This window comes from Plecotus auritus, assembly GCF_963455305.1.
Source record: "Plecotus auritus genome assembly, chromosome: X".
Lineage (NCBI taxonomy): Eukaryota > Metazoa > Chordata > Mammalia > Chiroptera > Vespertilionidae > Plecotus > Plecotus auritus.
Window position 1 is genome coordinate 1,580,333 of NC_137784.1, and position 72,089 is coordinate 1,652,421.

Below are 72,089 nucleotides of genomic sequence, written 5' to 3' on the forward strand. Positions count from 1 at the left end.
TTTTAAGCCGCTCGAGGAGAAGCAGACGGATCATAATTGACCTGAAGGTCATCGCCGCCTTTTAACAGTGGGTGGAAGACACGTCAACCAGCTGAACAAATAGCAGCCACAGCCACTCCAGAAGGCAAGTCATCCCCCGTGAAAACAAACTCGGACCCAGCGAGCTCTCCTTCGGTGAGTCTTTTACATCCAAATTGGCTGTGCGTGAGCCAAGATAAACACGGGCTGGCCTTTCGCTAACAGAGAGGTGCTCCCGGAACAGAGACCCTTGTCTGAAATGACATGACAAATACTAACAGGAAAGGGGATGATCCTCTATCAGAATGCACACTTCCTCAGAGGATGCTGCCTGCAAAAGGCCTTTCTTTCCATCTTTAGTGTTGAAAGTATTCATAGGTCTTCCTTTTTATTTTTTTCCGAATTAACCTCTTTCAGCCCGCTCCCATCCACCCCTCCGAGTCCTCACCATCCCGTTATCTGTCCATGGGTGATGCATATATGCACACAAATTTATTGGTTGATCTCTTCCTACCCCTCCACCGCGCCCCCCCCCCCAGCCTTCCCTCTGACATTCAACAGTCTGTTCATCCTTCTATGACTCTGGGTCTATTTTTAAAAAATAAATATATTTTTTTTACTGATTTCAGAGAGGAAGAGAGAGGGAGAGAGAGATAGAAACATCCATGATGAGAGAGAATCATGGATCGGCTGCCTCCTGCACGCCCCCTGCTGGGGATGGAGCCTGCAACCTGGGCATGTGTCCTTGATCGGAATGGAACCAGAGACCCTTCAGTCCACAGGCCGATGCTCTATCCACTGAGCCAGACCAGCTAGGACCATATTTTTTATTTCTTCTTCTCCTTCTTCTTCTCCTTCTCCTTCCTCCTCTTAAAGAAGACCCTTCAAGCCCGGCCGGTGTGGTTCAGTGGTAAACCATAGACCTATAAACCAGGAGGTCATGGTTCAATTCCCGGTCAAGGGCACATGCCCGGGTTGTGAGCTCGATCCCCAGGAGGGGGCATGCAGGAGGCAGCCGATCCATGATTCTCTCTCCTCATGGATGTTTCTCTCTCTCTCTCTCTCTCTCTCTCTCTCTCTCTCTCTTTTCCTTCCTCTCTCTGAAGTCAATACAAATATATTTAAAAAATAAAAATAGCCGAAACCGGTTTGGCTCAGTGGATAGAGCATCGGCCTGCGGACTGAATGGTCCCAGGTTCGATTCCGGTCAAGGGCATGTACCTTGGTTGCGGGCACATCCCCAGTGGGAGGTGTGCAGGAGGCAGCTGATGGATGTTTCTCTCTCATCGATGTTTCTAGCTCTCTATCCCTCTCCCTTCCTCTCTGTAAAAAATCAATAAAATATATTTTAAAAAATAAAAAATAAAAATAAAAGAGACGTCACGGTAAGCAGAACTGAGGGTGAAAAGCAGGTAGGTGAGGGAGGTCAGCGGCTGCATGTCACCAGCCATCATGGCCAGGATCTCGAGTTTTGCCCAAGGACAAGGGCGGAAATGTCTGGTTCAGGAAACACGTTGATGCAAATCCACGTTTCTGTCTCCTTTCATGGGTAAAGACAAGGATGGGTGACGTCTCTTCTCTGAAATCCTTCTACGGCCTCACCTCATTCACAGGTCAGCTTGGCAAGGGGCACACAGAGAATCGTGGAGACGGGCTACTACGGGGATAGGAAAGACGCACCCTGTTCTGGTAACAAGGATTGTTTTGCTCTGATAAGAGAAAACACACTGTATCCTGGCTGGGAGTTGAACGCCCCGGGACATGGGAGTCAACATCGGAATGCAGTCCATTCTGTTTTTCCAAGAACTGCCTGCTGTCATGGAAATAGTCACAACCTTGTCTCTGTCACAATCTGGCCCCAGAGACAACCACCCTTTTGACACCCAGCCCGCATGGCCTGTAGCCTGTAACGATTATAGCCCGCCTACTTCCCCAGGCCTGTCATTCCTACTTCCCCTGATGTAATATTTAAAAAAAAATTTTTTTTTTTTATTGATTTCAGAGAAGAAGGGAGAGGGAGAGAGGAATAGAAAAAAAATCCATGATGAGAGAGAATCAGGGATCGGCTGCCTCCTGTGGATCAAGCCGGCAAGCCCCAGCACGTTCCCTGACCGGGAATCGAACTGTGACCTCCTGGTTCAGAGGTCGATGTTCAACCACTGAGCCACGCCGGCTGGGCCCAAAGAGAAACATTTCATCTATCTATCTATCTATCTATCTCTATCTATCTATTTATTTATTTAAATATATTTTTATTGATTTCAGAGAGGAAGGGAGAGAGAGAGAGAAACATCCATGATGAGAGAGAATCATGGATCGGCTGCCTCCTGCACGCCCCCTCCTACTGTGGGTCAAGCCCACAACCTGGGCATGTGCCCTTGACCTGGACTCGAACCATGACCTCCTGGTTCATAGGTCAATGCTCAACCCCTGAGCCACGCCGGCTGGGCTTCATTGCTTGATGATGGGAACTTCCACACAGGCGCATGACCCCAGTTTAAATGAACGAGAGGCCTCTCTGTCACACAGCCTGACATCACCTTGCAGCGAGTGTCCCCCTATCTTCTCCACTTTTCTATAATTTCCCTCCAAAGGTGAGCATGATGGATGGTGCATGGCATGGCGTCAGGCAAGCTAGCCGCCTGGGAGGCCAGTGTATGTCTTGTGAGCTGTGTCCCGCCCCCGACCTTGTCCAGTGAGGCCAGTGAATGTATTTAAGGAAAGGGGAAGGGGGCGGGGATGGGAGACCCAAAGGGAAGGGGAGGCACAGCCCTGAGCCAAGGACACATGGGGTCGGTGATGGCAGCCCCCAAGAGCTGGAGTGTCATCCTTATAACCAGTCACTAGCGGGCAGCTCCTGTCGTCGGTAGGTGCAGCCGTGGGCAAACTACGGCCCGCGGGCCGGATCCGGCTGTTCTATCCAGTTCTCTTGCTCTCCCCTCCGCTCCTTGACTTTGAATTGATATTCGTTCACGCAAACACTCCATCCATGCTTTTGTTCCGGCCCTCCGGTCCAGTTGAAGAACCCATGGTGGCCCTCGAGTCAAAAAGTTTGCCCACCCCTGGCTAGGGGCTGAGCTGGTGGAATGGGGATGCGGGTGGAATGCAGGTGGATGGCCGATTGTCTCCAGGGCCACGTCCATTCCTTGTAGGGTCTGAGTCCTGGTGTCCAGCCAGTATTTCCGGGTCTTTTGTTCTCATGTGGTCGGAAGCTTACACGTGGCCCTTAAGGATTGTATCGTCCTAAAGTCCTAACACTCCCCACAGCCCTTTCTCAGAGCTCTGATTCTTTTTTAAAAAAAACACAACAACAATGTAGGTTTTTATTGATTTTAGAGAAGAAGGAAGAGAAAGAGAGAGAGAGAGAGAGAGAGAGAGAGAGAAACACTGATGAGAGAGAATCATGGATCGGCTGCCTCCTGCACACCCCCTACTGGGGATGGAGCCCACAAACCAGGCATGTGCCCTGACCAGGAATTGAACCATGACCTCCTAATTCTTAGGTCAACACTCAACCACTGAGCCACACCAGCTGGGCTGCATTCTTTTAAAAAATATATGTTTTTTATTGATTTTAGAAAGAGGAGGCAGAGGGAGAGAGAGAGAGAAACATCCATGATGAGAGAGAACCATAGATCGGCTGCCTCCTGCACGCCCCCTACTGGGGATGGAGCCCACAAACCAGGCATGTGCCCTTGACCGGGAATCGAACCCGTGACCTCCTGGTTCGTAGGTCAATGCTCAACCACTGAGCCACGCCGGCTGGGAAGACCCCTGAATTCTTAAACTTGTGAGATTTCATGAACCCAATGAGGGCAAGGCGAAGATTTATTCAGGAATGCACATTTTTTTTTCTTTTCCACCTAAAATATTTATGCATTGATCCATTTTTTCTATAAGGAGCCTTAGGTATTTCAAAAGAAAGAAAATTCTCGAGGAAATATTTTTACAGCAACCCAGGATCTTATAAAAAACCAGAGATCCCATAGAATCAGACCAATCAAAAATTCCCAATGTAAACCAGGCATGTGTGTGTGTGTGTGTGTGTGTGTTATCACAAAACTTGACGGCTACTTCCAAACTTGTACTTTTTTTCTCATTTCTCTTAGAGTATTAGATTTTGGATATGTATGGTTTGTTGTTTTTTTGGAGAAACATCTGGAGTTGCAAGAACAAAGTGTGTTTTAATCACCATTGTGGGCTTTTGAGTCTTGGGAAATCAGGTAATGCTTATGAAAGATAATTCTTTTTTTCCCCCTGACTTTTATTGTAATTTGGTTAATAGCTCTTAATTCTAAAAGCCATATTCCTAGGCGTGTCATTAAGGAACTCAAATGGAAAATAGAAAAAAAAGAAAAAAAAGAAAAACAGATGTTTGATATGCAAAGTGAGTATATGACCAGAAAGTAATTAGGCAAATTAATCAGACATTTCCGGAAGTTAAATTTTGAATTTTATGTCAGATCTAAAGTGTATCCTACATGAATAAAAGCATTCAGGTTTCTTTTTTTTTTATGCCTAACTAGAGGCCCGGTGCATGAAATTCATGCATGGGGGTGTGTGACCCTCAGCCCAGCCTGCACCCTCTCCAATCTGGGACCCTTGGAGGGATGTCCGACTGCCCGGTGGGATGGGGCCTAAACGGGCAGTCGGACATCCCTTTCACAATCCAGGACTGCTGGCTCCCAACTGCTTGCCTGCCTGCCTTCCTGATTGCCCCTAACCACTCCTGCCTGCCAGCCTGATCACCCCCTAACCACAACCCTGCCAGCCTGATTGATGCCTAACTGCTCCCCTGCCAGCCTGTTTGCCCCTAACTGCCCTCCGCTGCAGGCCTGGTCCCCCACAACTGCCCTCCCCTGCAGGCCTGGTCACCCGTAACTGCCCTCCCCTGCAGGCCTGGTCCCCCCCAACTGCCCTCCCCTGCAGGCCTGTGTCCCCCCCAACTGCCCTCCCCTGCAGGCCTGGTCTCTCCCAACTGCCCTCCCCTGCAGGCCTGGTCCCCCCCAACTGCCCTCCCCTGCAGGCCTGTGTCCCCCCCAACTGCCCTCCCCTGCAGGCCTGGTCTCTCCCAACTGTTCTCCCCTGCAGGCCTGGTCACCCCTAACTTCCCTTCCCTGCAGGCCTGGTCACCCCCCTAACTGCCCTCCCCTGCAGGCCTGGTCTCTCCCAACTTCCCTCCCCTGCTGGCCTGATCACCCACAACTGCCTTCCTTGCAGGCCTGGTCCCTCCCAACTGCCCTCCCCTGATGGCCATCTTGTGGTGGCCATCTTGTGTCCACATGGGGGCAGGATCTTTGTCCACATGGGGGCAGCCATCTTGTGTGTGGGAGTGATGGTCAATCTGCCTATTACTCTTTTATTAGATGGGATAGAGGCCTGGTGCACGGGTGGGGGCCAGCTGGTTTGCCCTGAAGGGTGTCCTGGAATAGGGTGCGGGTTCCCTTGGGGCGTGGGGTGGCCTGGGCGAGGGGCCTGTGGTGGTTTGCAGGCCGGCCACGCCCCCTGGCGACCCAAGCGGAAGCCCTGGTATCTGGGGTTTATTTACCTTCTACAATTGAAACTTTGTAGCCTGGAGCGGAGCCAAGCCTTCTGCTTGCTCCATGGTGGCAGCCATTTCTGTTGGGATTTATGTATCTTCTATAATTGAAACTTTGCAGCCTTAAGCAGAGGCCTGGGCTGGCCAGGTTGTGGGAAAGCTTGGCTTCCTCCATCGCCAGGGAAACCCAAGCCTCCCTCCTGCTCTCTGTGGCCGTAGCCATCTTGGTTGGGTTTATTTGCATATTCGCTCCTGATTGGCTGGTGGGCGTGGCTTGTGGGTGTAGCGGAGTGATGGTTAATTTGCATATTACTCTTTTACTAGATAGGATATTCTATCAGTAATTGGAACTTAGAAGGGAGTATGAGTTGGTTCTGTGGTTTTAAGTTCAAACCTTTAAGAAAGATACACATGTTTCCTATAATACGCTGTTGTTCCAATACGAGGGGCCCGGTGCATGAAATTCGTGCATGGGGGAGGGGTCCCTCAGCCTGGCCTGCCCCCCTCTCACATACTGGGGGCCCTCGGGGGATGTCCTACTGACGGCTTAGGCCCGCTCCCTGCTGGAGCAGTCTGTCCTCCCTCTGCGGGAGGCGACCGGGCTGATCAGGGGAAGGCGCCAGCCCCTTCACCTGCTGCTGCAGCCACTGCCAGTCACCGCCGCCCCCAAGGTATTTTCATCAACACGGACTCCAGTCCCTTCACCATGAAAAAATGACAGCTTTCTTCAGGCATTTTCAAGATGTGTCTTTCATAGGAAATGACATTTATTCCTTTCTTTTTCTTTTTATCCTCACCTGAGGATATGTTCCCATTGATTTTTTTCCCCCTTCCCTCCGATCCCAGGCTCGGCCCCTTCCCAAGCCTACAGCCTCCGCCCGATGGCCGGCTGGGAGTGACCTGGGTGCCAAGGAGGTTCCTGGGACCCAGGTATGTATGCAAATTAACCGCCATCTTTATTGGGTTAATTTGCATACTCACTCTGATTGGCTGTGGGCCTAGCGGAGGCACGGTCAATTTACACGTTTCTCTATTATTAGGTAAGACTAGAGACCCGGTGCATGAAATTCATACAAGAATAGGCCTTCCCTCCCCCGGCTGCCGGCACTGGCTTCCCTCCGGCACATGTGACCCAGGCTTCGTCCAGAAGGTCATCCGGAAGGACTTCCGGAAGGACCTCCAGTCTAATTAGCATATTACGCTTTTATTATTATAGATTAAGAGTTTATAATGGTGATATAGTTAAGTATGTATCATGTACATCAATGGAAGCACACGTTATATGGATAGATTTTTATGTGAATAGAAAAAAAGGTTGTAGGTGGATATTATAGTGTACACTAGAGGCCCGGTGCTCAAATTCATGCACCAATGGGGTCCCTCAGCCTGGCCTGCGGGATCGGGCCGAAACCGGCTCTCCGACATCCCCCGAAGGGTCCTGGATTGGGAGAGGGTGCAGGCCAGGCTGAGGGACCCCACCGGTGCACGATCGGGGCCGGGGAGGGATGTGGGAGATTGGCCAGTCGGGGAGGGACCGTGGGAGGGCTCCAGGGCGTGTCCAGCCCGTCTCACTCAGTCCCGATTGGCCAGACCCCAGCAGCAAGCTAACCTACCAGTTGGAGCGTCTGCCCCCTGGTGGTCAGTGCATGTCATAGCAAGCGGTTGAGTGGCCTTAGCATATCATTACCATATTATGTTTTGATTGGTTGATCAGATGACTGGACAACTGAACAATTAGCATATTAGGCTTTTATTATATAGGATATGATGAGGGGACAAAATATTTTATATATATATATATATATTTTATACATACACACACACACACACACACACACACACACACACACACTGAGTGGCCAGATTATGATGATCTCTGAACGCATAATAATCTGGCCACTCAGTGTATATCCTATAGAATAAAAGGCTAATATGCAAATTGTCCCCTCAGCCAGGAGTTCAACCAGCAGGCAGGCTGGCCAACTGCCCATGTCCCCTCCCCCTGGCCAGGCTGGCTGGACCCTACCCATGCATGAATTCATGCACCGGGCCTCTAACATATATATATATATATATATATATATATATATATAGAGAGAGAGAGAGAGAGAGAGAGAGAGAGAGAGAGAGAGGGGCCAGATTATTATGCGTTCAGAGATCATAATAATCTGGCCACTCAGTGTATATACATATACAAACACACACATATATATATATATATGTATGTATACAGGGTGTCCCCCAAAATGTGTGCACACTTTAAATGATTATAAATTCACTGTTTATTAACATAATTTTCAAACTGATTGACCATCCTGGTCATGGCTAATTCTTTACATGTGGTCTTTTTTTTAAAAAAAAAATGTTTTTATTGATTTCAGAGAGGAAGGGAGAGGGAGAGAGAAACATCCATGAGGAGAGAGAATCATGGATCGGCTGCCTCCTGCATACCCCCTCCTGGGGATTGAGCACACAACCTGGGCACGTGCCCTTGACCGGGAATCGAACTGTGACCTCCTGGTTCCTAGGTCGACACTCAACCACTGAGCAACACTGGCTGGGCTGAGTCTTTTCTGTAAGAGCTGTTTCTAATTCTTGAGTCTCTCGTTCTCTTGATTTATAAATGCTCTCAACATCTATTATTTGAGCCTCCGAGTGGTAAAGAATCTGGGTTCGGGCCAAACGTTTGCCGCTGAGAATGTCGTGGAGGCAAATAGATCATTTCGGCGAGTTTATTTCACCCCGCTGGCTTTTCAGAAGAAATCATTTCTCTCTTCGCTACTGGGTGGGAAGTAAAGGGAGTCCAGGCTCATTCATCCACGTGAGTCCTTGGGTAACCGGACCAGGGCAAGACGAAGATTTATTGAAGAATGCATACATCTTTTCTCTTCCATCTGAAATATTTATGCATTGGTCAATTTTTCTATAAGGAGCCTGACGTATTTCAGAAGAAAGAAACTTCTCGAGGCAATATTTGTAGAGCAACCCCGGGATGTTAGAAAAGCCAGAAATCATGTAAAATCGCAAATCATGTAAAATCAGACCAACCTGGAATGAATGCCCGGTGTAAACCAGATGTATTTCTGTTCTCTCTCTCTCTCTCTCTCTCTCTCTCTCTCTCTCTCTCTCCATCTCCATCTAGTAGACAGAAGACACACTAGGAAACGTATATATTTATTGGAAATAGCTAAGTACCACAGCTAATGGGTTGGATACAAATTTTGCACACATATCCTGTATAATAAAATGCCAGTGAACATAACGGGGTAACATCCCCGCCCCTCAGCTGGCCAACCTCCCGTGGCTCCTCCCCTCAGCTGGCCAACCTCCCGTGTCCCCTCCTCCCAGCTGGCCAACCTCCCGCGTCCCCTCCTCTTCCCAGCTGGCCAACCTCCCGTAGCCCCTCCTCCCAGCTGGCCAACCTCCCGTGTCCCCTCCTCCCAGCTGGCCAACCTCCTGTGGCCCCTCCTCTCAGCTGGTCAACCTCCCGTGTCCCCTCCTCCCAGCTGGCCAACCTCCCGTGGCTCCTCTTCCCAGCTGGTCAACCTCCCGTAGCCCCTCCCCCCAGCTGGCCAACCTCCCATGGCCCCTCCTCCCAGCTGGCCAACCTCCCGTGGCCCCTCCCCTCAGCAGGCCAACCTCCCGTGTCCCCTCCTCTCAGCTGGCCAACCTCCCGTGTCCCCTCCTCTCAGCTGGCCAACCTCCCACGTCCCCTCCTCCCAGCAGGCCAACCTCCCGTGGCCCCTCCTCCCAGCTGGCCAACCTCCCGTGGCCCCTCCTCCCAGCTGGCCAACCTCCCACGTCCCCTCCTCCCAGCTGGCCAACCTCCCACGTCCCCTCCTCCCAGCTGGCCAACCTCCCACGTCCCCTCCTCCCAGCTGGCCAACCTCCCGTGGCTCCTCCTCTCAGCTGGCCAACCTCCCACGTCCCCTCCTCCCAGCAGGCCAACCTCCTGTGGCCCCTCCTCCCAGCTGGCCAACCTCCCGTGTCCCCTCCTCCCAGCAGGCCAACCTCCCGTGGCCCCTCCCCTCAGCTGGCCAACCTCCCGTGGCCCCTCCTCCCAGCTGGCCAACCTCCCGTGGCCCCTCCTCCCAGCTGGCCAACCTCCCGTGTCCCCTCCTCCCAGCTGGCCAACCTCCTGTGGCCCCTCCTCTCAGCTGGTCAACCTCCCGTGTCCCCTCCTCCCAGCTGGCCAACCTCCCGTGGCTCCTCTTCCCAGCTGGTCAACCTCCCGTAGCCCCTCCTCCCAGCTGGCCAACCTCCCATGGCCCCTCCTCCCAGCTGGCCAACCTCCCGTGGCCCCTCCCCTCAGCAGGCCAACCTCCCGTGTCCCCTCCTCTCAGCTGGCCAACCTCCCGTGTCCCCTCCTCTCAGCTGGCCAACCTCCCACGTCCCCTCCTCCCAGCAGGCCAACCTCCCGTGGCCCCTCCTCCCAGCTGGCCAACCTCCCGTGGCCCCTCCTCCCAGCTGGCCAACCTCCCACGTCCCCTCCTCCCAGCTGGCCAACCTCCCACGTCCCCTCCTCCCAGCTGGCCAACCTCCCGTGGCTCCTCCTCTCAGCTGGCCAACCTCCCACGTCCCCTCCTCCCAGCAGGCCAACCTCCTGTGGCCCCTCCTCCCAGCTGGCCAACCTCCCGTGTCCCCTCCTCCCAGCAGGCCAACCTCCCGTGGCCCCTCCCCTCAGCTGGCCAACCTCCCGTGGCCCCTCCTCCCAGCTGGCCAACCTCCCGTGGCCCCTCCCCTCAGCTGGCCAACCTCCCGCGGCCCCTCCTCCCAGCTGGCCAACCTCCCGTGGCCCCTCCCCTCAGCTGGCCAACCTCCCGCGGCCCCTCCTCCCAGCTGGCCAACCTCCCGTGGCCCCTCCTCCCTGCTGGCCAACCTCCTGTGGCCCCTCCTCCCAGCTGGCCAACCTCCCGTGTCCCCTCCTCCCAGCTGGCCAACCTCCCACGTCCCCTCCTCCCAGCTGGCCAACCTCCTGTGTCCCCTCCTCCCAGCTGGCCAACCTCCCACGTCCCCTCCTCCCAGCTGGCCAACCTCCCACGTCCCCTCCTCCCAGCAGGCCAACCTCCCGTCTCCCCTCCTCCCAGCTGGCCAACCTCCCGTCTCCCCTCCTCCCAGCTGGCCAACCTCCCGTGGCCCCTCCTCCCAGCTGGCCAACCTCCCGTGGCCCCTCCTCCCAGCTGGCCAACCTCCCGTGGCCCCTCCTCCCAGCTGGCCAACCTCCTGTGGCCCCTCCTCCCAGCTGGCCAACCTCCCGTAGCCCCTCCTCTCAGCTGGCCAACCTCCCACGTCCCCTCCTCCCAGCTGGCCAACCTCCCGCGTCCCCTCCTCCCAGCTGGCCAACCTCCTGCGTCCCCTCCTCCCAGCAGGCCAACCTCCTGTGGCCCCTCCTCCCAGCAGGCCAACCTCCCGTGGCCCCTCCCCTCAGCTGGCCAACCTCCCACATCCCCTCCCCTCAGCTAGCCAATCTTCCACGGCCCCTCCCTCCAGCCAGCCAACCTCTCATGGCCCCTCCGCCCAGTCGGCCCACCTCCTGCAGCCCCTCCCCTCAGCTGACCAGCTCCCCGATAGGCCTCTATCACCAGCCAAGCCGAGGGACCCCCACCCCGTGCACAAATTCATGCACCGGGCCTCTAGCAATTCCATATATTCCTATATAACTGTACGTGGGAACTCTGATACAACAGATGGGATAATCCAGAGGGTATGAATCCCCGCATCGATTTTGCTTTCCTGCTTCCATCTAAAAAGGCAGCACGCTTGCCATGTGGATGGAGTCGGCAGGACGCCATGTGGGCTTGAATTCGTTATCATTTTCAGAGTAAACATTGCCACCTGCCCCATCCTCCTCCTTCCATCCGTCTTCCTCACCCACAGAACCGCAATGCTGCTCCCTCGACTTCCTCAGCACCAAACAAAACAACACCCTCCTCCCCCCACCCCCCAATATACACACAAGAAAGCAAAACCCCAAAATCCCCCAATACCCCTTTCGACCAAGAGCAGCCACAGGCCGTATTCCTGCCAAAGAAAGAAAAATGAATTATCTGGTCCGGCCGGTGTGGCTCAGGGGTTGAGCGTCCCCCTAGGAACCAGGAGGTCAGGGTTCGATTCCCGGTCAAGGGCACATGCCCGGGTTGTGGGCTCGATCCCCAGTAGGGGGCGTGCAGGAGGCAGCTGATCCATGATTCTCTCTCATCTTTGATGTGTCTATCTCTCTCTCCCTCTCCCTTCCTCTCTGAAATAAAATTATTTTAAAAAGTTATTAAACAGCTATAGCTGTTGTGGCTCAGCGGATAGAGCATTGGCCTGCAGACTGAAGGGTCCTGGGTTCGATTCCCAGTCAAGGGCACATGCCCAGGTTGCAGGCTCCCTCCCCAACCAGTAGGGGCTGTGCGGGAGGCAGCCGATCCATGATTCTCTCTCATCATGGATGTTTCTCTCTCTTTCTCCCTCTCATTTCCTCTCTGAAGTCAATGAAAATATATAAAAATATATATTTTAAAAAGTCATTAAACAGAAAAGAGTACAATCCCATCTAAACACTAAAACATTACTACCTTATACCTCAGATTCCTCTTTAGTCCTTAATTTCCAAGTGATACCAATAAAAACAGCTACTCCAGTGTGGGGAGACCTTTACTCTGGGTTGTGGATGATTGCTCTGCCTGCATTAAACTGTGATACTCGCTCATAGCTCAGGGGTTGAGCGTCGACCTAGGAACCAAGAGGTCACGGGTTCAATTCCCGGTCAGGGCACATGCCCGGGTTGTGGGCTCCATCCCCAGGTGGGGCCGTGCGGGAGGCAGCCGATCCATGATTCTCTCTCCTCGTGGATGTTTCTCTCTGTCTCTCTCTCTCCCTTCCTCTCTGAAATCAATAAAAAATATATACATATATATTTTTAAAAATACGTTATTCCTGCTGAGATATGAGCGGTACGCAGATTTTTAAAAATATATATATTTTATTGATTTTTTTACAGAGAGGAAGAGTGAGGGATAGAGAGTTAGAAACATCAATGAGAGAGAAACATCCATCAGCTGCCTCCTGCACACGCCCCCACCTGGGGATGTGCCCGCAACCAAGGTACATGCCCTTGACCCGAATCGAACCCGGGACCCTTCCGTCCACAGGCCGACGCTCTATCCACTGAGCCACACCACTTAGGGCTCTTTCCCCCACTTATTCTCTAGGCTTCCTGCAATGCTCACCCCAATAAACGACCTGCATCCACCTTAAAAAAAAAACAAAACACACCAAAAACCCACACAGGGGTTGTAGCTTATAAGCGTTAGAGGCAATCTTTCTATCTTTCTTTTTTAATATATTATTATTGATGTCAGAGAGGAAGGGAGAGGAAGAGAGAGAGAGAAACATCCAGGAGGAGGGAGAATCATGGATCCGCTGCCCCCTGCATGCCCCCTCCTGGGGATCGAGCCTGCCACTGAGGTCCATGCCCTTGACCAGAGTCGAACCCGGGATCCTTCCGTCCGCAGGCCGATGCTCTATTCAGCTGAGCCAAACCAGCTAGGGCTGAATCTATGTCTGGAGGATTTTTTTTTTTTTACCCCCCAAAATATGGGGAAATATGAGTACCCCTGCTGTACCTCCCAGCGGCTGATCTGATGTAGATACCTTTGTCTGTTCAAGTTGCTGGCGTGTCATTCGACGTTTGGGGCCCCACGGCTGGTCGAATTCCAAAGAGAGTTCTCGCCGAATCAAAGGGAGGATTCAGATGTGATGGGAATGTTATTCATTCAAACACTTTAGCGGGTCTCATCACCATGGAAATGGAGTCTGACCTCATCGAAACGCTGACCCTCCATAAACACATCTCCAGTGTTAACCGTGGTCAAAGGCTCTGATAAATTTCGTTTTTTTCAGCTCTGGCTCTTCTGATTTGGTGCAATTTCTGGGGGCCCTCGCCTAAGAGCCGGAGATAAATGTGTGTTTTTTTCCCCCCTTAATCATCAGATGTTAAATGTATAAAGTGTGTGTATGATAAATATTCTGGATTCATATATTTATATATATATAAATATATATATATATAAATATATATATAAATATATATATATAAATATATATAAATATATATATATAAATATATATAAATATATATAAATATATATATATAAATATATATATAAATATATATATATATATATATATATATATATATATATATATATATATATATATATAACTAGAGGCCCAGGGCACAAATTCAAGCACCAGTGGGGTGCCTCGGCCTGGCCTGCGGGATCAGGCTGACACTGGCTCTCCGACATCCCCCAAGGGGGCCCGGATTGTGAGAAGGTGCAGGCCTGGCCGTGGGACCCCACGGGTGCATGATTGAGGCGGGGAGGGATGCGGGAGGTTGGCCAGCTGGGGAGGGACCGCGGGAGGGCTCCAGGGTGCATCCGGCCCATCTTGCTCAGTCCCGATTGGCCAGACCCCAGGAGCAAGCTAACCTATCGGTCGGAGGGTCTGCCCCCTGGTGGTCAGTGCACGTCATAGCGAGTGGTCAACCAGTCGACTGTCTGCCCCCTGGTGGTCAGTGCATGTTATAGCAAGCAGGTGATCAGCCTTAGCATATCATTAGCATATTACGTTTTGATTGGTTGAACAGCCGACCAATCGACCAGACACTTAGCATATTAGGCTTTTATTATAGAGGATAATATTCCACTGTGTGTTTGTGTGTATATATACACACATACACATATATACATATACATATATACACATATACATATATACATATACATATATACACATATACACATATATACATATACATATATACACATATACGCATATATACATATACACATATATACATATACACATATACATATACACAATATACATATACACATATACACATATACATATACACATATACACATATACACATATACACATATACATATATACACATATACATATACACATATACACATATACATATACACATATACACATATACACATATACACATATACATATATACACATATACATATACACATATACACATATACACATATATACATATACACATATATACATATACACATATACATATATATATATATACACACATACATATACACTTATATACATATACACATATAATATATACAAATATATACATTTACACATACACATATATACATATATACATATATACATATACACATATACACATATATACATATACACATATACACATATATACATATACACATATACATATACACAATATACATATACACATATACACATATATACATATACACATATAACATATACACATATACATATACACATATACACATATACATACATACACATATACATATACACATATACACATATATACATATACACATATATACATATACACATATACATATATACACACATACATATACACATATATACATATACACATATAATATATACAAATATATACATTTACACATATACACATATATACATATATACATATACAAATATATACATTTACACATATACACATATATACATATATACATATACACATATATACATATACACATATACACATACACATATACACATATACACATATACACATATACACATATATACATACATATACATGCATACACATACATATAAATGTAAATACACATGTGTCAATGTATGTACGTGTTTATATGTACACATACCACAGTTCTTTATCCATTCATCTATTAAAGGGGCCCTTTGGTACCCTCCAATCTTGGCTATTGTAAATGGCACGACCGTGAATATAGGGGTGTGCATGTCTATTCAAAGCAGCGTTTTGCGTTTCTTTGGTTACATTCCCAGAAGTGGGCTAGCTGGGTCGTAGGGCCGTTCCATTTTTAATGGCTCGGAGGAAACTCCGTGCTGTGTCCCACCGTGGCTCCACCCGTCTTAATTCCCACCAGCAGTGCACGAGGGTTCCCTTCACTCCACAGCCTCCCCTCTGCTGATTGGTACTCATTACCCCTGAAACTTATGTAATTTTATTAACCGAAGTCGCCCCAATAAAGTCACTAAAAAAATAAAAAAAAAAAAAAACAGAGAGAGCAGCCCTTATGACAGGGGTGAGGGGGTATCTCACTGTGGTTTTCACTTTCGTTTCTCTGCTGTGTGAGCACTAGACTTATGGAGGGAGAAATCAGTTCATACGTGATATACGTGTGTCACCTCGGTGCTGTACCCCTGAAACTAATCTATACACACAAAAGCCTAATATGCTAATTGTCCCTCCCACCCTTCGACCGTTTGACTAGTTGCTATGACGTGCACTGGCCACCAGGGGGCAGACAGCAGGCCGGTCGACCAGTCGCTATGACGTGCGCTGGCCACCAGGGGGCAGACAGTCGACCGGTCGACCAGTCGCTATGATGTGCACTGGCCACCAGGGGGCAGACAGTCGACCGGTCGACCAGTCGCTATGATGTGTACTGACCACCAGGGGGCAGATGTTCTGACTGGTAGGTTAGCTTGCTGCTGGGGTCCAGCCAATTAGGACTGAACGAGATGGGTGGGACACGCTCTAGAGCCCTCCCACGGTCTCTCCCCGGCCCCAATCATGCACCAGTGGGGTCTATCGGCCTGGCCTGTGCCCTCTCTCAATCCGGGACCCCTCGGGGGATGTCGGGAAGCCGGTTTTGGCCCGATCCCTGCAGGCCAGGCCAAGGGGCCCCATTGATAGGTGAATCCATGAACTTCTAGTATAAAATAATATTGAATGTCCACGGTCACGGAAAACTAACAATTTAAAAAGCTTGTATTAAGAAAATGTAGCCCTCACCGGTGTGGCTCAGTGGATAGAGCATCGGCCTGCGGACTGAAGGGTCCCGGGTTCGATTCGGGTCAAGGGCATGTACCTTGGTGGCGGGCACATCCCCAGGTGGGGGGCGTGCAGGAGGCAGCTGATCGATGTTTCTCTCTCATCGATGTTTCTGACTCTCTATCCCTCTCCCTTCCTCTCTGTAAAAAAATCAATAAAATATATTTTAAAAGAAGAAAATGTAACTCCACACGGAATATTCTCACCGCCATCGCTCCTACGTACGATACCATTGTGAACGGGGCCTGAGGTAGGTATGATGTGAGAGAAGAAATATATATTTCTTACAGACATTCTGCAACTTCTCCGATAAGCGACCATTGGATTCGAGAGAAAGGAAATCCGATGCCACATTGGTGACGTCCCTACGACCGGATTATGTAGAGACTGTCAGAAATAAAATGGATAAAAATGCTGGCTTTTTCTTCTAAATTCATTTTCGGGGATTGAAGAATAACGGGCACATAACATAGCTCTATGAAAAGGTATATTGATCCCAGCTGGTGTGGCTCGGTGGTTGAGGGTCGACCCATGAACCAGGAGGTCACGGGTTCGATTCCCGGTCAAGGGCACATGCCCAGGTTGAGGGCTCGGTCCCCAGTGGGGGGCGTGCAGGAGGCAGCTGATCCATGATTCTCTCTCCTCCTGGATGTTTCTCCCTCTCTCTCTCTGTCCCTCTCCCTTCCTCTCCGAAATCAATTAGAAATAAACAAACATCTAATTCACGCCGGTCAACTCTTTTTTTTTTTAATATATTTTATTGATTTTTTACAGAGAGTAAGAGAGAGGGATAGAGAGTTAGAAACATCGATGAGAGAGAAACATCCATCAGCTGCCTCCTGCACACCTCCTCCTGGGGATGTGCCCGCCACCAAGGTACATGCCCTTGACCGGAATCGAACCCGGGACCCTTCAGCCCGCAGGCCGACGCTCTATCCACTGAGCCACACCGGTTTTGGCCAATTCTTAACTTGCTTTTCTATGGGACAAATAAGAGAGAGACAAAGCGAACAGGACCTTCCAGGGAGGGCCAGGGCCATGGAGACAAATTCACGCGTTTGGATGGAATGGCCTCGGCCTGCCGGGTCGCTCGATGCTGCTTTTAATGCAGGAGCCGTCTCCCAGGCCCGACGCCTCGCCCCCATTCCCGGAGCGCAGTTACGGTGGGAGAGACCCTGTGTGTGGAAATGAGACCTGGAAAGGGAATGCTGTGAATATAAAATGTTCTTTTTTCCCCCCGCTGAGTGGAATATCCAATGCTGTCCGGCTCCCGGGACCTGCCGGGGCTGAGGGAGGCCCTTACCAGACGCTGCTGAGTCCCAGGGGTCCTCAAATGATGGCCCGCGGGCCACATGCGGCCCGCCGAGGACATGGATCCGGCCCGCCGGGTGCCGCTGCCTGTCCTGCTTAGCAGCCGACGCGTCCCGGGCCCGCCGTGCGCATAGGAATTTGTTCATCGTTTTTTTTTTTTTTTAAACGAGAGTCCGGCCCTCCCATGGTCTGAGGGACAGGGACCTGGCCCCCTGTTTAAAAAGTCTGAGGACCCCTGCTCCTGACTGTCCAGCCTGGCTGTGGAGGGATTTGGTCTGAGACGGCTGCCCAGGAGCGTGTCCTCGGTGACCTTCGACGCTCGGGTGGCGTTTGATGGGATGGGAAGGAATTCATCTTTAAAAAACTCCACGGAGAGCCTTGTGTTGGGAAAGGGGCCGAAGGATTCATTCTGATTTCGTCTTAACCAGCTTCACATAAAATGCTTTTTAGATATAGACTAGAGGCCCGGTGCGTGAAATTCGTGCACGGGGCAGGGGGGTGGGGGGTCCCTCAGCCCGGCCTGCACCCTCTCCAAACCGGGACCCGTCTGGGGATGTCTGAGACCGCTGGCTCCTAACTGCTCACCTGAATGCCTGCCTGATCGCCCCTAACCACTCTGCCTGCCTGATTGCCCCTAACCACTCTGCCTGCCTGCCTGATCGCCCCAACCCTTCTGCCTGCCTGCCTGCCTGATCGCCCCAACCCTTCTGCCTGCCTGCCTTATCGCCCCTAACCACTCTGCCTGCTTGCCTGATCACCCCTAATCACTCACCTGCCTGCCTGATCACCCCTAACTGCTCTCCCCTGCCTCCCTGATCGCCCCTAACCACTCGCCTGCCTGCCTGATCACCCCTAACCACTCACCTGCCTGCCTGATCACCCCTAACCACTCTGCCTGCCTGATTGCCCCTAACCACTCCCCTGCCTGCCTGATCGCCCCTAACCACTCTGCCTGCCTGCCTGATCACCCCTAACCACTCACCTGCCTGCCTGATCGCCCCTAACCACTTGCCTGCCTGCCTGATCGCCCCTAACCACTCTGCCTGCCTGATCGCCCCTAACCACTCCCCTGACTGCCTGATCACCCCTAACCACTCTGCCTGCCTGCCTGATCGCCCATAACCACTCCCCTGCCTGCCTGATCGCCCATAACCACTCTGCCTGCCTGATCGCCCCTAACCACTCCCCTGCCTGCCTGATCGCCCCTAACCACTCACCTGCCTGCCTGATCGCCCATAACCACTTGCCTGCCTGCCTGATCGCCCCTAACCACTCTGCCTGCCTGATCGCCCCTAACCACTCTGCCTGCCTGCCTGATCACCCCTAACCACTCTGCCTGCCTGCCTGATCGCCCCTAACCCCTCTGCCTGCCTGATCGCCCCTAACCACTCACCTGCCTGCCTGATCACCCCTAACCCCTCTGCCTGCCTGATCGCCCCTAACCACTCTGCCTGCCTGATCACCCCTAACCACTCTGCCTGCCTGATCGTCCCTAACCACTCTGCCTGCCTAATCGTCCCTAACCACTCTGCCTGCCTGATCACCCCTAACCGCCTCTGCCTCAGCCCCTGCCACCGTGGCTTTGTCCAGAAGGATGTCTGGAAGGATGTCCGGAAGATATCCAGTCTAATTAGTATATTACCCTTTAATTACTATACGTGTGTGTGTGTATATATATATATATATACACACACACACTGAGTGGCCAGATGAGGATGATCTCTGAACGCATCATCCTCCGGCCACTCCGTGTCGATCCTATAGAGTAAAAGGCTAATATGCAAATGGTCCCCTCGGCCAGGAGTTCGACCAGCAGGCAGGCCGGCCAAGCGCCCATGTCCCCTCCCCCTGGCCAGGCTGGCCGGACCCCACCCATGCACAGATTCATACACTTGGCCTCATATATATACATTTCCTTTAAGGTGCTATATTTTTCATACATATATATATATATATACACTGAGTGACCAGATGATTATGCGTTCAGAGATCATCATAATCTGGCCACTCAGTGTGTATACTGCAGGCCCAGTGCATGAAATTCATGCACTGGTAGGGTCCCTAGTGGCTTCTGGCTGCTGGCCTGGGCCTCCCTCCCTTTCTCCTTTCCCCTGGCTAGCCCCACCCCCTGGTCAAACTCTTGGACAACTCCTGATCGAGGAGACAATTTGCATACTATGTTTTTATTATATAAGATACACACACACATACACACACGTATATATTTATTTATTTAATTGACTTCAGAGAGGAAAGGAGAGAGAGATAGAAACATCCATGAGGAGAGAGAATCATGGATCGGCTGCCTCCTGCACGCCCCCTACTGGGGATGGAGCCTGCAACCCGGGCATGTGCCCTTGACCGGGAATCGAACCCGGGACCCTTCAGTCCACAGGCCGAAGCTCTATCCACTGAGCCACACCAGCTAGGGATAGAACATGCTTTTAAATAGCATTATTTGAAAAAGGCAAAAGGTGTAATGTGAACTCTGGCGATGACGGGACGAAGACAATACCTCCACAATCAAGACTCACATTAAAAAAGGGATATTAACCCAGGACGATTTGGCTCAGTGCATAGTGCGTCGGCCTGCAGACTGGAGGGTCCCGGGTTCGATTCCCAGTCAAGGGCACATGCCCGGGTTGCAGGCTCCATCCCCATTAGGGGACGTGCAGGAGGTAGCCAATCCAAGGTTCTCTCATCATGGACGTTGCTGTCTCTCTCTCTCCCTCTCTCTTCCTCTCTGAAATCAATAAAAATATATTTTGAAAAAATATTTACATAATGTATTGTGGTGACATCCTATATAATAAAAGGGTAATGTACAAACTGACCGAACAGCGGAAGGATCAGAACAACCCCAGCCCCTCGCCCTGGCTGGCCGGCCCCGATGCCCCCCCATATGGCTGGCCGACTGGACCCCACCAGTGCTCGAATTCATGCACCGGGCCTCTAGTTGGTTAATAAAATACATTCCTACACAATGTAAATATCATTTTGAAAGACCCCCAGTAGCTCCTCTTCACTCTATGGAATATTCCAGCATTTTAGATTATTCTACGCTTTCGGCATTTCTGGGTGCTATGTCCAAATCCTCCCCCATGAACTGACTTTTACAGGGGTGGGCAAACTTTTTGACTCGAGGGCCACCATGGGTTCTTAAACTGGTCCGGAGGGCCGGAACAAAAGCATGGATGGAGTGTTTGTGTGAACTGATATAAATTCAAAGTAAAGGAGCGGAGGGGAGAGCAAGAGAACCGGATAGAACAGCCGGATCCGGCCCGCGGGCAGTAGTTTGCCCACGGCTGGTATAAAACCATACCATTGTCAGTCCTGTCTCCTGTCCCTGAAGTTGGCCCTATGAACGGGGGACGTATCCCGGCCTGCTATTCTCACTCTTCTTTCCAAACGGATAAAGTTGGGGCCTGGGCCCCCTCGCCCCCCGAGGTTAAACGTTCACCAAAATGACACGTCTTCTCTCCTACATGCCTCCAGAGGTCCCCTCCAACGCTGTATTTTTTTTTTCCTCTCTCTCATTTTTCAAGTGACCTTTTTCGGACGATTACATAGGGAAGTCTTGGAGAGCACGGCCTGTCACCGTCTGTCCGACCCTTGAGCTGAGTCCTTCGTGTCCAGGAGTTAAATCTTTAACAGATGTTCCTACCACCCGGGCAGGTGCCCTTGACCAGGTATTGAACCGTAACCTCCTGGTTCATGGGTTGATGCTCAACCACGGAGCCACACAGACCGGGTTGCAGGTTTGATCCCCAGTAGGGGGCGTGCAGGAGGCAGCCAATCCATGATTCTCTCTCATCATGGATGTTTCTCTCCTCTCTCTCTCTCTCTTCCTCTCTAAAATCAATAAATATCCTATAGAATAAAGGCCTAATATGCTAAGTGTGTGGTCGACCAGTCGGCCGTTCAACCAATAATATTCGAATGATATGCTAAGGCCGCCCAAACAATTGCTATGACCTGCACTGACCACAAGGGGGCAAATAGCTAACAGGTCCATCAGTCTCTATGACGTGCACTGACCACCAGGGGGGGCAGACAGTTAACAGGTCCATCAGTCGCTATGACGTGCACTGACCACCGGGGGGGAGGGGCAGATATTTAACAGGTCAATCAGTCTCTATGACGTGCACTGACCACCAGGGGGCAGATAGCTAACAGGTCCATCAGTCGCTATGACGTGCACTAACCACCAGGGGGCAGATAGCTAACAGGTCCATCAGTCGCTATGACGTGCACTGACCACCAGGGGGCAGATAGCTAACAGGTCCATCAGTCGCTATGACGTGCACTGACCACCAGGGGGCAGATAGTTTACAGGTCAATCAGTCTCTATAACGTGCACTGACCACCAGGGGGCAGATAGTTTACAGGTCAATCAGTCTCTATAACGTGCACTGACCACCAGGGGGCAGATAGCTAACAGGTCCATCAGTCGCTATGACGTGCACTGACCACCAGGGGGCAGACAGTTAACAGGTCAATCAGTCGCTATGATGTGCACTGACCACCAGGGGGCAGATAGTTTACAGGTCAATCAGTCTCTATAACGTGCACTGACCACCAGGGGGCAGATAGTTTACAGGTCAATCAGTCTCTATAACGTGCACTGACCACCAGGGGGCAGATAGCTAACAGGTCCATCAGTCGCTATGACGTGCACTGACCACCAGGGGGCAGACAGTTAACAGGTCAATCAGTCGCTATGATGTGCACTGACCACCAGGGGGCAGATAGTTTACAGGTCAATCAGTCTCTATAACGTGCACTGACCACCAGGGGGCAGATAGTTTACAGGTCAATCAGTCTCTATAACGTGCACTGACCACCAGGGGGCAGATAGCTAACAGGTCCATCAGTCGCTATGACGTGCACTGACCACCAGGGGGCAGACAGTTAACAGGTCCATCAGTCGCTATGACGTGCACTGACCACCAGGGGGCAGATAGTTTACAGGTCAATCAGTCTCTATAACGTGCACTGACCACCAGGGGGCAGATAGTTTACAGGTCAATCAGTCTCTATAACGTGCACTGACCACCAGGGGGCAGATAGCTAACAGGTCCATCAGTCGCTATGACGTGCACTGACCACCAGGGGGCAGACAGTTAACAGGTCCATCAGTCGCTATGATGTGCACTGACCACCAGGGGGCAGATAGCTAACAGGTCCATCAGTCGCTATGACGTGCACTGACCACCAGGGGGGGGCAGATAGCTAACAGGTCCATCAGTCGCTATGACGTGCACTGACCACCAGGGGGGGGCAGACAGTTAACAGGTCCATCAGTCGCTATGACGTGCACTGACCACCGGGGGGGGCAGATAGCTAACAGGTCCATCAGTCATTATGACGTGCACTGACCACAAGGGGGTAGATAGTTAACAGGTCCATCAGTGTCTATGACGTGCACTGACCACCAGGGGGCAGATAGCTAACAGGTCCATCAGTCGCTATGACGTGCACTGACCACCAGGGGGGGGCAGACAGTTAACAGGTCCATCAGTCGCTATGACGTGCACTGACCACCAGGGGGGGGCAGATAGCTAACAGGTCCATCAGTCGCTATGACGTACACTGACCACCAGGAGGCAGATAGCTAACAGGTCCATCAGTCGCTATGACGTGCACTGACCACCAGGGGGGGCAGATAGTAAACAGGTCAATCAGTCGCTATGACGTGCACTGACCACCAGGGGGCAGATAGCTAACAGGTCCATCAGTCGCTATGACATGCAGTGACCACCGGGGGGCAGATAGCTAACAGGTCCATCAGTCGCTATGACGTGCACTGACCACCAGGGGGGGCAGACAGTTAACAGGTCCATCAGTCTCTATGACGTGCACTGACCACCAGGGGGGCAGACAGTTAACAGGTCAATCAGTCGCTATGACGTGCAATGACCACCAGGGGGCAGATAGTTAACAGGTCAATCAGTCGCTATGACGTGCAATGACCACCAGGGGGGGGCAGACAGTTAACAGGTCCATCAGTCTCTATGACGTGCACTGACCACCAGGGGGGCAGACAGTTAACAGGTCAATCAGTCGCTATGACGTGCAATGACCACCAGGGGGCAGATAGTTAACAGGTCAATCAGTCGCTATGACGTGCAATGACCACCAGGGGGCAGACAGTTAACAGGTCCATCAGTCTCTATGACATGCAGTGACCACCAGGGGGCAGACAGCTAACAGGTCCATCAGTCGCTATGACGTGCACTGACCACAAGGGGGTAGATAGTTAACAGGTCCATCAGTGTCTATGACGTGCACTGACCACCAGGGGGCAGATAGCTAACAGGTCCATCAGTCGCTATGACGTGCACTGACCACCAGGGGGGGGCAGACAGTTAACAGGTCCATCAGTCGCTATGACGTGCACTGACCACCAGGGGGGGGCAGATAGCTAACAGGTCCATCAGTCGCTATGACGTGCACTGACCACCAGGAGGCAGATAGCTAACAGGTCCATCAGTCGCTATGACGTGCACTGACCACCAGGGGGGGCAGATAGTAAACAGGTCAATCAGTCGCTATGACGTGCACTGACCACCAGGGGGCAGATAGCTAACAGGTCCATCAGTCGCTATGACATGCAGTGACCACCGGGGGGCAGATAGCTAACAGGTCCATCAGTCGCTATGACGTGCACTGACCACCAGGGGGGGCAGACAGTTAACAGGTCCATCAGTCTCTATGACGTGCACTGACCACCAGGGGGGGCAGACAGTTAACAGGTCAATCAGTCGCTATGAATTGCACTGACCACCAGGGGACAGATAATTAACAGGTCCATCAGTCGCTATGATGTGCACTGACCACCAGGGCCAGACAGTCGACTGGTTGAACAGTTGCTATGATGTGCACTGACCACCAGGGGGGGCAGACAGTTAACAGGTCCATCAGTCGCTATGACGTGCACTGACCACCAGGGGCCAGACGCTCTGACTGGTAGGTTAGCTTGCTGCTGGTGTCCGGCCGATTGGGACAGAGCTAGACGGGCCGGACACGCCCTGGAGCCCTCCACGGTCCCTCCCCGGCTGGCCAACCTCCCGCGTCCCTCCCTGGTCCCGATCATGTACTGTTGGCGTCCCTCGGCCTGGCCTGCGCCCTCTCGCCATCTGGGACCCCTCAGGGGACGTCAGAGAGCCGGTTTCAGCCCGATCCCGCAGGCCAGGCCGAGGGACCCCACCCGTGCACGAATTCATGCACCGGGCCTCTAGTCTATACGTATTTATATTTTAAAAGTTGGCATCCATCCCCAAAACCTTGGCAGGATGTGTGAAATCTAAGCAACTGTCGTTAAAGTTATTCTCACATGCCCACCGCTGCCCGCTCCCAACGGACTCCGTCCACCGTGCATATTTTAATCCTGAAGGCGCTGATGAAAAAGCACCTTTTCAGAGCAGATCTTTAGATGGGAATGCGCTGGGTGATTGTCTGAGAGGCCGTTCATTGTGCTGGCTGTCTCCATGCGATTGGCAGCGGGGAAGTGTTTGCCTCTGGGCCAGGAGGTTTGGAAATGAAGCTGTGAATGGATCCGGGGTGGTGGAGGGTGTCGGTGGGAGGCTGGGAAGAGGCGATGTGGGTGATTCATCGTCCCGCTTTCATTTGCACGGAGTCCGTATGGGCTTTTTGGACTGGGTGATCCCCCTCGAAATCTGAAATATGAATCAAGACCGAGCTTTGGACAAATAGACATGGGGGCCTGGGATTCCTGGGCAAACAGTGGTTTTTTTTTTCCGGGTTTTTTTTTTTGTATATTTTTTAAATGGTTCCCAAATGAGTCGAAACTGTTCCAATATACATGGTAATCGGTTCATTTCCATCAGAATGGAGTTTCCCTGGGAGGAGGGTGGCTTCCTGGTCAGGTGATCAGAACCCAACCCTAGTGCAGAGGTGGACTGACAGGTGGCCCCTTGGACTCTGTCAAATAAAATTGGGGTCCCCGCGGGCGTGGCTCAGTGGTTGAGCGTCGACCTAGGAACCAGGAGGTCAGGGTTCGATTCCCGGTCAAGGGCACATGCCTGGGTTGTGCGCTCGATCCCCAGTAGGGGGCGTGCAGGAGGCAGCCGATCCATGATTCTCTCTCATCGTGGACTAGGGGCCCGGTGCATGAAATTCATGCACTTGGGGAATGGGGTCCCCTCAGCCCAGATTGTGAGAGGGTGCAGGCCAGGCTGAGGGACCCCACTGGTGTAGGATCGGGGCTGGGGAGGGACGCAGGAGGTTGGCCAGCCGGGGAGGGACCGTGGGAGGGCTCCAGGGTGTGTCCGGCCTGTCTCGCTCAGTCCCGATCAACCAGACCCCAGCAGCAAGCTAACCTACCGGTTGGAGCATCTGCCCCCTGGTGGTCAGTGCACGTCATGGCAACTGTTCAACCGGTCGACAGTCTGCCCCCTGGTGGTCAGTGCACGTCATCGCAACTGTTCAACCAGTCGACTGTCTGCCCCCTGGTGGTCAGTGCACATCATAGCAGCTGTTCAACCAGTCGACTGTCTGCCCCCTGGTGGTCAGTGCACGTCATAGCGACTGGTTGACCAGTCGACTGTCTGCCCCCTGGTGGACAGTGCACGTCATCGCAACTGTTCAACCGGTCGACTGTCTGCCCCCTGGTGGTCAGTGCACGTCATAGCAACTGTTCAACCGGTCGACAGTCTGCCCCCTGGTGGTCAGTGCACGTCATAGCGAGCCGTTGAGCGACCTTAGCATATCATTAGCATATTCCACTTTGATTGGTTGAACAGCCGACCGGACGACCAGACACTTAGCATATTGGGCTTTTATTATATATGATGTTTCTCTCTCTCTCTCTCTCCTGCCCCCTTCCTCCCTCTGAAATCAACAAAAAAATAAAAAATAAAATAAAATAAATGTCAGTCATTTGGTTGCGTCTTTGAAGGTCCATTAGCAGATGTCGTTCGTGGATAACTTGTCACAGGGTGGGCAATGGAGGACCGTCCCCTAAGACCATGAATTTCCTTCCCCAGCCTGTGTGGCTCAGTGATTGGGGCTTGGGGCCCAAGAACCGAAGGGTTGTGGTTTGACTGCTGGTCAAGGGCAGGTACCTGGCTTGCAGGTCCAATCTCTGGCCTGAGTGACGGCATTTGCGGGAGGCAAGCAATCTATGTGTCTCTCTCACATCAAAGTCTCTCTCTCTCTCTCTCTCTCTCTTTCTCTCCCTTCCTCCCTTCCTTACACTATGTCTAAAGATTAATGGAAAACATATTGTGGGGTGAGGAGGATTAACCAAAAAAGGAAAAGAGACTTCCCTAAGTTCATATAGAAACCGATTTCCTTGATTTCTGAACGCTCGCCACCTGACCGGAAATGTATGCCAGCCCAGGCAGTGTGGCTCAGTGGATAGAGCGTCGGCCTGCGGGCGGAAGGGTCCCGGGTTCGATTCCGGTCAAGGGCATGGACCTTGGTGGCGGGCACATCCCCAGTGGGAGGCGTGCAGGAGGCAGCTGATGGATGTTTCTCTCTCATCGATGTTTCTAACTCTCTATCCCTCTCCCTTCCTCTCTGAAATCAATGAAAATACATTTTTTTAAAAAGTGTTCAAATGTTAATTAAAAAATGAATGTGCCCTGACCGGTGTGGCTCAGTGGCTAGAGCATCGGCCTCCGGACAGAAGGGTCCCGGGTTCGATTCCAGTCAAGGACATGGACCTTGGTGGCGGGCACATCCCCAGGTGGGGGCGTGCAGGAGGCAGCTGATCGGTGTTTCTCTCTCATCGATGTTTCTAACTCTCTATCCCTCTCCCTTCCTCTCTGTAAAAAAATCAATAAAATATATTTTAAAAGAAGAGCAATGTATGCAAGCCTGGCTGGGGTGGCTCAGTGGTTGAGCATCGACCTATGAACCAGGAGGTCACGGTTCGATTCCCGGTCAAGGGCACATGCCCGGGTTGCAGGCTCGATCCCCAGTAGGGGGCGTGCAGGAGGCAGCCGATCCATGATTCTCTCTCATCACGGATGTTTCTATCTCTCTCTCTCTCTCTCTCCCTTTTTCTGTCTGAAAGCAATAAAAATATATATATTTTCAGAAATAGTGAAGCTAGACTCCTATCTTATGTCATATGGGAGCAGTCACTTAAGATGGATTGAGAACCTCAGTGTAAGACCACGAACAATCCAATATAGAGAAGAAAAAACAGACAGTAAGCTCCACGTCATTGGTGTTAGCCATCTTTTTAGCATGCATTTGGCTCAAAATGCAAGAAAAAAAAAACAAAGGCAATCATAATGTCTCTCTCCCTTCCTCTCTGAAATCAATAAAAATATATTTAAAAACACACACACCAAAAAAAAAGAATGTTGTCATGAAGAACATGTTAAAAATTCAACCCCCCCCCCCCCAATTACAAATATCCTTTGAGCCTTCACTAACAATTTGATAACGTGAACTGGTATTACCTGTTCAGAAAAGGAGAATGTTGGGATTTTTTAAAATTTCTTTAAAAAAATTTTATTTTAAATTGATTTCAGAGAGGAACGGGGGGTGGGGGGGCAGAGAGAGAAGGAGAGGGAGGGAGGGGGAAAGAGAGAGAGAGAGAGAGAGAGAGAGAGAGAGAGAGAGAGAGAGAGAGAGAGAAACGTCCATGATGAGAAAGAATCACGGATCGGCTGCCTCCTGCACGCCTCCTACAGGGATCGAGCCTGCAACCCGGGCATGTGCCCTGGATCAGGAATCAAACCTGTGACCTCCTGGTTCCTGGGTTGATGCTCAACCACTGAGCCACACCTGCTGGGCATATTTTAATGTTTTGTGGAACATAATTGATGCCCTCATTATTGGGGGCTGTGCCCCCTACGTAAACTGGTCAAGAGGGAAAATGGTGCTCAGAATCCACTGAATGTGTGATTATGACTTATGCATTTGTAGGGTCATTTTGGAAATGCCAGTGAAGGTAGGAAAGAAATGGAGGTCGTTGGCCATGGAGCAAGACAATGGCTTTGTCAAGATCCAATCTCTTTGGGGATGGAGGAAGGAGGGGGAGAGAGTGCTACCGGGAACCCCCTACCCTCCTGGTTGGGTTCAGGCCGGCCTGTGGCTGTGTCCAATCACGAAGGCAGGGTTGCATCCTATCAGGGGTTTATTGAGAAGCCAGCCCACCAAGAAGACAGGGCGCTTACAAGCATCAAATCCTGTCTCCCAGCAAGGTGCTGGGGACAGGGTCATAAAGGGGAAGGGGCTGATATAGGTATAGATATAGATATAGATATAGATGTAGATGTAGATGTAGATGTAGATGTAGATGTAGATGTAGGTATAGGTGTAGATGTAGATGTAGATATAGATGTAGATGTAGGTATAGGTGTAGATGTAGATATAGATGTAGGTGTAGGTATAGGTGTAGATGTAGATGTAGATGTAGATGTAGGTATAGGTGTAGATGTAGATATAGATGTAGGTGTAGGTATAGGTGTAGATGTAGATGTAGATGTAGATGTAGATGTAGATGTAGGTATAGGTGTAGATGTAGATATAGATGTAGATGTAGGTATAGGTGTAGATGTAGATATAGATGTAGATGTAGGTATAGGTGTAGATGTAGATGTAGATGTAGATGTAGATGTAGGTATAGGTGTAGATGTAGATATAGATGTAGATGTAGGTATAGGTGTAGATGTAGATATAGATGTAGGTGTAGGTATAGGTGTAGATGTAGATGTAGATGTAGATGTAGATGTAGGTATAGGTGTAGATGTAGATATAGATGTAGATGTAGGTATAGGTGTAGGTGTAGGTGTAGGTGTAGATGTAGATGTAGATGTAGATGTAGATGTAGATGTAGATGTAGGTATAGGTGTAGCTGTAGATATAGATGTAGATGTAGGTATAGGTGTAGATGTAGATGTAGATGTAGATGTAGGTATAGGTGTAGATGTAGATATAGATGTAGATGTAGGTATAGGTGTAGATGTAGATGTAGATGTAGATGTAGGTATAGGTGTAGATGTAGATGTAGATGTAGGTATAGTTATAGGTATAGGTATAGGTATAGGTATAGATATAGATATAGGTATAGGTATAGGTATAGGTATAGGTATAGATATAGATATAGATATAGATATACACACACCGAGGGGCCACATTCTTATGCCTTCAGAGATCATAATAATCTGGCCACGCAGCGTATATGTAAATATATACCATTTAAATATAACATTAATATTTCAACAAAAAGTTTTAAATGCAATCATGTTGCCTGCAATAACCATTCATATTTCAAGGCGAAAAAAAAAAAAAAAGAGCAAAATTTGGACACGTTACGTTTTGACCCGAATTTCAGGACTCTGTTCAGGGCAGGATGCAGTGCTCACAAAACCCAAATCAAATACTGTGTTTTCCATCGTGTGTGCACTTTTGGAATCAAAGCCTGAAGCTCCACATTCAAGGACTTTCTGGAATATGTTCTTTTTCCTACCACCTGAAAGCCGCCGTTGTAAATTAAAAAAATAAACATAAAAACAAACAAACCTTCTAAAGAAGAAGAATCATCATCGGACGAAACTATGGAAAATAAACTGCCCTATGAGAAGGCCTTTAAAAAAAAGTTCAACGCCACCATCCACGAGACCCCGACTTGGAGACATACTTCAAGTCAGTTAAGTGTTATGGTCTCTGTTATCAACGTGATGGAAGTCGGGAAACCCCGCCAGCTGTGAGTGAAAATGGACTCTTTGCCGCGTAATAAAATACAAGAACATCCTGTGTTACCTGAGGGGCGTTTTCGAAATGACTTTTCAAGTAAAAATCATAAAAGTTTTTCTAAAAAAAAAAAAAAAACGAAATGAGATCTAGGGAGATGGTTGACATTATTCTTTTTTTTCCCCCTCTCCCTTTGTTTGAATTCCCCCCAGGAAATGATGTAAGGGACTCTGGTTGATCAACTCTGAATCAGCCCTGGCTGGTGTGGCTCAGTGGATAGAGCCTCGGCCTGTGGACGGAAGGGTCCCGGGTTCGATTCCCAGTCGAGGGCACATTCCCGGGTGGTGGGGTCCATCCCCAGGAGGGGGCGTGCAGGAGGCAGCCGGTCCATGATTCTCTCTCCTCATGGATGTTTCTCTCTCTCTCTCTCTCTCTCTCTCTCTCTCTCTCTCTCTCTGTCTCTCGCTCTCTCCCTTCCTCTCTGAAATCAATACAAATACATTCAAAAATAAATAAATAAAATACACTATGAATCTGCCCTGGCTGGTGTGGCTCAGCGGATAGAGCCTCAGCCTGAGGACTGAAGGGTCCCGGGTTCGATTCCGGTCAAGGGCACATGCCCAGGTTGCAGGCTCCGCCCCGGCCCGGGCCCTGGTCGGGGGCAGGTGCAGGAGGCAACCCATCGACGTGTCTCTCTCACATCGATGTTTCTCTCTGTCTTCCCCTCACTTTAAAAACCAATGGGAAAAATATCCCCAAGTGAGGATTAAAACAATAAAACAAAATAATATAATGTAAAAAATAAAATAAAATAAAAAGCCCTGGCCAGTGTTGCTCAGTGGATAGAGCCTCGGCCTGTGGACTGAAGGGTCCCGGGTTCGATTCCGGTCAAGGGCACATGCCCAGGTTGTGGGCTCCATCCCCAGGAGGGGGCGTGCCGGAGGCAGCCGATCCCTGATTCTCTCCTCCTGGATGTCTCTCTCTCTCTCTCTCTCTCTCTAAAAAATCAATGGAAAAATATCCTCAGATGAGAATTAACAAAGCAATAAATTAAAATTTTTAAAAAAGACACTTTTCTACGGACCTAGGTCTTCATTTTTATTGTTATTTTTTTTAATGTCAGGATCTTAGTTTTTAATATATATATTTCATTGATTTTTTTTTTACAGAGAGGAAGAGAGCGTTAGAAACATCGAGGAGAGAGAAACATCCATCGGCTGCCTCCTGCACACCCTCCACCTGGGGATGTGCCCGCCACCGAGGTCCATGCCCTTGACTGGGAATCGAACCCGGGACCCTTCCTACCGCAGGCCGACGCGCTACCCACTGAGCCACACCGGCCGGGGCCATTTTTATTATTTCTAAACAATAGGTCCCTGTGATGCCCTCGGGCTTCTAACACAATCCCGAAATGGGAGGCCACGGGGGCAGAGCGATTCTGAGTGAAAGGCCCGACCGCCTCTGGTTAAAGATGAGCCATTTTCCTGCAGAGAGAGGCGCAGGGGGGAGGTGTGGGGGGCGGGGGGGGGGGAGAATCCAGAGCAAAGAGGTAAAATTAAAAATAAGAAGAGCCAGGCTTGGAGAAGTGATTAGGAAATGCATCCTAGCATGAAATGATAGCGCCGGTCGTGACCTTCACGTCCAAGTGCTCATGCCATCCTTTCAGCAAGAAAAAAAAAAATGAAAGAAGAAAAAATATAGGAGGCAGCAAGAGATTTTGCTGCTCATTCATATTGTGGGAATCGTGGCCTCTGTGAGCCTCTAATTAAAATGATGAGTCTCTCTCTCTCTCTCTCTCTCTCTCTCTCTCTCTCTCTCTCTCTCTCTCTCTGGAGCAGTGATTATGGACAGCTCCTAGGTCCCATTCTCTTTGGAATGCCAATTAAAAAATATATTTTTTATTGATTTCAGAGAGGAAGGGAGGGAGGGAAGGAGGGAGAGAGAGAGAAACATCAAGGATGAGAGAGAATCACACATCGGCTGCCTCCTGCACGTCCCCTACTGGCGATGGAGCCTGCAACCCGGGCATGTGCCCTTGACTGGAGAGAGAGAGAGAGAGAGAGAGAGAGAGAATCAGACATCGGCTGCCTCCTGCACGTCCCCTACTGGGGATGGAGCCTGCAACCTGGGCATGTGCCCTTGACTGGAGAGAGAGAGAGAGAGACAGAGAGAGAGAGAGAGAGAGAGAGAGAGAGAGAGAGAGAGAGAGAGAGAGAGAGAGAAACATCAAGGATGAGAGAGAATCAGACATCGGCTGCCTCCTGCACCCCAACTACTGGGAATGGAGCCTGCAACCCGGGCATGTGCCCTTGACTGGAGAGAGAGAGAGAGAGAGAGAGAGAGAGAGAGAGAGAGACATCAAGGATGAGAGAGAGCCCTGACCAGTGTGGCTCAGTGGATAGAGCGTCAACCTGCAGACGGAAGGGTCCCGGGTTCGATTCCGGTCAAGGGCACGTACCTTGGTGGCGGGCACATCCCCAGTAGGGGGTGTGCAGGAGGCAGCTGATCGATGTTTCTCTCTCATCGATGTTTCTAACTCTCTATCCCTCTCCCTTCCTCTCTGTAAAAATCAATAAAATATATTAAAAAAAAAAGGATGAGAGAGAATCATGGATCGGCTGCCTCCTGCACCCCAACTACTGGGGATGTAGCCTGCAACCCAGGCATGTGCCCTTGACTGGAGAGAGAGAGAGAGAGAGAGAGAGAGAGAGAGAGAGAGAGAGAGAGACATCCATGAGGAGAGAGAATCAGACATCGGCTGCCTCCTGCACGCCCCCTACTGGGGATGGAGCCCACAACCCGGGCCTGTGCCCTTGACCAGGAATCGAACCGTGACCTCCAGACCCTGACCCTGACCCTGACCCTGACCCTAACCCTGATCCTAACCCTAACCCTAACCAGTGAAGCTCGCCGGCCATATTACACAAGGTGCTTTTAATTGTCAGCTGGGGAAATTCTCCTTCAATTCTCAGGGTTATTTTTTGTTTTGTTTTTGCATCATTTCTGCCCCTAATCCTAATCTCTATTCTTTTGAAAAGGAAAAAAAAAAATAGCCGAAACCGGTTTGGCTCAGTGGATAGAGCGTCGGCCTGCGGACTGAAGGGTCCCGGGTTCGATTCCGGTCAAGGGCGTGTACCTTGGTGGCGGGCACATCCCCAGTGGGAGGTGTGCAGGAGGCAGCTGATCGATGTTTCTCTCTCCTCGATGTTTTTAACTCTCTCCCTCTCCCTTCCTCTCTGTACATAATCAATAAAATATATTTAAAAAATAGAAAAAAAAATCAAACAAAAAAACCCACCCAATTCTGGGGAAAACTCACTACCTGTCTCTGACCTTCCTGTGGCAACATTGACAGGTTTTTAAGTCTCTTGTGGTTATTATTATTGTTATTAATATATTATTATTGATTTCAGAGAGGAAGGGAGAGAAACATCTATGAGGAGAGACAATCATGGATCAGCTGCCTCCTGCACGCCCCCTCCTGGGGATGGAGCCTGCAACCCGGGCATGTGCCCTTGACCGGGAATCGAACCCGGGATCTCCTGGTTCATAGGTCGACGCTCAACCACTGAGCCACCCCGGCCGGGCCAGAAGGTGATTCATTTTTATTTTATTTTCCTTCCAATACTAATTTTTTTTTTTCATTTTGATGTCATCACTGGCCTTGTCTTGGCGGGGGGGGTGGGGGGAGGGTGGTGGTGGGGAGAGAGCTGTGCATAGTTGCCATGTCGGGATTTACAACGAACGCAAATATGACCCACATTCTGGCACAACATTCCAGACACCCCACCGAACAAACCCACGTTCACCCGCCCCCCGGGAGGACCCCTGTTCTATTTCCAACCGTCAGACGGACAAGCTTGTAATTGCATCCGACACGGCCTTTCCATCACATCGGCCTCAAGCTGGGCCTCCAGGATTCGCAGAGCGCCTGGAAATTCATCATCGGATCCCCGTCCGTCCGATCAAACCCCCCCCGGGCCCCAGGGGACACCTCCGGCTCCCGCTGCCTCCTGGAGGGAAGGGGAACTTAACTGTGAGAATATCGATCTGTAATTGTAGCTTCTTCTTCTTCTTCTTTAAATATATATATATTTTTAAAATATATTTTATTGATTTTTTACACAGAGAGGAAGGGAGAGGGATAGAGAGTGAGAAACATGGATGAGAGAGAAACATCGATCGGCTGCCTCCTGCACGCCCCCACTGGGGATGTGCCCGCCACCAAGGTCCATGCCCCCGACCAGAATCGAACCCGGGACCCTTCAGTCCACAGGCCGACGCTCTATCCACTGAGCCAAACCGGTTTCGGCAATATATTTTTTTTTATAGTTGACCAGAGGCCCGTCGCATGAAGATTCGTGCAACAGGCCTTCCTTCCCCTGGCTGCCGGCACCGGTTTTCCTCCGGCTCCCGGGACCCAGGCCTTCTGTCCGGCCGCAGCAGAGAAGCCAAGACTCTTCAGTCTTCGGTCTTTGCTCCGCACCCTCGTATGCAAATTAACCCGCCATCTTTGTTCGGTTAATTTGCATACTCACTCCCGATTGGCTGGCGGTCGTCGCGGAGGCACGGTCAATTTGCATATTTCTCTTTTATTAGTGTAGGTGGTTTTACAGATCTCTCCCATTCTTCCCCTTTTCCCCCTCCTCCCAACCCCCCATCTCATCACTACCCTATTGCCCGTGTCCATGGGCTAAGTATATCCTATATAATAAAAGCCTAATATGCTAAGGCCGTTCGACCACTCGGTATGACGTGCACTGACCACCAGGGGGCAGACAGTTGATCGGTCAACCAGTCGCTATGATGTGCACTGACCACCAGGGGGGGACAGATAGTTAACAGGTCAAGCAGTTGCTATGACATGCACTGACCACCAGGGGGCAGACAGTTGACCAATCGCTATGACGTGCACTGACCACCAGGGGGCAGACAGTTGACCAGTCGCTATGACGTGCACTGACCACCAGGGGGCAGACAGTTGACCAGTCGGTATGACGTGCACTGACCACCAGGGGGTAGATGCTCTGACCGGTAGGTTAGCTTGCTGCTGAGATCCAGCCGATCGGGACTGAGCGAGTTGGGCCGGACCCGCCCTGGAGCCCTTCCATAGTCCCTCCCCAGCTGGCCAACCTCCCGTGTCCCTCCCCGGCCTTGATCATGCACCAGGGGGGTCCCTCAGCCTGGCCTGCACCCTCTTGCAATCCGGGACCCCTCGGGGGATGGCAGAGAACCAGTTTTGACCTGATCCCTTCAGGCCAGGCCGAGGGACCCCAACGGTGCCCAGATTCATGCACCGGGCCTCTAGTGAATAAAAAACTCAGGTACCTGCTGCAAGGCCGACCACAGAGGGAATGGCAAGGCTCTCTCATTAAATGTAGCATTTATGTCTCTGAGGCCGAGTGCAGTGCGTGACGCACTCGTGAAAAAAAATGTTCCATCTATTACACGTATTTAAGCAGAGCTCGGCCACATTAGGAGGCAATTTGCCGGGTGGTTGAATACGTCTCTCTGCTGGTTGTATCTGCTAAGTCTCTCCTGAATGATGGTCCCGAAAGCAGAGAGCTGCGGGCCTGGGAAAAGGCAGAGAGACGCCTGGCCGAGCCACAGAGAGAGTGTTTTATGCCTTTCGTTTTTTTCTCCGCGCGGAAAACTGTAGGACGGGGCATCCCTCCCGTGCAAATGAGGCCCTCGTCTTCATGTCCTGAATAGAAGCATGAGTGTCATAGCTGCCGTGAGCCCGCCCTTGTCCGTGGTCAATGCTTTTTAAAAATCTCGAAATGACAGCCAGTTTCGGACGGTCCTTTTCTTTTTTTAAATTTAAATACGACAGGCCCGGTGCACAAATCCGTGCACATTGACAGCATAATTATTATTATTATTATTTTTAATATATTTTATTGGTTTTTTACAGAGAGGAAGGGAGAGGGAGAGAGAGTTAGAAACATCGATGAGAGAGAAACATCCATCATCTGCCTCCTGCACACCTCCTACTGGGGATGTGCCCGCCACCAAGGGACATGCCCTTGACCGGAATCGAACCCGGGACCCTTCAGTCCGCAGGCCGATGCTCTATCCACTGAGCCAAACCGGTTAAGGTGAAAGCATAATTAATTAGAAGAAATATTTTAGAGGCCGGGGAGGGCCCGGGGGAGGTTGGCTCCAGGGCTCAGTTCCGATCGGACGGACCCCAGCAGCAAGCTAACCAACCGGTCGGAGTGACTGCCCCCTGGTGGTCAGTGCACGTCATAGCGACTGGTCAACCTGGTCGACTGTCTGCCCCCTGGTGGTCAGTGCACGTCATAGCGAGCGGTTGAGCGGCCTTCGCATATCATTAGCATATGACGCTTCGATTGGTTGAATGGTCAACCAGACAACTGAACACTTAGCATAGTAGGCTTTTATAATATAGGATATTTTTATTGATTTTCAGAGAGGAAGGAAGAGGGAGAGAGGGAGAGATAGAAACATCCATGAGGAGAGAAAATCATGGACCGGCTGCCTCCTGCATGCCCCCTACTGGGGATCGAGCCCACAACCCGGGCGTGTGCCCTTGACCGGGAATCGAACCCGGGACCCTCCAGTCCGCAGGCCGATGCTCTATCCACTGAGCCACACCAGCCAGGGCTCTGACGCTCTTCAAATTCTGTATATGGGGCAGTCCTCTTTGGAGTGATTTTGCCCCTTTCTCCCCACATCTACCACCCCCTCCATCCCCTTCTGCCCCCACCCAGGCCTTCACCCCAGTATTGTCTGTGTCCATGGGTGATGCATACATGCATGCAAGTCCTTTGGTTGATCGCTTCCCACCCACCCTCCCCCGCCTTCCCTCTGAGGTCTGACGGTCTGTTCGATGCTTCTGCGTCTCTGGATCTATTTTTGTTCATCGGTGTATGTTGTTCATTAGAGTCCACGTAGGAGGGAGGTCACGGGAGACGTGTCTTTGTCTGACCGGCTTATGTCTCTCAGAATCATGCTCTCCAGGTCCCTCCGTGCTGTCTCAACGGGGGAGAGAGACCCTCCTTCTTCACGGCTGTATAGTATTCCACGGTGTACATGGACCACAGCTTTTTTTTTTAATTTTTTTTACTAAGGTATTCTATGTGTACATATCTTACCATTGCCCCCCCACCCCACTCCCATACATGCCCTCACCCCCCAATGTTTTGCATCCGTTGGTTACTCTTAGATGCATGCATATAAGTCCTTCGGTTGATCTCTTATTTCCCCCACCTCTCCCTAACCTTCCCGCTGTGATTGGACAGTCTGTTGGATGCTTTACTGCCTTTGTATCTATCTTTTTGTTCATCAGTTTATAATGTTTTTCATTATCCCCAAATGAGTGAGATCACGTGGTATTTTTCTTTCATTGACTGGCTTATTTCACTTAGCATCATGTTCTCCAATTCCATCCAGGTGCCTACAAATGGTAGTAATTCCTTCTTTTTTATGGCAGCATAGTATTCCATTGTGTAGATGTACCATAGTTTTCTGATCCAGTCATCTGCTGATGGGCACCTAGGCTGCCTCCAAATCTTAGCTGTGGTGAATGGTGCTGCTATGAACATAGGGGTGCCTATGTCCTTTCTGATGGGTGTTTCTAGTTTCTTAGGATATATTCCTAGGAGTGGGATCACTGGGTCAAATGGGAGTTCCATTTTTAATTTTTTGAGGAAACTCCATACAGTTCTCCACAGTGGCTGCCCCAGTCTGCATTCCCACCAGCAGGGCACGAGGGTTCCCTTCTCTCCGCCTCCTCGCCAGCACTTGTCGTCTGTGGATTTGTGGGTGGCAGCCATTCTGACAGGGGTGAGATGGTACCTCCTTGTCGTCTTGATTTGCATCTCTCTCATGATCAGTGAAGTTGAGCGTCTTTTCATGAGTCTCTTGGCCGTCTGTATGTCCTCTTTGGAGAAGTGTCTATTTAGGTCGTTGGCCCATTTTTTTTTATTGGGTTGTTTGTCTTCCTTTTGTTAAGGTGTACGAGTTCCTGATACATTTTGAAGATTAACCCTTTATCGGATGTGTTCCCTGGATATTATGTTGACTAGAGGCCCGGTGCATGAAATTTGTGCACGGGGCTTGGAGGGGGTTGTCCCTCAGCCCAGCCTGCACCCTCTCCAATCTGGGACCCCTTGAGGGATGTCCAACTGCCCGTTTAGGCCCGATCCTGTTGGGATCAAGCCTAAACGGGCAGTCAGATATCCCTCTCACAATCCAGGACTCCTGGCTCCCAACAGCTCGCCTGCCTGCCTTCCTGATTGCCCCTAACCGCTTCTGCCTGCCAGCCTGATCACCCCCTAACCACTCCCCTGCCAGCCTGATTGATGTCTAACTGATCCCCTGCCAGCCTGTTTGCCCCTAACTGCCTTCCCCTGCAGGCCTGGTCACTCCTAACTGCCCTCCCCTGCAGGCCTGGTCACTCCTAACTGCCCTCCCCTGCAGGCCTGGTCACCCCTAACTGCCTTCCCCTGCAGGCCTGGTCACCCCCAACTGCCCTCCCCTGCAGGTCTGGTCACCCCCAACTGCCCTCCCCTGCAGGCCTGGTCACCCCCAACTTCCCTCCCCTGCAGGCCTGGTCACCCCCAACTTCCCTCCCCTGCAGGCCTGGTCACCCCTAACTGCCCTCCCCTGCAGGCCTGGTCACCCCCAACTGCCCTCCCCTGCAGGCCTGGTCACCCCCAACTGCCCTCCCCTGCAGGCCTGGTCACCCCCAACTTCCCTCCCCTGCAGGCTTGGTCACCCCTAACTGCTCTCCTCTGCTGGACTGATCACCCATACCTGCCCTCCCCTGCAGGCTATCTTGTGGCAGCCATCTTTTGTCCACATGGGGGCAGCTATCTTTGACCACAGGCGGACGGCCATCTTGTGTGTTGGAGTGACGGTCAATTTGCATATCACCTCCTTACTAGTTAGGATGGTTTCCTCTTGCTGAGCAGAAGCTTTTATGTTTTTATGTTGATGTCGTCCCATTGGTGCATTTCCTCCTTAGCTTCCCTTGTCCCGGGAGGTGTATCCGTAAACGTTTTGCTACGAGAGAGGTCTCAGATTTTGCTGCCTGTGGCATCCTCTGGAATTTTCATGGTTTCACGGCTTACACTTAAGTCTTTAATTCATGTTGAGTTTATTCCTGTGTGTGGTGTAAGTGAGGGGCCTCGTTTGATTTTTTTTTTTTTTTTGGCATGTATCTGTCCCATGTCTCCAGCACCGTTTATGGAAGAGACTGTTTTAATTGGCATCTCAGTGATGATGAGTGACTTAATATCCTGTATGATAAAGAGGTCACATGCAAATGGACCCTCACACCCTCACGTCACAAGATGGCCATCCCTACGTCGTCACAAGATGGCTGCCCCCACGTCATCACAAGATGGCTGCCCCCACTTCATCACAGGATGGCCGCCCCCACTTCATCACAGGATGGCCACCGCCACGTCGTCACAAGATGGCCGCCCCATGTCATCATAAATATGGCCACCCCACATCATCAGAAGATGGCTGCTACAAGATGGCCGCCCCCACATTGTCAAAAGATTGCTGCCCCCACATTGTCACAAGATGGGAAGGGGAGGGCAGTTGGGGGTAATCAGGCCTGCAGGGGAGGGCAGTTGGGGGTGATCGGGCCAGCAGGGGAGCAATTAGGTGTCAATCAGACCAGCAGGGGAGTGGTTAGGGGTCAATCAGATGAGCAGGGGAGTGGTTAGGGGTCAATCAGATCAGCAGGGGAGTGGTTAGGTGTCAATCAGACCAGCAGGCAGAGTGGTTGGGGGAAATCAAGCAGCCAGGCAGGTGAGTGGTTAGGAGCCAGCAGTCCCGGATTGTGAGAGGGATCGGGCCTAAACGGGCAGTCGGACATCCCCCGAGGGGTCCCAGATTGGAGAGGGTGCAGGCTGGGCTGAGGAACACCATTCCCAGTGCATGAATTTTGTGCACCGGGCCTCTAGTTATTATTATAATTACTAGAAGCCCAGTGCATGGATTCATGCACTGGTGCGGTCCCTCGGCCTGGCCTGTGGGAATTGGGTCGAAACTGGCAGTCCAACATCCCCCAACGGGTCCCATATTGCGAGAGGGTGCAGGCTAGGCCAAGGGACCCCATCTGTGCACAAATCCATGCACTGGGTCTCTAGTAAGCATATAAGATCTTTGGTTAATCTCTTCCCATCCTCCCTACCCCCACCTACCCTTCCCTCTGAGATTTATCAGTCTGTTCCATGTTACTATGCCTGTGCATTGAATGTCTGCCCCCTGGTGGTCAGTGCGTGTCATAGCTACCGGTCAAACGGTCGAACGGTCAGACACTTTAGCATATTAGCCTTTTGTATATATAGTCTAGAAGCCCAGTGCACAAAATTTGTACACGGGTAGGGTCCCTAGTGGCTGCTGGCTGCTGGCCAGGTCAGGGGGTCTCCCTTGCCCCCAGCTGCCTGCGGCTGAAATCCTGGTTGAACTCCCGGTCGAGGGGACAATTTGCATATTAGGCTTTTATTCTATAGGACTAGAGGCCCGATGCATGAAGATTCATGCAAGAATGGGCCTTCCTTCCCCTGGCTGTCGGCACGGCCTTCGCTCTGGCCAGAGTCTCCTTTCCGTTCCCGCCCCACCCCCAGCCGCTCAGCTCCTGCGTATGCAAATTAACCCGCCATATTGGTTGGGTTAATTTGCATACTCACTCCTGATTGGCTGGTGGGTGTCGCGAAGGTACGGTCAATTATCATGTTACTTTATTTAGCGTAGATTATTGATCTAGTGCCGGCTGGAGATCACACACACGTTGTATGCATACGCTCACATTCTATAGGTGCAATTGATCCCTTTGAATTGACCTGATGGCCTCCGTGTTCGGCTCCTTTTAAAAGTCTAAAATCTGAAAATAAATGTCCTCATGACGTTTTTTTTTTTCCTTTCCGAATGCCTGTCTTTCCCCCGTTTGGATTCTAACAGGCTTCAACGGACGTCCTTGTCTCTCTGTCCTCAGGTTTAACAAGGAGCAGGTGACTTGCCATGGGTCAGAGATGGGCTGACACAGGCCGGGTGGAAACAGGAGACATTCCTCGCACGGCCACCAGGTAATTAGACCCACGGTGGCAGGAGGCGAGGAGGGCACGTCACCTGGTGACATCTTGTTTTCTCGAGTCTGTAGAGTCATCACATTCATTTTCGGGGCCATCGGCTGTGTATTCGTGACACGCCCGAGGCATTCTGGCCATAAAATGCTTGTAGCTAAAAAATAAAAAATAAAATAAAATAAAATAAAATAAAATAAAATAAAATAAAATAAAATAAAATAAAATAAAATAAAATAAAATAAAATAAAATAAAATAAAATAAAAATAAAATAAAATAAAATAAAATATAAAATGCTTGCAGTTAATAAATAAAAAATAAAATAAAAAAATAATTAAATAAAATAATTAAAATAAAATAAAATAAATTGCTTGCAGCTGTGGTGTGGGTATATCTCCCGCCTGAATCACTGTCACAAAAAGGGCAGTGGGAAGGGGGGATTTGGGCATTGCTGTTTTCTTCTTCTTTTTTTAAAAAAATATGTTTGTATTGATTTCAGAGAGGAAGGTAGAGGGAGGGGGAGACATCTATACATTGAGTGCCCAGATTATTATGCATTCAGAGATCATAATAATCTGGCCACTCAGTTGTGTGTGTGTGTGTGTGTGTGTGTGTGTGTGTGTGTGTGTGTATGTATATATATATATATATATATATATATATATATATATATATATATATTAGAGGCCCGGTGCATGAATTCGTGCATGGGTGGGGTCCGGCCAGCCTGGTCAGGGGAAGGGGACATGGGCGGTTGGCCGGCCTGCCTGCTGGTCAAACTCCTGGTCGAGGGGACCATTTGCATATTAGCCTTTTATTCTATAGGATCTACACTGAGTGGCCAGATGATGATGATCTCTGAATGCATAATAATCTGGCCACTCAGTATGTGTGTATATATATACATATTAGAGGCCCGGTGCATGAATTTGTGCATGGGTGGGGTCCGGCCAGCCTGGCCAGGGGGAGGGGACATGGGCGGTTGGCTGGCCTGCCTGCTGGTCAAACTCCTGGTCGAGGGGACCATGTGCATATGAGCCTTTTATTCTATAGGATGGACACGGAGTGGCCAGATGATGACGCATTCAGAGATCATCCTCATCTGGCCACTCCTTGTAGTATAGCTTCCCAAGAACTGGTCTCACGTTGCAAATTCTTGGCATGGTGGCGTTTTGTGTGTGCTGTGGAGAGGCCCAGGATGAATGGCTCACGGGCAGGGACGAGCATTCATTTGGGGGTGAAGCGGGAAATCTCTTGGAGTTTATTCTATCCCCTCCTCTGGGGTATCTGTGCAAAAAAGCTGCTTTCCAATAAAATAAAATAACACACACACACACACACACACACACACACACACACACACACACACAAGAATAGGATGTCGGGCCCACGCTGAATGCATTTATATGGCTATTCAAGGGCCTCCAAAAACTAGCACTTTGGGAATGAAAGAAAGGAAAGGAAAAAGAAAAAAAAAAAAAAAGATTGTTTGCTTCCAAGGGCTTGCAGTTCATCCTTCGGAAACCAGACTCTGTTGGCTGGGGAGTATGTTTGAAGTCGGCATTTTTCAACATGATTTGCGATGCAGGCTCGCCAGACTAAAGGAGCCCAGAATGTGGGTGCTGTGGCCGGCCCACCACACCTGTTGGGTGTAGGAAGTTTATTAAATTCACGGAGATGGGCCCCATATGAGGAATGGCTCCGTGGTTGAGCGTCCACCTAGGAACCAGGAGGTCACAGGTTCGATTCCCGGTCAAGGGCACCTGCCCGGGTGGCGGGCTCCATCCCCAACCGGTAGGGGGCGTGCAGGAGGCAGCTGGTGCATGATTCTCTCTCCTCATGGATGTTTCTCTCTCTCTCTCTCTCCCTCTCCCTTCCTCTCTCTGAAGTCAATAAATATATATATATTTAAAAAAAAAATAAAAAAGGCCAAAGCTCTAAAATTGCAAGTGGAATGCCTGCATTGCATGTCTTCTTGTCCACCTGTTTCCATTTTCAGTGCAACAGGCATGAGGGTGGGAGAAAAACTTATGGGTAATTCTGAGCAGAAAATGTTGTTTGATTTACGGCAGGAGCGTCAGCTCTTGGCAGGGCCTGGGATTCTTTCAAAGCTTTTTATTTTTATTTATTTTATTTATTATATTTTTTTAAAATATATTTTTATTGATTTCAGAGAGGAAGGGAGAGGGAGAGATAGAAACATCCATGAGGAGAGAGAATCATGGATCGGCTGCCTCCTGCACGCCCCCTACTGGGGATGGAGCCCGCAACCCGGGCCTGTGCCCTTGACAGGGAATCGAACCCGGGACCCTTCAGTCCACAGGCCGACGCTCTATCCACTGAGCCACACCGGCCGGGCTCAAAGCATCTTTAAATAGACATTTACCCTCTTTTCTCAAGGAATATCATTGCGAACACCTTCCCACCCATCACCCAGGAATGAAATTATTTAAAATGCACATGGCATTATGCTGAACGAAGGAAGCCAGTCGGAGAAAGAGAAATATCCCGTGATCTCACCCATTTGTGGAATCTAATGAACAACATAAACTGATGAAGTAAAATGAACAGAGGAAAAAAAATTATATGTTTTATAATCTATAAGTAGTTTATATTTTAGAATACAATAGAATTAATCCTGTTTTTTGCAGATTTTTACATATTTCCTACAACTTTTGTGATATTATACTGTGTTAGTACAGTTTGGGTAATATTATGATATTTAAAATATTTTTCTGGAAATATTAATGTTTATTGCATGGAACATTATTATATTTAAAATTGTTTTCTCTTGAAATATTAATGTTTATTGCATGTAACATTATTATATTTAAAATCGTTCTTCATGAAATACTAATGTTTATTGCATGTAACATTATTATATTTAAAATAATTTTTCTTGAAATATTAATGTATATTGCATGTAACATTATTATGTTTAAAATCATTTTTCTTGAAATATTAATGTATATTGCATGTCACATTATTATATTTAAAATCATTTTTCTTGAAATATTAACGTATATTGCATGTAACATTATTATATTTAAAATTGTTTTTCTTGAAATATTAATGTTTATTGCATGTAACATTATTATATTTAAAATCGTTTTTCTTGAAATATTAATGTATTTTGCATGTAACATTGTCATATTGAAAATTGTTTCTCATGAAAAAATAAATAAGATATACATAGGATAAGGGTCATTTGTTAACAAAGACCCTAACAGTTTTTTAAAGGTGTTTATAGAATGACCAATATACTATATCCAACAGACAACTATTGACTTTAGGGGGGGGGGGAAGCAAGAGCTATAATGTCCTTCAATTATTATTATTTGCTTTTTTAAAATTAATTTCAGAAAGGAAGGGAGGGGGAGAGAGAAACATCCATGAGGAGAGAGAATCATGGATCAGCTGCCTCCTGCACGCCCCCTCCTGGGAATGGAGCCTACAACCCGGGCATGTGCCCTTGACTGGAATCGAACCTGGACCCTTCAGTCTGCAGGCCGATGCTGTATCCACTGAGCCAGACCAGTTAGGGCATTTGCTTAAAATATATATATATATATATATATATATATATATATATATATATATATATATATATATATGATTTCAGAGGGGAAGAGAGAGAGAGAGAGAGAGAAACATCCATGATGAAAGAGAATCATGGATCGGCTGCCTCTTGCACGCCCCCTGCTGGGGACTGAGCCCAAGACCCAGGCATGTGCTCTTGACCAGGAATCGAACCCTGACTTCTTGGTTCCTAAGTCAACACTCAACCACCGAGCCACACCGGCCAGGCAAGATAATTTCACTTTCACAAGGCAAATTATATTCCCAGGTTATCATCCTGATTCAACACACTCAGCCGAATTGGGTCTACGTGAGTCAAGAGAACATTGCACTGTGCTTTCTATTGCGGGTAGCATATTTTTCTTGGGAAAATAAACAAAACAAAAAAAATCAAATAAAACAAGGTCAATAGAAACGCTTAAGAGAAGCAGCGGTTGTAGGGTTCGAATGTGTGATTTCGAGGACCGTCTGTAGGATTCTCCATTTAAGGAGTCCCCAGGGGTGAATTGTGGGGGAATATTCATGACACCTCATGAATATGGAACTGTAGTATTTCTTCAGTAAAATCAAAGGGTTGACGAGACAATGGCTCCATAAAATATCCCCAACAGCTGAACTTCTTTTTGTTGGTTTAAAAAAAAAAAAAAGTCTCCCAGGCTTTTGAATAAATGTGCACTTCCCACTTTTTTAATTCGTTTCTGTGGTCAATCTTTTCGATGGGGGTCTAGTTGGCTGGTATGTTACCTTGATCGATGCTCTTGCCCAAGAATTGGCATTGAGGATGAAAGTTGCTATCTGATATAATAAAAGCCTAATAGGCTAAGTGTCCGGTCGTCTGGTCAGCCATTCAACCAATCACAGCTTAATATGCTAATGATATGCTAAGGCCGCTCAACCGCTCGCTATGACGTGCACTGACCACCAGGGGGCAGACAGTTGACCAGTTGACCACTCGCTATGACGTGCACTGACCACCAGGGGGCAGACAGTTGACCAATCGACCACTCGCTATGATGTGCACTGACCACCAGGGGGCAGACAGTTGACCAATCGACCACTCGCTATGACGTGCACTGACCACCAGGGGGCAGACAGTTGACCAATCGACCACTCGCTATGACGTGCACTGACCACCAGGGGGCAGACAGTCGATTGGTCGACCAGTCGCTATGACGTGCACTGACCACCAGGGGGCAGACAATCAACTGGTTGACCACTCGCTATGACGTGCACTGAACACCAGGGGGCAGACAGTTGACCAGTCGACCACTCGCTATGACGTGCACTGACCACCAGGGGGCAGACGCTCCGACTGGTAGGTTCGCTTGCTGCAGGAGTCCAGCTGATCAGGACTGAGTGAGACGGGCCGGACACGCCCTGGAGCCCTCCCATGGTCCCTCCCTGGCTGGCCAACCTCCCGTGTCCCTCCCCAGCCCCGATCATGCACCAGTGGGGGTCCCTCGGCCTGGCCTGCGCCCTCTCTCAATTCAGGCTGAGGGATCCCCCCAACCCTGAGTGCGTGAATTTCGTGCACCCGGCCTCTAGGATTATCAGAGGATGATATGCCACTGAAGGAAATACAAATTTGTTGAGTCAATTCACCGGTATATAGATCACAGGTTCTGAAAAATAGTTCATTATTTTTTTTTGTTTTGTTTTGCTTTCCAATCCATTATTTAAGACTTAGAAAATAAGCCCAGAAAAATGTTAGTGAATCTCATATTGCTCTGTGAAGATTGATAAGTAACTGCCCGGCCGGTGGGGCTCAGGGGTTGAGCATCCACCTAGGAACCAGGAGGTCCTGGGTTCGATTCCCGGTCAAGGGCACAGGCCCGGGTTGTGGGCTCCATCCCCAGGAGGGGGCGTGCAGGAGGCAGCCGATCCATGATTCTCCCTCATAATCCATGTTTCTATCTCTCTCTCCCTCTCCCTTCCTCTCTCTCTCTCTAAATATCAATTTAAAAAAGTATTTAAATAAAATAATGAAGTAGGTCTAGACCAGCCGTGGGCAAACTACGGCCCGCGGGCTGGATCCGGCCCGTTCGGCTGTTCTATCCGGCCCGCGGAGCAGAAAGAGCGGAGGGTTCTCTTGCTCTCCCCTCCGCTCCTTTACTTTGAATTTATATTAGTTCACGCAAACACTCCATCCATGCTTTTGTTCCGGCCCTCTGGTCCAGTTTAAGAACCCATGGTGGCCCTCGAGTCAAAAAGTTTGCCCACCCCTGGTCTATCCTATGGAATAAAAGGCTAATATGCAAATGGTCCCCTCGATCAGGAGTTCGACCAGCAGGCAGGCCGGCCAACGGCCCATGTCCCCTCCCCCTGGCCAGGCTGGCCAGACCCCACCCATGCACAAATTCATGCACCGTGCCTCCTGCACGCCCCCTACTGGGGATCGAGTCATGTGCCCTTGACCGGAATCGAACCCGGGACCCTTCAGTCTGCAGGCCGACGCTCTATCCACTGAGCCAAACCAGCTAGACCCCACTCCCCTTTTTTAAAAAGATTTTTTGTGTCTCTCCTCTCCACCCTACAAGGCACATCCTTGGGCCCCCAACCCCTTCTGTAAGGAATTTTTGCTCCTCAACTTGCTTCCCTTGGTAAAAGGAGCGAATGAGTTCCCGTTCGAACGAACTGAATACGTACCTAGGGGCATTTTTTTATTAGAAGGGTTTTTTTTTTTTTTAATAACAAGTTCTATGCGTCACGGTGATTATGGGTCATGGACGAGGGCTGCCGAGATTGCCTCATAACGTGGAGATGGATCTCGTAATGGTTGCGTTTGGCCTAATGCTGAGTATAATATTTTATGTCGATGTAATATCTCTCATTGGGACGAATCGCACTTTGCCGTATGCATCGGAAATGAGTGCAGAGAGCGAGGGCCTTCAGAGGCCGTGCATCGCGTTCCGTCTGACTGTATTTTCCATGGACTGTTATGCGAGGGAGCGCTAATTCTCAGAACGTCCTTTGCTCATTCGGGGAGAGAGGTGAGGATGCTGGTTGTCTCAGAGAAATCCCACAAAAGAGGAGATCCTACAGAATCTTGACGATTCTTCCTCATACTCCCTATAGTTCAGATCACTTTATCATAAGGTGGATATTCTGACCCACTCTACCCACAGCCAAGAGTATGATATTTACTAGAGGCCTGGTGCACGGATTTGTGCACCTCGGCCTGGCCTGTGGGATCGGGCCGAAACCGGCTCTCTGACAACCCCCGAGGGGTCCTGGATGGCGAGAGGGCGCAGGCCAGGCCGAGGGACCCCACCGGTGCTCGATCGGAGCTGAGGAGGGATGTGGGAGGTTGGCCAGCCAGGGAGGGACCGTGGGAGGGCTCCAGGGCGTGTCTGGCCCATCTTGCTCAGTCCCGATCGGTCGGACCCCAGAAGCAAGCTAACCTACCAGTCGGAGCATCTGCCTCCTGGTGGTCAGTGCACGTCATAGCGACTGGTCAACTGGTCGACTGTCTGCCCCCTGGTGGTCAGTGCACGTCATAGCGACAGGTCGACTGGTTGACTGTCTGCCCCCTGGTGGTCAGTGCACGTCATCGAGAGCAGTTGAACGGCCTTAGCATGTCATTAGCATATTACGCTTTGATTGGTTGAACAGCCGACCGTTCGTTCGACCGTACACTTAGCCTATTAAGGTTTTTATTATATTGGATTTCACTGAGCTGGTACTGAGTAAATAGTGACCGTTGGCTTTTTGTAACAGCGCTCAATATATATATATTTTTATATTTTTAAGGTTAATTTTAATAAGAATACATAACTTATATGTCCCTGAGTACATAGTCATTATTTACTTTATCTCGCTGGTCTCCACACCCCTCCCAGCGCCACAGTGGGGAAGGAGTTTATATCTATGCTGACACTTTGCCTTAAATTAAGTGCTTTTCATTTAAAATTTTCATTAATCCAACAACACTAAAAGAACGATATATCAGGCATTTTTCTAGCAGTTAGTCTATATATCAGGCATTTTTCTAGCAGTTAGGGATATATCAGAGAGGAAACAGAATGACAAAGGCTCTCCGTTTATGGAAATAATTTCTAGTTAACAGACACAGAGTATGTAATCAATTATCTAGTGCGTTCGAAGGGTGTTGAGCCCAACCAGTGTGGCTCAGTGGTTAAGCATCAACCTAGGAACCAGGAGGTCACCGGTTCGATTCCCGGTCAGGGCACATGCTCGGGTTGCAGGCTCGATCTCCACTAGGGGGCGTGCAGGAGGCAGCCGATCCATGATTCTCTCTCCTCGTGGATGTTTTTTTCTCTCTCCTTCTTCCTCTCTGTCTAACAAAAATCGACACAAACAAACAAAAAGAATATGACCTCTTGGATGTTTTGCACACGTTTGTTTTGTTTCTGGATAAATCCAGGCCCCTAAAAGGTTCACACTCCATCGGCATTTGTCAAATGATTGTGAAAAAGACACATTTAATGCGGGTGATTCCTAAGGACCAGGGATGCACAGCGTGGTCCTTTTAAGATTCAGTCACGTGGAATAAGAAATTATTTCCAGCTTTATGTGAAACTAGAGGCCCAGTACATGAAATTGGTGCATGGCTAGGGTCCCTAGGCCTGGTCTGCAATCAGGGCCAGTCTGTGGGGTGACTGGCGGGGCGATCGGGGGGGCCCCCGCTAGCACCCACCTAGGCTGGCCTGGGGCCTGCGGGCTGAGGGCAGCTCCTGCATTGAGCATCTGCCCCCTGGTGGTCAGTGCACATCATAGCGACTGGTCATTCTGCAGTTCAGATAGATAGATGATAGATGATAGATAGATAGATGATAGATAGATAGATGACAAACAGACAGACAGATAAATAGACAGACATATGGATAGATAGATAGATAGATAGATAGATAGGTAGGTAGATAGATAGATAGATAGATAGATAGATAGATAGATAGATAGAAGGATGATGGACAGACAGACAAATAGAACCTAATTTGCATACTAGGCTTTTATTATATAGGATGGGAATCAGCTTTCAAGCGTGAAGGTCGGAAGGCCTCTGTAAGCCTAGAGAATGTGTTTAGATTTTATTTCATTCTCTTGTCTCCGATAAATGCAGAAATAGGCACTCCTGTCCTGTGTCTGTAGCTTTCAGGGACACTAGGATTCTCCACAAGACCACGGATGGTTCGTGAAGGTCATCCGCCCTGTAGTGGAGCGGACGTCAAGACGCCATGGCAACCAAGGACCGTCTGCAGTTGTCCGTGGTGGGTAAATTGTGTTTTTGAGACTCGCTGCCTGCAGACTAAAGAACTCAGAATCACGGGGCAAGGACGTTGTTTTTAACCAGGCATCTGCTAAACATTGCATTCAGGCCACCAATATTATGATAGAATAGATAGGTAGATGATTGATGATGATAGATAGGTGATAGATAGATAGATAGATAGATAGATAGATAGATAGATAAAGATAGGTAGGATAGATACACAGAGAGGTAGATAAGATAGATGATAGATAGATGACGATAGATAGAGATAGATACATAGATAGATAGATGATAGAAGGATGATGGATGATAGATGATGAAGGATGATAGATGATAGAAGGACAGATAACTAGATAGACATGTGGATGGGTATCTGGATAAATAGATAGATAGATGACAGATAGATATAGATAGATAGATATAAGGATGACGGACAGACAGACATGTGGATGGATGGATAGATAGATAGATAGATAGATAGATAGATAGATAGATGATAGATAGATGATAGACAGATAGATAGCTAGGTAGATAGATAGATAGATAGATAGACAATAAACAAACAGATAACTAGACAGACATGTGGATGGATGGATAGATAGATAGGTAGGTAGATAGATAGATAGATAGATAGATAGATAGATAGATATAGATAGATAGAAGGACGACAGACAGACATATAACTAGACATGTGGATGGATGGATGGATAGATAGATAGATAGATAGATAGATAGATAGATAGATAGATAGATAGATATAGATAGACAGATAGATAGATAGGTAGATAGAAGGTCGACAGACAGACAGATAAATAGACAGACATGTGGATGGATGGATGGATAGATAGATAGATAGATAGATAGATAGATAGATAGATAAATAGATAGATAGAGATGAGAGATAGATAAACATTCACAAAAAGGAGTGGAATCATAAATCATTCCTCCGATTGCACATGAGTGAGCGTGCGTAATAGATGATACATCAGGGCACGCACATGGATTGTGAGCGATGATGATTGCGGAATGCAAGATGCCGACGTGCTAGGGAAACAGATGGGCGGCAGACTCATTATCCACTTACAGGTGAGCAAGATGGATGCATCAAGCCGTTCCCGGGGCTCGGCAAAGTGGGAGATTATCAAAAGTCCGCAGGAGATGGATCCTGAGAGCAGTATAAAATGTATAAGCCATGGACCCGCTGGTTAAATTAATCCCAAGGCTAAAGGATGGCCCCCACAGAAAATGCCAAGCAGAGAAGACTCTGAAAGTCTTTTTTTTAATTATTATTTAATCTCACTGGCATTTTTCTTTTTTTTACTTTTTATTCATTTATTTTAAATATATTCAGGGAAGAAGGGAGAGGGAGTGAGAGAGAGAAACATCCATGATAAGAGAGAATCACGGATTGGCTGCCTCCTGCACGCCCCCTACTGGGGATCGTGTCCGCAATTCAGTCATGTGTCCTGACTGGAAATCGAACTGTGACCTCCTGGTTCATAGGTCAATGCTCATTCATGCTGGCCAGTGAATTTTCAAGGTGATGATAGATAGATAGATAGATAGATAGATAGATAGATAGATAGATAGATGATAGATAGATAGATAATAGATAGATGGATAGATAGATAGATGATAGATAGATAGATGATAGATAGATAGATAGATAGATAGATAGATAGATAGATAGATAGATGATAAATAGATAGGAGATGCAAATGCAAAGGTTGTTTGTCTGCAAAAGCCTATCTCACTCTAGTCTTCATTCTGCTGCACCCCTTGGTGACGCCCTGTTCTGGCATTGTCTGGATTAGACTCAAGGTGAGGTTGCCATCCTATATAATAAAAGCCTAACATGCTAAGTGTCCAGTCATCTGGTCGTCCATTCAACCAATCAAAGCGTAATATGCTAATGATATGCTAAGGCCGATCAAATACTTCCTATGATGTGCACTGACCACCAGGGGGCAGAGAGTCAACCAGTAGGTGAGCTTGCTGCTGGGGTCCGGCTGATCGGGGACTGAACGAGACGGGTCAGACATGCCCTGGAGCCCTCCCGCGGTCCCTCCCCAGCTGGCCAACCTCCCGTGTCCCTCCCTGGCCCCGATCGTGCACCCGTGGGGTCCCTCGGCCTGGCCTGTGCCCTCTGGCCATCCGGAACTCCTCAGGGGATATCAGAGAGCAGGTTTCGGCTCGATCCCACAGGCCAGGCCGAGGGACCCCACTGGTGCACGATTTCATGCTCCTGGCCTCTAGTAGGGGTATGTCAGCACTTTCTTTGACATCATTTTAACATACTTTGCTCTCCTTTTGGACATTGTTAGGAAGGCCTGTAGAGCTTTCTGCCTCTTGCCGGTTCATCTGTCACCGTAGCATCATGATACATCTCTTGCGTTCTGGACGAATGTCCAACTCTTACATCCTGTGCTTCTGTCTCGATATTTGAGGTTGTCTCGGCAGGTGTTGGCTGAGTTGGACGCGTCTTGAATTATTCTGTCAAGGAGGAATGTCGATTGTGTTAGATAGATAGATAGATAGATAGATAGATAGATAGATAGTAGATAGATGATAGATAGATAGATAGATAGATAGATAGATAGATAGATAGATGATAGATAGATGGATAGATAGACAGATAGATAGGTGATATATAGATAGATAGATGATAGATGGATAGATAGATAGACTGATAGATGATAGATAGATAGATAGATAGATAGACAGATAGATGATAGATGGATAGATAGACAGATAGATAGGTGATATATAGATAGATAGATAGATGATAGATGGATAGATAGATAGACTGATAGATGATAGATAGATAGATAGACTGATAGGTAGATAGATGGATGGATAGACAGACAGATAGATGATAGATAGATGGATGGATGGATAGATGGATGGATGGATGGATAGATGGATGGATGGATGGATAGACAGACAGATAGATGATAGGTAGAAGGATGGATGGATAGATGGATGGATAGATGGATAGATGGATGGATGGATGGATAGATAGAAGGATGATAGGTAGAAGCAGCAGAGTAACACAAGCCAGGTCCCCTTTTAATAATGCATGAGCTGTGATCTCGCGTCGGGGCTATATCTGGCTCCCCGCGTCTGTCTGGAAATAGCATGGAAGAGCAGGCAATTTTGGATGATGATAGATGATGAGTATAATGAACTGGCTTTAGCCCCCGGAGATTCCGGGGTTCGATGGAACGCATGTACCTCGAACCCAGTGGCTCCCAACCTTTTCTTGGCCAGGCCCCATCTAAGCATCTCTAAAATCCTGATGTGCCCCAATCACCACCCCCCTCCCCCCCGTGACATAGAATTCTTATTCTTCAAAAAGTGAACTCCTGTCCTAGCCCGTTTGGCTCAGTGGATAGAGCGTCAGCCTGCAGACCGAAGGGTCCCAGGCTCGATTCTGGTTAAGGGCACCTGCCTGGGTTGTGGGCTCGATCCCAGGTAGGGGGCAGACGATCCATGATTCTCTCTCATCATGGATGTTTCTATCTCTCTCTCCCTCTCCCTTTCTCTCTAAAATCAATAAAAATATAAAAAAAGAAAAAGAAAGATGTGTGTGTGTGTGTGTGTGTGTGTGTGTGTGTGTGTGTGGTGGGGTGGGTATGGGGAAGCCAGGCCAGGCATGTAAATTCTTGAAACATATGCCTTCATCCCGGCCGGCATGGCTCAATGGTTAGAGCTTGGCCTACCCACCAAAGGGTCTTGGGTTTGATTCCTCGTGAAGAGCATGTGCCCTACTGGGGATCGAGCCCACAACCGGGGCAGGTGCCCTTGACTGGGAATCGAACCGTGACCTCCTGGTTCATAGGTCAACGCTCAACCACAGAGCCAAATATATTTTTAATTCTCTTGGACGAAACCTAACAGAAGCCCTGATGAATACCGTGTTAAGTGTAGATTTCACTTTATGTTAAAAATATTCAAATCCTTTTGAAAGTGATTGTCTAACACCTTTTCACACAGGATGGATGAGCGCAACTTCCAAGAGAGAGATAGAAACATCCATGATGAGAGAGAGTCATGGATCAGCTGCCTCCTGCACGCCCCCTACTGGGGAGTGAGCCTGCAATGCAGGCATGTGCCATTGACCGGGAATCGAACCGTGATTCATAGGTCAACGCCCAACCACTGAACAACATTGGCCGGGTTATCATTGACTTTTGTTCTTATCTTTAGTACTAGAGGCCCGGTGCATAAATTCGTGCACCTTGGGGTCCCTCAGCCTGGCCTGCGGGATCGGGCCGAAAACAGCTCTCCAACATCCCCTGAGGTGTCCTGGATTGTGAGAAGGCGCAGACCAGGACGAGGGACCCCACCAGTGCACAATCGGGGCCGGGAGGGACACGGGAGGTTGGCCAGCCGGGGAGGGACCGTGGGAGGGCTCCAGGGCGTGTCCAGCCCACCTCGCTCAGTCCTGATTGGCCAGACCCCAGCAGCAAGCTAACGTACATGTTTGAGCGTCGGCCCCCTGGTGGTCAGTGCACATCATAGCGACTGGTCTACAGTTCGACTGTCTGCCCCCTGGTGGTCAGTGCACGTCATAGCGACTGGTCTACAGTTCGACTGTCTGCCCCCTGGTGGTCAGTGCACGTCATAGCGACTGGTCTACAGTTCGACTGTCTGCCCCCTGGTGGTCAGTGCACGTCATAGCAAGCGGTTGAGCGGCCTTCGCATATCATTAGCATATTACGCTCTGATTGGTTGAATGGCTGCCTGGCTGACCTTACACTTAGCCTATTAGGCTTTTATTACATAGAACTAGGAGCCCAGCGCGCGATTCGAAACCAAGCAGCACTGCCCACCCTCGAGTCGTCTCGGGATATTTCCCCATTGACTTTCAGAGAGCATGGAAGAGAGGGGCAAAGACAAAGAGAAACATCGATGTGAGAGGGAGACATCGATTGGTTGCCTCCTGCATGAGCCCTGACCTGGGCCCACAGCTCAGCAGCTCCTGCAGCCACTGCCGGCCCGGCCCTGCCTCGCTCCCCAGACCCCGCAGCCTGCTGGTCCGGCCCTGCCTCACTCCCCAGACCCCGCAGCCTGCTGGTCCCGCCCTGCCTCGCTCCCCAGACCCCACAGCCTGCTGGTCTGACCCTGCCTTGCTCCCCAGGCCCCACAGCCTGCTGGTTCAGCCCGGCCGCGCTCCCCAGACCCTACAGCTTGCTGGTCTGACCCTGCCTTGCTCCCCAGGCCCCACAGCCTGCTGGTCCTGCCCTGCCTCGCTCCCCAGGCCCCACAGCCTGCTGGTCTGGCCCTGCCTCACTCCCCAGGCCCCACAGCCTGCTGGTCTGGCCCTGCCTCGCTCCCTGAACCCCACAGCCTGCTGGTCCTGCCCTGCCTCACTCCCCAGACCCTGCAGCCTGCTGGTCTGACCCTGCCTCGCTCCCTGGACCCTACAGCCTGCTGGTCCTGCCCGGCCTCACTCCTCAGACCCCGCAGCCTGCTGGTCCCACCCTGCCTCACACCCCAGACCCCACAGCCTGCTGGTCCAGCCCTGCCTCGCTCCCTGAACCCCACAGCCTGCTGGTCCAGCCCTGACTCACTCCCCAGGCCCCAAGCCTGCTGGTCTGACCCTGCCTCACTCCCCAGACCCCACAGCCTGCTGGTCCAGCCCTGCCTCACTCCCCAGAACCCACATCTTGCTGGTCCAGCCCTGCCTCACACCCCAGAACCCACATCTTGCTGGTCCAGCCCTGCCTCACACCCCAGGCCCCACAGCCTGCTGGTCCAGCCCTGCCTCACTCCCCAGACCCCACAGCCTGCTGGTCCAGCCCTGCCTCACTCCCCAGGCCCCAAGCCTGCTGGTCTGACCCTGCCTCACTCCCCAGACCCCAAGCCTGCTGGTCTGACCCTGTCTCACTCCCCAGACCCCACAGCCTGCTGGTCCCGCCCTGCCTCACTCCCCAGGCCCCACAGCCTGCTGGTCTGACCCTGCCTCGCTCCCTGCCCTTGAAGCACCCATGGCCCTCCCTTCCCCCGCAACACTGCTCGCTCAACCTCCTCCTGTCCGGTCAACCCATTATGGCGTCCTGGCCTAATTTGCATATTACCTCTTTTTATATATATATATAGATTCCTTTCATGTATTTTTGGCTTTAATTTCCTCTTGTTTTTTTTTTCTGGCTTTTAAGCAGAACCTCAGGTAATTTTCTTGAGACCTTTCGTCTTTTCTAACATACCCACCCATAGACGGATGCAATTATATTGTTTCTTTCCCCCAAAACACCTCAAATTACTTAACGAGGTTTGTGTTCATTCTCAATGAGGTCGGGATAGATTTTAAATTACAATTTCCATCCAAGTGAACGGATCCTAATGAGAGGGATAAAGGACGAGGGGAGAAACTTCCGCCTAAAATAACAAGAGGATAAAAATCTAAGAGGGAAAAAAAAAAATGCTCACACCCGGGTTAATTTCAACAAACCATTAGCTCCCATTCCTGGGCAAGAACTTCGGAATTAACGAGAACTTGGACGCAAGAGTGTCCCATTCAGCCGCGGCCGGTGTGGCTCAGTGGATGGAGCATCGTCTTACAGACTGAAGGGTCCCGGGTTCGAGTCCCGGTCAAGGGCACAGGCCCAGGGTTGTGGGATCCATCCCCAGGAGAGGGCGTGCAGGAGGCAGCCGATCCAGGATCCTCTCTCATCATGGATGTTTCTATCTCTCTCTACCTCTCCCTTCCTCTCTGAAATCCATAAAAATATATTTTTAAAAAAGAAAAAAAAGCCCTAACCGGTGTGGCTCAGTGGATAGAGCGTCGGCCTGCGGATTGAAGGGTCCCGGGTTCGATTCCGGTCAAGGGCATGTACCTTGGTTGCGGGCAGCTGATGGATGTTTCTCTCTCATCGATGTTTCTCTCTGTAAAAAAAAAATCAATAAAATATATTTAAAGAAAAATAGAAATATACATGTGGTAGAGAATAGAGTTCTTAGGTGTACAGGCAAATATTGGCACAAAAAACATCCCTTTCTTAAACTGTGTTTAACTAGTACTGGCATCGAGTGTAATAAATATATTCCCAAGCAAAAGGAAAAAATGTCCAATTAAAAAAAAAAATCCTACTTATTTGAGAAAAAGGAAATGAGCATGGTGGGGTATAAAGTTCACAGAATGTCAAACCATGAAATCTGAGTTCTAAAGAGATCTGGTAATTATGTCTTTCATCCTCATTGTCTATATTCATAAATTAGGGGTCACCCGGCCGTCATGGCTCCGTGGTTGAGCATCAACCTAGGAACCAGGAGGTCAGGGTTCGATTCCCGGTCAAGGGCACATGCCAGGGTTGTGGGCTCGATCCCCAGTAGGGGGCGTGCAGGAGGCAGCCGGTCCGTGATTCTCTCTCCTCATGGATGTTTCTCTCTCTCTCTCCCTTCCTCTTTGAAATCAATTATAGATAGATAGATAGATAGATAGATAGATAGATAGATAGATAGATGATAGATAGATGATAGATAGATAGATGATAGATAGATGATAGATAGATAGATAGATAGATGATAGATAGATAGATGATAGATAGATAGATAGATGATAGATAGATGATAGATAGATAGATAGATGATAGATAGATAGAGATAGATAGATAGATAGATAGATGATAGATAGATAGATGAATAGATAGATGATAGATAGATAGATAGATGATAGATAGATAGATAGATAGATGATAGATAGATAGATAGATGATAGATAGATGATAGATAGATAGATAGATAGATGATAGATAGATAGATGAATAGATAGATGATAGATAGATAGATAGATAGATAGATGATAGATAGATAGATGATAGATAGATAGATAGATAGATAGATAGATAGATAGATGATAGATAGATGATAGATAGATAGATAGATGATAGATAGATGAACAGATAGATGATAGATAGATAGATGATAGATAGATGATAGATAGATGATAGATAGATAGATGATAGATAGATAGATAGATGAATAGATAGATGATAGATAGATAGATGATAGATAGATAGATAGATAGATGGATAGATGAATAGATAGATGAATAGATAGATAGATAGATAGATGATAGATAGATAGATAGATGATAGATAGATAGATAGATAGATAGATGATAGATAGATGATAGATAGATAGATAGATAGATAGATGATAGATGATAGATAGATAGGTAGATAGATATGTAGATAGATAGATAGATAGATAGATAGATAGATAGATAGATAGATAGATAGTAGAGGCTCGGTGCATGAAATTCATGCACTTGGGGTGGGGGGAGAGGTCCCTCCTCTCACCCCGTGCCCTCTAGCTGTCCAGGAGCCCTCTGGGGATGGCCAACTGCCTCGGAGGTGAGAGAGACTCACCAGCCGTGAGCCCCACTCAGGGTGCCTGGCTGAGCGGCTCTCCCCTGGGGGAACGCACTGACCTCCAGGGGACAGCTTCTGCCTTGAGCGTCTGCCCCCTGGTGGTCAGTGCGTGTCATAGAGACCAGTCATTCCGCTGTTTGGTCAATTTGCATATTAGCCTTTTATTATATAGGATATATATATATATATATACACACACACACACACACACACAAACACACACACACACACACACACATAACTAATAACAGGGGAATATGCAAATTGGCCATGACGCCATCACGTAACGACCAATTGGGATGGGCGTGGGGCCATGGCAGAGAGCTCTCAGCACGCCTGCGCCCGGGGTCCGAAGAGCGTGGAGAGGAAGGGAGGGCAGATAGGCAGTGAGGGGGATCAGGCCTGGAGGGCACGAATTTCACACACCGGGCCTCTAGTATAAGATAAGATTGCAGGTTTGATCCCTACTCGGCGTACAATCCAAGAATCAACCAATGAATGCAGGAGTGAGTGGAACGACAAATCGATTTCCTTTCTTTCTCTTTCAAATCAATAAAAAAAATATGATGAAACCATAAAAGATCTGATTACCTCAAGTACAAGTGACCTCAAGATGGGCATAAAGGCGTCCTTAGTAAGATCATATATATGTATATACAGATTGGTACCCGGGGGGGGGGGTGTTTCCTCAGCCTGGCCTGCACCCTCTCACAATCCAGGACCCCTTGGAGGACCAGGCCTGCAGGGGAGGGCAGTTAGGGGTGACCAGGCCTGCAGGGGAGGGCAGCTGGGGGGGACCAGGCCTGCAGGGGAGGGCAGTTGGGAGGGACCAGACCTGCAAGGGAGGGCAGTTGGGGGCAAACAGGCTGGCAGGGGAGCAGTTAGACATCAATCAGGCTGGCAGGGGAGTGGTTAGGGGGTGATCAGGCTGGCAGGCAGACGTGTTTAGGGGCAATCAGGAAGGCAGGCAGGCGAGCAGTTGGGAGCCAGCAGTCCTGGATTGTGAGAGGGATGTCCGACTGCCCATTTAGGCCCGATCCCACGGGCCTAAACGGGCAGTTGGACATCCCTCGAGGGGTCCCAGATTGGAGAGGGTGCAGGCTGGGCTGAGGGACACCCGCCCAACCTGTGCACGAATTTCGTGCACCAGGCCTCTAGTATATATATATATAGATGTATGTGTGTGTGTGTGTGTGTATATATATATATATATATATATATATATATATATATATGTATATTTTTTCTTATTGATTTCAGAGAGGAAGTGGAAGGGAGAGAGAGATAGAAACATCCATGAGGAGAGAGAATCATGGACCGGCTGCCTCCTGCACGGCCCCCTCCTGGGGATCGAGCCCGCAATCCGGTCATGTGCCCTTGACCGGGAATCGAGCCGTGACCTCCTGGTTCATAGGTCAGCGCTCAACCCCTGAACCACGCCAGCCGGACCCAATACATTTTTCTTTAAGTGCCAGGAGCTGTGGGGATGTGGCTGTTCAGCGTGTCCTATCCCTCTGTCTTTCACTATAATTTACCAAGCTTGCGTTTCGAAAGGAAGGTTTAAGGAGGAAGAGTTCCGTGGATGTTGATATTTGCAAAGTATTATTTTGAGAGGGATGCCGGTGTACGGAGGGAGAAAAAAAAAAGGATGATGGTATTGCAAGGTGAAGCGGGCCTGAACGATCAATAAAATGTGCAGCAGTGACAAGAATCTATTTGAGCCTGGCCTATCCTATAGAATAAAAGCCTAATAGGCTAAGGGTCCGGTCGTCCGGTCGGCCGTTCAACCAATCAAAGTGTAATATGCTAATGATATGCTAAGGCCGCTCAACCGCTCGCTATGACGTGCACTGACCACCAGGGGGCAGACAGTCGAGGTTTGACCACTCGCTATGACGTGCACTGACCACCAAGGGGCAGACAGTCGAGGGTTGACCAGTCGCTATGACGTGCACTGACCACCAGGGGGCAGACCATCGACTGGTTGACCAGTCGCTATGACGTGCACTGACCACCAGGGCGCAGACAGTCGAGGGTCGACCACTCGCTATGACGTGCACTGACCACCAGGGGGCAGACAGTGGAACGGTCTACCAGTCGCTATGACGTGCACTGACCACCAGGGGGCAGACTGTCGAGGGTCGACCAGTTGCTATGACATGCACTGACCACCAGGGGGCAGACTGTCCAGGGTCGACCAGTCGCTATGACGTGCACTTACCACCAGGGGGCAGACCCTCAGACTGGTAGGTTAGCTTGCTGCTGGGGTCCGGCCAATCAGGACTGAGCGAGATGGGCCAGACACGCCCTGGAGCCCTCCCGTGGCCCCTCCCCGGCTGGCCCACCTCCCGCGTCCCTCTCCAGCCCCAGGCCTGCACTGGTTGGGTCCTTCGGCCTGGCCTGCGCCCTCTTATAATCTGGGCTGACGGACCGCCCATCCCTGAGTGCACGAATTTTGTGCACCGGGCCGCTAGTGAAATCAATAAAAATATATTAAAAAAAAATAGATTATTACCCCGGCCGGTGTGACTCAGTGGATAGAGCGTCGGCCTGCGGACGGAAGGGTCCCGGGTTCGATTCCGGTCAGGGGCATGGACCTTGGTGGCGGGCACATCCCCAGGTGGGGGGCGTGCAGGAGGCAGCTGATGGATGTTTCTCTCTCATCGATGTTTCTAGCTCTCTATCCCTCTCCCTTCCTCTCTGTAAAATGTCAATAAAATATATTAAAAAAAATAGATTATTACCCTGGCGGGTGTGGCTCAGTGGATAGAGCGTCGGCCTGCGGACTGAAGGGTCCCGGGTTCGATTCCGGTCAAGGGCATGGACCTTGGTTGCGGGCACATCCCCAGTGGGAGGTGTGCAGGAGGCAGCTGATGGATGTTTCTCTCTCATCGATGTTTCTAACTCTCTCTCCCTCTCCCTTCCTCTCTGTAAAAAAATAATCAATAAAATATATTTTAAATTAAATAAAAGCAATTATTGGAATGCTTCTGATACTGCCTTTTTATCTACAAGGCTAAGCAGACAGTGAGGAAATATTACGTATTTTCTTGAATGCCCCGGGGAGAATGGACCAATACTGACCACGTTGTTATTGGACCTGAGACACATACCCGGACATTTCACAGACGGAAAACTCCAAGGATGTGTATCCCGAGAGCAGTGCCATTAGCAGAACTCACTCAGCAGAATGACATCCGGGAAAAATCCCCCGAACGTGTGTACGTGAAGGAAAAACACGGCCATCGAGCGTGTTTCGAATACACGCGTGTGCTTCCTGCGTCCCTGGAAGGCATCTTGACATGTTTGCAGTCATGTCACACCCGGGATGGCCGCTTATGCTTCTGTGAGGAATATGGAATCCCACATGGAAATGACTTGCTCGTTAGTGCTATTGCACCGCCTACAGGAGATTCTCAATTTCCTCTTCTTTTAAAAATATGTTTCCCCTCTTTTTCTCATCCACCACCTTCTGATTTGCATTTTTTTTTTTTAATTTTTGGTTTCTTGTGCTCCATAGTGAATTTAATTTTCTTCTTCCTGTGCCAATAGCCACTTAGTCATTTTTTTGCTGCCCTAAATAGTAAAGGCAGGTCTTATCATTATTTGCCCCGAGTATTTTTTTTTCTTACTATTTCCCTGATGTAACAACAGGGTCTGACCCAAAAGTCTAGACATTAAAATAGGAGCTAGTGCCGAAACCGGTGTGGCTCAGTGGATAGAGCGTCGGCCTGCGGACAGAAGGGTCACGGGTTCGATTCCGGTCAAGGGCATGGACCTTGGTGGCGGGCACATCCCCAGGTGGAGGTGTGCAGGAGGCAGCTGATGGATGTTTCTCTCTCATCGATGTTTCTAACTCTCTATCCCTCTCCCTTCCTCTCTGTAAAATATCAATAAAATATATTAAAAAAAATAGGAGCTAGTTTTGAAAAAGGCAAGGTGAGTAGGTTACTTTCGTTTTATTTGTTTTAATGATTATTTTTGGTTAATCCTCACAGGGGAATATTTTTCCCATGGATTGATGGATCGATTGCTTTCTTATTTTTAGTTTTTCACTGGAGGCCCGGTGCACGAAAATTCATGCAAGGGGCTCGGCCCTCACAGGCCCGGTTTCATCGGGAAGGTCGCCCAGGAGGATGTCCGGAAGGTCTTTTGGCTGCCCAGTATAATTAGCATATTACACTTTTATTATTATTATTATTATTATTATTATAGATTATTGTTATAGATTCAAAGGGCAATAACGTGGCTATGGAAGCCGTGTCTTATTATAGACTAGAGGCCCGGAGCGTGAAAATTCATGCACGGGAGGGGGGTCCCTCAGCCCGGCCTGCCCCCTCTCACATCCGGGAGCCCTCAGGGGTGGGAGGTGACCCGGCGATCAGGGAAAGGTGACGCCCCATCACACCTCTGCTGCTGCCACTGCCGACAGCACAGCCTCGGGCGGCCCTGGTTACCTGAGCCTCAGGCTGCCCTGGGCAGCTGGGCAGCCACCATCTTTGAGGGCGGGGCAGTCAATTAGCATATTCCCTCCTCATTGGCTGTGGGCAGCCGCCATATTTGAGGGCGGGGCAGTCAATTAGCATATTCCCTCCTCATTGGCTGTGGGACCTGCCATCTTTGAGGGCGGGGCAGTCAATTAGCATATTCCCTCCTTATTGGCTGTGGATGCCACCATCTCTGAGGGCGGGGCAGTCAATTAGCATATTCCCTTCTTATTGGATGTGGGCAGCCACCATCTTTGAGGGTGGGGCAGTCAATTAGCATATTCCCTTCTTATTGGATGTGGGCAGCCACCATCTTTGAGGGTGGGGCAGTCAATTAGCATATTCCCTCCTCATTGGCTATGGGCACTGCCATCTTTGAGGGCGGGGCAGTCAATTAGCATATTCCCTTCTTATTGGCTGTGGGTTCTTCCATCTTTGAGGGTGGAGCAGCCAATTAGCATATTCCCTCCTTATTGGCTGTGGGCGCTGCCATCTTTGAGGGTGGGGCAGTCAATTAGCATATTCCCTCCTTAGTGGCTGTGGGTCCTTCCATCTTTGAGGGCGGGGCAGTCAATTAGCATATTCCCTCCTTATTGGCTGTGGGCGCCACCATCTTTGAGGGCAGGGCTTTCAATTAGCATATTCCCTCCTTATTGGCTGTGGGTCCTTCCATCTCTGAGGGCGGGGCAGTCAATTAGCATATTTCCTCGTTATTGGCTGTGGGCGCTGCCATCTTTGAGGGCGGGGCAGTCAATTAGCATATTCTCTCCTTATTGGCTGTGGGTCCTTCCATCTTTGAGGGTGGGGCAGTCAATTAGCATATTCCCTCTTTATTAGGTAGAATTCCCCACTGGGGAAAAGAAAAAGCTGAAGATCATATCAAATGATGTTTTTAAACTTTACAAAACACACAGGTATCTCACACCCCAAAAAAGCCCAAATTTTCCAAATGCTAACAATGAAATCAAAGGAAACAGTGCCTGGCTGAGTCGGCATTTCGTGTTCTAGAAAAACACACACAAAATAAAAACAACAAAAAAATGGCTCCGTTCAGTTCCCTAAAACGTCTTCATTACTGGGGAACGCGCAGAACCACTTCCAGACGAAAAATAGACGTTCTTGCAAGTGAATGACGGATTGGCTGTCGTTGAGCAATTAGATGGTACAATAGAATTCCATGTACGCCTCTCATACTAACTGTAGGCGGGTTTTAATGGGGAAACAAGCTAAACCCTAAATGAGTATTTCTGTCTAAAATAGGTGAGCTCAAAGACAGTCATTTTGGGTTTTTTCTTTTAAATTTTTTTTTATTGATTTCAGAGAGGAAGGGAGAGGGAGAGAGAGAGAAACATCCATGAGGAGAGCGAATCATGGATCGGCTGCCCCCTGCACGCCCCCTACTGGGGATGGAGCCCAAAATCTGGACATGTGCCCTGACGGGGAATCGAACCGTGACCTCCTGGTTCATAGGTTGACGCTCAACCACTGAGCCAGGCCATCCAGGCTGAAAGACAGTCTTTTGGTTAAAATTTCAATGCTCTTTGCCCTAGATCAGCCTTGGGCAAACTACGGCCCGCGGGCCGGATCCGGCTGTTCTATCCGGTTCTCTTGCTCTCCCCTCCGCTCCTTTACTTTGAATTTATATTCGTTCACACAAACGCTCCATCCATGCTTTTGCTCCGGCCCTCCGGTCCAGTTCAAGAACCCATGGTGGCCCTCGAGTCAAAAAGTTTGCCCACCCCTGCCCTAGATGGTGTGGCTCAATGGCCAGAGCATTGGCCTGTGGACTGAAGGGTCCAGGGTTTGAGTCCAGTCACGGACATGTACCTCCGTGGCAGGCTCCTCCCGGGCCCCGGGGCCTGGATGGGTCACGTGCAGGAGGCAACCCATCGATGTGTCTCTCTCACATCGATGTTTCTCTCCGTCTTTCCCTCTCTCTTCCACTCTCTCTAAAAATCAACGGAAAACTGTCCTCAGGTGAGGAATAAAAAATAAAAATTAAATCCTCTACACCAGCTTTATTATTATTATTTTTTTTTTTACAAAGAGAATAAAAGAGTTCATCTCCAATGGGCACATTTTACATCTCCAAATTAAAATATCTTCCCGGGAAGCAGAGACGTGGTGTAATAATAATGATTTATAAATGCACGCTGAGAAGCAATTCACTAAGAAGCAGGCACGCAACGGACACATAAATCATGCCACCACGTTAACTCTGTAGCTTTTCCCCATTTGTTATAAAAAGTCCGTTTTTCACGGGATCCCTTGGTATTATAACCAAGTGCCTTCTTGGCGCAGTTTCTCTGTCCAAAGAGTGAAGGTTTACCTAAAGATAGGCGTGCAAAACCCAAAAATCTACACTAACAAAAGAGAAATATGCAAATTGACCGCACCGCCGTGATACCCACCAGCCAATCGGGAGTGAGCATGCAAATTAACCCAACAAAGATGGCGGGTTAATTTGCATACGCAGGCACGGAGCAGCGAGGCGGTGTGGGACGCCTGCTATGAGGGGGATGGCAGGGGCAGGCAGAGAGAGCTACAGGAGCGGGCACGTCTTCGCTCCTGGGCAGCTGGGAGCGTAGACAGGGGAAGGAAGGCCTATTCTTGCACGAATCTTTGTGCAACGGGCGTCTAGTAAGTATTTATTGGTGATATTTATCTGTTAGAAACTGCATTGCATCTCGGACACAATAATGACAGTGCCCTGGCCGGTGTGGCTCAGTGGATAGAGCGTTGGCCTGCAAACTGAAGGGTCCCGGGTTCGATTCTGGTCAAGGGTACCTGCCCAGGTTGCAGGCTCGATCCCCAGGAGGGGGCATGCAGGAGGCAGCCGATCCATGATTCTCTCTCATCGTGGATGTTTCTCTCTCTCTCCCTCTCCCTTCCTCTCTGAAATCAATAAAAATATATTTTTTTTAAAAAAAAGGAGTGTCAGTTTGGGCCTGGCCAGTGTGGCTCCGTGGTTGAGCATCGACCTAGAAACCAGGAGGTCACGGTTCGATTCCCGGTCAAGGTCACATGTCCGGATTGTGGGCTCGATCCCCAGTAGGGGGCGTGCAGGAGGCAGCCGGTCCATGAATCTCTCTCATCATGGATGTCTCTCTCTCTCTCGCTCTCTCTCTCTCTTCCTCTCTGTGAAATCAACAAAAATATATTTATTAATAAATCAGGGCTACTGAGATGAACAGCGTTACATTATTCTGAGATATATAAGGTCACGTGAATTGGTCATCATGACTTTAAAAAAACATTTTCTTATTGAATGTGTTGGGGTGACGCTGGTTAATAAGATGATACAGGTTTCAGGGGTACAGTTCTACAACATGTCATCTGTATAGTGTATCATGTGTCCATCACCCCAAGTCAAGTCTCCCTCCATCACCATGGATCCTCCTTTTATTTCTTCTACCTCCCCCCTCACCCAGGTCATCACCACTCTGTTAACTGTGTCTATGACATTCTTATTTTTGGGGGTGTTTTTTTTTTTGCTTTATCTCGTCACCCTTTTCACCCAGCCCCCCAACCCACCTCCCTTCTGATAGCTGTCACTTGGGAGAATTCTTGGAATGGATGCTTATCTTCGATGGCATGATGCCTTGAGATTTAATTTGTTTTATTTTTTATTGATGTCAGAGGGGAAGGGAGAGGAAGAGAGAGAGAGAAACATCCATGATGAGAGGGAATCATGGATCGGCTGCCTCCTGCACGCCCCCTCCTGGGGATCGAGCCCACAACCCAGGCATGTGCCCTTGACCAGGAATCGAACCTTGACCTCCTGGTTCCTAGGTCGACGCTCAACCACTGAGCCACGCCAGCCGGGCCAGATCTAATTTCTAACTCAACGGAAAACAGAGGTGGGGGAGCCATGCTTTGACTTCCCCAATAAATGCAATGAGAACATTTTTAAAAAGTGATTCTGGTTTCTTCAAATGGCCTTCTTTGTATCAGGATAATACAGTCCTGTCCATCTCAGTATCCCTGGTTTTAAAACAATATTTTTAAAATGTTTTTTTATTGATGTTGACAGAGCGAGGAAGGGAGAGAGCTAGAGAGATAAGAACATCGATGAGAGAGAAATGTCATAGATCGGCTGCCTCCTGCACGCCCCCTACTGGGGATCAAGCCTCTAGCTCGGTCCTGTGCCCTTGACCGGGAATCAAACTCTGACCTCTTGGTTCACAGGTCAGCACTCAACCACTGAACCACACTGACCAACCTATCTATGTATAAAAAAGCCTAGGCAACTGTTGGACCATTCGACTGGGAGCTATGATGCACACTGACCACCAGGGGGCAGACGCTCCAACTGATAGGTTAGCTTGCTGCTGGGATCTGGCCAATTGGGATTGAGCGAGATGGGTTTGACACGCCCTTAACCCTCCCGTGGTCCCTCCCCGGCTCTGATCTTGCACCAGTAGGGTTTCTGGGCCTGTCCTGTGCCCTCTTGGAATTCGGGACCCCTCCAGGGATGTCCGCAGGCCAGGCTGAGGGACCCCACTGGTGCACGAATCCATGCACCGGGCCTCTAGTATGTGTATGTTTATATATTAACTAGAGGCCTGGTGCACGAATCTGTGCACCAGTGGGGTCCCTCAGGTCGGCCTGCAGGATCAGGCTAAAACCGGCTCTCTGATATCCCCCAAAGGGTCCCTCAATTGCGAGAGGGCGCAGGCCAGGTTGAGGGACCCTACTGGGGAGCGATGTGGGGGGTTGGCCAGCCAGGGAGGGACCGCGGGAGGGCTCCAGGGCGTGTCCGGCCTGTCTTGCTCAGTCCTGATCGGCCGGACCCCAGCTGCAAGCTAACCAACCAGTTGGAGCATCTGCCCCCTGGTGGTCAGTGCACGTCATAGCGACTGGTCAACTGGTAGACTGTCTGGCCCCTGGTGGCCAGTGTACGTCATAGCGAGAGGTTGAGCGGCCTTAGCATGTCATTAGCATATTACGTTTTGATTGGTTGAACAGACGACCGGTCCACCAGACACTTAGCATATTAGGCTTTTATTATATAGGACTAGAGGCCTGGTGCACGAAATTCGTGCACTGGAGTGGGGTGTGTCCCTCAGCCCAGCCTGCCCCCTCTCCAGTCTGTGACCCCCACAGGGATCGGGCCTAAACTGGCAGTCGGACATCCCTCTCACAATCCGGGACTGCTGGCTCCTAACCACTCGCCTGCCAGCCTGATAGCCCCCTAACTGCTCCCCTGCCAGCCTGATTGACACCTAACTGCTCCCCTGCTGACCGGATTGCCCCCACCTGCCCTCCTCTGCAGGCCTGGTCCCCCCCAACTGCCCTCCCCTGCAGGCCATCTTGTGACCATGTGGGGGTGTCCATCTTGTGACGACGTGGGGGTGGCCATCTTGTGGAATCCATCTTGTCACGTGGGGGTGGCCATCTTGTGGCAGCCATCTTGTGATGACGTGGTGGCGGCCATCTTGTGACGACATGGGGTTGGCTATCTTGTGAGGGCGTGAGGGTCAATTTGCAGGTTACCTCTTTATTATATAAGCTATTGTGTTTCCCAACTGGGGGTGATTTTTTTTCCGGTGGGTGTTGCTCATTGTCTGGGGTGGGAGAAGGTCCAGAGACCAGCTCGGATGCTAAATTCCCCCCACCCCATCCCATATAAGACAGAGTTTTCAGACTTCAAATGTTTATACTGCTTCCTTCCTTCCTTCCTTCCTTCCTTCCTTCCTTCCTTCCTTCCTTCCTTCCTTCCTTCCTATCTTTTTTCTTATTTCCTCTCTCCCTCCCCCCCACCCCATGCAACTATCTATCCGTTTGTCTCACTCTCCTTCTCTCTCCCTATCGACAGACACACACCTGTGAGTGTCAGTGTTTCTACGGTGCCATGTTCACGTTCCCTTAACACGAAATAAGGGTTATTGGGTGTCTTATTCTCTTGATGGTTCATCTCATTTTGGAAGTTTAATGAAACAGATAAACCATGTAAAAACCGGTCTCCGGGAAAAGGAAGACTTGCAAAAAAATAAAAATGAAAAGTATCCCATGATGATTCGGTGTGAGCGTAAACAGCACCCGAAATTAGTGTTATTTATCTCAAAAAAAAATTAAAAAATCAAAGGATTCTGTGGGAAGGCCCACACGCCGATCACCCCAGGGGTCCCAAACTAAGGCACTGTCAGTTAATAACCAAGAAATAAATTAATGGTGTTTTTTGTTTTACCAGCCAGACGCAGAAAGAAGGCCCCCGTAAGGATTTGATACCTATTTCAATCAAATTGTACCGGACGTAGGGGCATAGGAAATCTATCAGACAGCACCCTGAAGAGGAATTCATAACATTTAGCTGGATGAGAAATGAGAAATAGGGCCTGGCTGGGGTGGCTCAGTAGTTGAGCGTCGACCTATGAACCAGGAGGTCACAGTTCGATTCCCGGTCAAAGGCACATACCCGGGTTGTGGGCTCCATCCCCAGGTGGGGGCTTGCAGGAGGCAGTGATCAATCCATGATTCTCTCTCATCATTGGTATTTCTCTCTCTCTCACCCTCTCTTTCCTTTCTGAAATCAATAAAAATTAAAATAAAAGACTGATTCAACCTTCTGTTGATTTGGGTTATCTGGGACTCTCTGGGTGAAGTAGGATTGGGTGGTCATATTGATTGTCTTCTTGAGCTAATATGTGTCTTTATTGACTTACTAGAGGCCCGGTGCATGAAATTCATGCACGGGGGGGGGGGGTGTGTGTGTGTGTCCCTCAGCCCAGCCTGGACCCTCTCCAATCTGGGACCCCTCGAGGGATGTCTGTCTGCCTGTTTAGGCCCAAACCCACTGAGATCAGATCTAAACGGGCAGTCGGACATCCCTCTCAAAATCTAGGACTGCTGGCTCCCAACCACTAATCTGCCTGCCTGCCTGCCTGCCTGCCTGCCTGATTGCCCCTAACCACTCCCCTGCCAGACTGAATGATGCCTAACTGCCATCCCCTGATGGCCCGATTGTCCCTAACTGCCCTCCCCTGTCAGCCTGGTCACCCCTAACTGCCCTCCCCTGTAGTCCTGGTCCCCCCAACTCCCCTCCCCTGCTGGCCTGGTTCCCCCCAACTGCTCTCCCCTGCCAACCCAGTCACCCCTAACTGCTCTCCCCTGCCAGCCTGGTCGCCCCTAACTGTTCTCCCCTGCAGGTCTGGTCACCCCCAACTGCCCTCACCTGCTGGCCCGGTAACCCCTAACTGCCCTCCCCTGCAGGCCTTATTGCCCCCAACTGCCCTCCCCTGCAGACCTGGTTCCCCCTAACTGTCCTCTCCTGCTGGCCATCTTGTGGTGGCCATCTTGTGTCCACATGGCGGGTGGCCATCTTTGACCACATTTGGGCGGCCCTCTTGTGTGTTGGAGTGATGGTCCATTTGCATATTACTCTTTAATTGTATAGGATGTTTTGGGGCTATACACAGAACTGCAATTTTTTAAGGCATAGACATACGTACGAGAGAAAGTTACTGATGTTAAAAATACTGTCCAAGGACGACTCTCAAATGTCAGTGAGCAGGTGTACATCGTCCATAGCTAGAGAAAGTATAATCTCACAACTTCAAAAAACGTCCGTGTCTAGCCAACATCTTCTCTCCCGAGAACAAACCGCCATCTGTGATTCCACACCCTGGGTTAGTGGTTCCCGGTCTTGAAATTTGGACGAATGGTCTCCGACAGCGAGCCATCCGTGTTCTCTAATCTCTTCGACTTCTCTTTAGGTATCATTCACTTTGTTGTGTCTATCACCCGCTTAAAAAATGTTTAATACCGACAGCATTCCATTGTCTGAAAAATACGACAATATGGCTTTTTCTGTTCTCCTGTCGAGAGAAACTTGACTGCCCCTAGTGTGCTACCATCTATACTAATAAAAGCCTGGGTGGTCCTCACGCCCTCGCGCGCGACGTCATCACAAGATGGCTGCCACAGGATGGCCACCACAAGGTGGCCGCCACATAGAGGAAGGCAGCTTGGGGTGGCCAGGACAGCAAGGGAGGGCAGTTGGGGGTGATCAGGCTGGCAGGGGAGCAGTTAGGGGGCAATCAGGCTGGCAGGGGAGCAGTTAGGGGGCGATCAGGCTGGCAGGCAGAAGCGGTTAGGGGTAATCAGGCAGGCAGGCAGGAGAGCGGTTAGGAGCCATTGGTCCCAGTTTGTGAGAGGGATGTCCGACTGCCGGTTTAGGCCCCACCCCACAGTCAGACATCCCCCAAGGGGTCCCAGATTGGAAAGGGTGCAGGCCGGGCTGAGGGACACCCCCCACCCCCGTGCACATATTTCATGCACCGGGCCACTAGTCTATCTAGATAAAAGGCTAATATGCTGAGTGTCCCACCATCCAACTGGTTGCTAGGATGCACACTGACCACCAGGGGGCAGACACTCAACGCAGGAGCTGCTGAGCTGCAGTAACTTGGCAGCGGTGATTCCCCGGTGACGAGCCTGAAACTAGAGAGGAGGGGGGTCGATTCCTCTTGGGGGCCGTGCCATTCCACCTTCAGACGTGGGTTATGTGTTGCTGGGGCACTGTCAGCCCTGAATGTGGTTTACTGCACATTTGGGTTTGCGTTCCACACCCTGTACGACAGCAAACTTTGCAGAGCGTCCCCTCGCACTCCAGGACCCCCCGGGGGATGTCGGAGAGCCAGTTTCAGCCCGATCCCCGCAGGTCAGGCTGAGAGACCCCACCAGTCAGAGGAACCTGGCTCACTCCACAGACGCCAGGGAGGGACTGCGAGAGGTTGGCTCCAGGGCGTGTCCAGCCAGTCTCGCCCAGTCCCACCCCGCCGGCCACCTTCTAATTAATTTCCTTTCGCTGTGCACGAATCCATGCACTGGGACACTAGTTAAGAATAAAGATGGTGCCCTAACCAATTTGGCTCAGTGCATAGAGCATGGACCTGCAGACTGAAGGGTCCCAGGTTCGATTCCGGTCA